We start from the raw sequence: 68,942 nt of genomic DNA, 5'->3' as shown, positions 1-68,942 counted from the left end.
GCCATCCACCTGCTGCCTGGAATGCCACCCCCTGGCTTCTTTCTTTTGGCTTCTCTTCTACGATTTAACCGAATAATTTCTTTTTTTCTGTTAAGCAAAATCAAGACACTTTTATAGACAATCATATTTCGGCGATTTTATGGTGACGTGTGTCCACTGCTCCGCCGTCACGCGCGATGGTCTTCCTGCCCTAACCGTCCTCTGTGCCGCACCCCACCTGCCCCCGGTAACTTCTGACCCCCTCACCGTCTCCAAAACCTTGCCTTTTCCAGAATGCCACAGACTCACGAGCGCACCGCGCAAGCTTTCCCACGTCGGCGTCTCAGTTACCGATCTGCACGTGAGGTGCCTCCGTGTCTTTTCGTGGCCCGATCGCCGGTGTCTTTCTCTCGCTGAATTATATTCCGCCGTCTGCGTGGACGGCAGTTCGTTTATGCACCTTCCGAGGGACATCGTGGCTACTTTTCAAGTTTCGGCACTTATAAACAAAACTGCCCTTCACGTCCGTGACCAGATTTTGCGGTGGATATGCGTTTAACGTGGGTGAATGCCAAGGCGTGCGGTTACTGGGCTGCGTGGAAAAAGTACGCCCCGTCCTGTAAGAAACTGCCGACCCGTCTTGCGGGGCGGTGGCCCCGGTCCGCCATCACCCAGCCCTGAACGAGCATTCCTGTGGCCCCCTGCCCTCGTCAGCGGTCTTGTGGCCAGTGTTCTGGACGTTGGCCGTTCTCAGAGGTGCAGAGAGAGAGGGAGACACAGAATCCGAAACAGGCCCACGGTCCGAGCTGTCAGCGCAGAGCCTGACGCGGGGCTTGAACTCACGAACCTCGAGATCATGACCTGAGCCGGAGTCGGACGCTCAACCCACTGAGCCACCCACCAGGCGCCCCGTATTTTGCTCATTTTTTAATCGGGTTTTTTGTTTTCCTGGTTGTTGAGTTTTAAGAGTACTTTAGACTTTTGCATAGCAGCCCTTTATCAGACGTGCTCTGCACGTGTTTTCTCTCCGTCTGTGGCCTGTCTTCTCGCCCTCCTGACGTTGTCTTTCTTGCACAGCAGGTTTTAAATTTAACCAAGTCCTGCCCATCGGCTGTTTCATTACGGACGGTGCCTCTCATGTTATAGCGAAGAAGTCCTCGGGGGGCCCAGGGTCGGCCAGACCTCTCCCCTCAGGCGGCTTCGGACCTTGCGTTCAGGTCTGCGATCCATTTTGAGCTAACTTTTATGAAAGGTGTGAGGTCTGTTCTACCGCATTGTTTCGCCTGGGGACGTCCAGGGCCCCTAAAATACGACACTTGTGCTGCCAGTGCGTGGCCGTCTTGCTACGAGCCCAACCTGGAGCCCGGGTGGGGGCACTCTGCCCCTCCAGATGAGGAAAGGCCCCGTCTCCAGCCCCGTGCTCAGTGCTCGTCCACACAGAGGGGTGGGGAGGGCGGCAAGGGGACACGCAGAAGTCAGCGCCTTCACGCAGTAATTTCTTTGGTCCTGTTCCCTTCGGGGCAGGTGCCCCGAGTGCCTTGCAGACCCCTGGGCTGATGCGGCCAGCTGCGAGGGTCAAGGTCACTGGCCGAGCTCGCCTCTCCTCTTGCCGGGGCTGGGCCCCCGGCGTCCGCTCCAGGGCCCTGCACGCAAGTCTTCTGGGGAAAGACGCGGCCGTGGCGCAGCCGGCCCAGGACCGTGAGGGGGGCTCAAGGGCACGGGGCACAGACGCGGACAGTGAGGCCCGTTTGGAGGGTCAGGAGGGCTTCCTGGAGGAGGGGCCGTCCAAGGGAGGTTAATGGGACAGATAAGAATCAGCCATATGTATCAGTGAGAATAGAGGAGGACACAGGGACATTTCAGTGCTTTCCTGGGAAGGGGTCCTGCGGAAGTGAGTGCAGAGGTATGACAGGACGTGCTGCTGTTGGCATCCCCTGGTAAAGGTCACCAGGGACACCCTGGGCTTGAACAAGTCCGGTTTACTGCTGGCCGCGGCAGGGGAGAACGCACACTCTGGGGACCCACGGGGCGTGTCCACACAGGGTGTTAGAAAGGGCCGATCGCAGGACTCCGGCTTGTGTTAGGTGACCAGGGGGGGTTTGGAGAAGTGGGGTTCGCTCTGGATTGGGTGCTCAGGAAGCAGACGGCGGTGGGGAGGGTTCGGTCACAAGGCAGACGGTGGAAGGAAAGCCTGGAGGGAGCCTGGGATGCCCAGCTAAGGAGCCTGTGGGCAGCGGGAGCCCCCGAGGGTCTCACCAGAGCCGAGTGTGGGCAGAGGGCATCAGAAACCCTCTCACTCTGGGGTGGGGACCCAGGTGTGTGGGTTCCGGGGGTTGGGAGGAAGAGAACGAGCTCCCGGGGCCTGTGCGCAGACAGCTGCCTGGGGCCCTGCTCTCGCGGACCCTGCTGCCTGGGGCACCTGTGCGGGGTCAGGCGCTGGAGACACAGTGGGGAGCCCGACGGGGCCCCGGCCCTCCTGAGCCCTGGGCGGAGGCTCTGTATGGATCCTTCGGACTTTAATTCCGACATCACTTTATTTATTTTTATTTGAATGCATTTTTCGGGCTGCAACCACAGTCTCCCGTAGGCCACAGTTAATCGGTCAACTCAGTGTGGTTATTAGGTCCGCTGGGCTCCCCTGTTCTGGAAGGTGATGTTTTCCCCATTTTACAGATGGGAACACTGAGGCTCGGGGCCAAGGGCTTGGCGCTCAGGCCTGTGTTTCCACTCTGCACCGCCTCCTGAACGCAGCTGCTGCTTTGACCGAGCCCGAGACAGAAAACGGGGGCACCTTGTTCCCCCCAGACTCCCCAGTGCCCCATTTTGCCCACCTGGGGGACATCTCGGGGGAGTTGCCTCGCTGCCTCTTAAGTTCTGCTGGGGGTGGCCAGGGCTGCGGGGGGGGGGGCGGGGGAAAGCAGCCCCGACTCCGCGGGTCTGGCGGCCGCTCCCGCCAGTTGTAGGGGACACAGCCCGCTGGAGCCCCTCTGGGATTAGAAGGTCACCGCCGTGTTCCTTCTGTTAATTACATTTGGGTGAGGGGGCTGCAGCCTCCAGGCAGGGCCTGTCTGCTCTCAGGGAAGTGCGTCCACGTGGGGGAGGAGAGGGCCCCACGGGCTCAAACCCAGGCGGCCCCGCACCGTCCGTCCCGGCCGCCGAAGAGGTGCGGCTGGGCACCGCGGGGCACGAGCCACGGGGCTGTGGCTGGGGACCCCTGGCTGGGCCGTGGCCTGACGAGCCCTCAGAGCCCGCTGACGCACCTTCTGTGACCGACCCGTCATTCCAGGCCTTGTTTGCAAACTGGGGTCCTAGCTTGAGCCTCCGGGGGGCGTTCGCACCGGAACGAGGGGTGGGTGGCCGTGGAACCGTAACGCATGGGCCTGTAATCGTGCAGATCAGAGCCCGGCGTGTGCCCGACGCTTCCTGCACGGACACTCGTCTTGCCAGTCACGAGACAGGCATCGTTGTTCAGGCTAGCCCAAGGTCACCCAGCTAGTGACAGGTGACGATCGGAGTCCAGGCTCGGTGCGGCCCCTGAGCCTGTGTCCTTCCCTCGATGGGACTGTGCCACCGGTGGGAGACAGCCTGCCTGTCCCACCTTTTTCTGGCTCTGGGACCCAGGGCCAAGGACCCCCTCCCCGAGAGCTGTGGTTGACTATCCCAAAGGGGATACTGGCTGGGATCCAATCTTCGGGGCTGAAGGGAGTGAGTACTCACTCATCAAAACACTTTGTAAGCCATGCCCTGCAAATGCCGGGGTGTACGAGGAAAGAATCAACACCTCCAAAGCTCTGACTCGCAGACTCGACCTTGGAGCCCACAGGGACCTCAAGAGGTGTTCTCACCGGAACACGATCTGCAGGGGTTGGGCCCAGGCCAGGCCCTCAAACCCCACTCCCTGGCTTTAGCGCACTCCAGGAAGCACCTCTGCTCAAAGGTCACACACAAGGTCACTGCCCAGGTCTGGCCCCACCCATCGTCGTGTGGGGCCCCACCAGGGCTGCTCTGGGGGCCCCGTGGCCTCGCACGTGCCCTGGCTGCCCCGCAGAGGCCAGAGCGAGCTGCCCAGGGCAGTCCATTCGCTCGGGGCCCGCTCTCCCCGCCCCGTTGGCTGCCGGACATGGCTGAGCAAACAGTGGCCCCGGAGAACCCTCCCGAGTTTGGAAATTCCAATAGCATTTCTTTAAAGTGTCATAGCTGATCGGCAGCCGCTGCCTCTGATGGTTTCAGGGGGAAGAGAAAGTAATCTGGAGCAGAGAAATAGCTATTGATTGAGGCAAGAAGTTACTGCCTCCTGCCGCCTCTGGGTCCCGGGCTCCAGTCTCCCACCCACCTCCCCAGACGCCCTGGAGAGCTTCCTCGCTTCCCGGACGGGTCGCGGCTGTGACGTCTGCACACGCCATGCCAGCCCCACTTGGGCCCTGTGGGGTCTGCTGTCCCCGCACCCACCTCTCGGGTCCTTCCCCGTCGGGGACGGGCCGACCCAGACGCGCCCGGGGAAGGTCGCCGAGGTTTGAGATTTTTACTAGAAGGGCTAGGGGCCATCTGGTCCACGGACATCACGTTGAATGAAACAAGGAGGTAGTGGGCAGCACAGCGGCCCAATCCGTTCCTGTAAAGTTCCTGTATCTGCAAACCGCAGGCGGGCTGGTTGGGGGTGATCAGCAGGTTCTCTCTGTGGGGGTGGGGGGGGGGCGCGGGGCACGCGCCGGAAAACTGCTTCCCGCCCGACAGAACTCCGGACGTGCCACAATGAGCTCTAGTATCTTCGTCAAGAACAAATGCCCCGTTCTTGACCGGTAAGGGCCGTCTCAGGGTCTGCACCGCCCTCGCTGTGAGCGGGGAGGGGCGAGGGGCGCTGGGCTCGGGGCAGCGAGCCCCTGCTGGAGCTGTCGGAGGAAGCGTGTGCCCGCCCCCCTGTTGCACCTGCACTGGCTTCCTTCAACAAGCACCACTCAGGGGCAGGGGCACCACAGCCCTCGAGGGGCCTTTGAGAGTGGCAGTGGCAGCCAGGAGAGCCAGCACGGAGGTACCTGCACCGGCACCGGGAGGGGTTTGTCTCAGGGCCCTGGGAGATGGGCAGGCTCCACTTGTCCTCTCGTCCCCGAGGGGCACAGGCCTGGCCCAGGCTCCCGGCTCGGGCCCCCCAGCCAGCCTCCAGGCCCCTGCCTGTCACACAGGAGCCTCCGGACGTATGAGGGCCCCGGGCCCCGCCTCCCTGCTCTATCAGACTTTCAGATGGAGCCTCTTCTCCTGCCTCTCGCTGGTGGGGGGGTCTGCAGGAGTCTGGAAGCCTGAGGCCACACGGCGAGGCCCCACACTCAGACATCCAAGGCCTTTTGCCACGTGCCTGGGAGTGCGGGCCAGCTGGAGTGTGGCTTGCGGCTCGGCGACGACCGCCTCCCCGGGTCTCAGAACCCTCGTCTGTAAGAGGGACGCCCAACAGGTGTGACGGTTAAGGGCCACCGTCCAGTGGAGCAATCGGTAAGCGCTCAATTAACGTCAACGGCCGTTGGTCTACAGGCCGTGTTGTGGCCCGTGTCGCTGTCGGGATGGAGCATCCCGGCCCCCTCCCTGCCTCCCAACCCCGGGCTGGTGTCCGGGTGACGGTCCCGACTCCTGCGGTCGCCTCGGCAGAGAGGCACGGAGGGGAGGCGGGCTTGGGGCTCAGGCTGGTGAGAGGAGGGAGCCCCGCCAGGCCGGGCCCCGGGTGTCGAACAGGGCTCTGCGCCCGCTCCCAGCACCTCGGGCTCCTCGGGGAGGAAGCAGATGGGGCTGTCAGCTCCGCTTACGCCCGGCCTTCCCAAAACCAGCCAAGCGTGCCCCGGAACAGGGTCTGAGCAGCTGGTGGGGCTCCGGGCTGGCATCTCTTGGGGCCCGGTGACGCTGATTAGCAGGAAATAATGCGCCGGCAGAGGGAGCGGGCCCGGAGAGGACCCGCTGGCCCGGGGCCCAGAGCTGTCATCCGGGCCGGCGTGCCCAGGAGGCTGCGGGCTCCGGGCCGGCTTCCCTCACCCACAGCTGGCCCCTTCCATCAGCGGCCGCCTCGGGCCCGCCGGGGCGCAGCCTCGGGCCTGGGGGTCCGGGAGGGAGTTGTCACTTAACATCTTGCCCGCGACGGAGGCCCAGAGAGGCAGGCCTCACCGCGGTCCCCTGAGCCACGTGTGCTCTGCTCAGCGGTGCTCACACAGCGCTCGCTCGGCTGGCTCCACGCGAGGCCACGCGAGGCCACGCTCCGCGCTCGGGCTCTTGGTGACCTGCCGCAAAGCGCGACTCGTGCCGGGTGGTGATACCACCACCCCAGGTCACGGTAACACACGGGACAAGCCTCAGAACTGGCAAAGAGGAGCAAAGAGTCCTCCCAAGTGCCGTAGCCGGGAGACGCCCCCTTTTAGGACCCAGCCACCATCCTTCCGCGCCCGCGAGGCCTGTGGTTCTACGTGCGTCTGCTGGTCGTGACCCGTTCATTTCACGGAACGGTTTATCGAGAACACAAACCCACTCAGTAAACGTGTTTCCCCCGCGACGTCCTGCCCGTGCCGCGTTCCAGTGGGGGCTTGAGCCGCCAGGTATTCAAAGCTCTCTCAGAGGACGTTCGAAGTGGTTTCTAAAGTATTAAACATGTGTGTGCACACCCTTAACTATCTACTTATGAAGAACTCCCAGGGGCTCCTGGGGCGCTCAGTCGGCTAAGCATCGGACCCTTGATTTCAGCTCAGGTCATGCATGACCTCACAGTTCGTGAGATCGAGCCTCTGCTCTGACAGCTCAGGGCCTGCTGGGGATTCTCTTTCTCGGCCCCTCCCCTGTTTGCACTCTTTGTCTCTCTCAATAAATAAATAAATAAACATTCAGAGGCGCCTGGGTGGCTCAGTCGGTTGAGCGTCTGACTTCGGCTCAGGTCACGATCTCACGGTCCGTGAGTTCGAGCCCCGCGTCGGGCTCTGTGATCACAGCTCGGAGCCTGGAGCCCGCTTCGGATTCTAGGTCTCCCTCTCTCTCTGCCCCTCCCCCTGCTCACCCTCTGTCTCTCTCTCTCAAAAAGTGAATAAACATTAAAAAAAAAAAAAAAAAAAAAAAGAAAAACTCCCAGAAATGGAATTTCTAGGTCAGAGAGTGTATATATATGTATATATTTTTCAGAATAAATGTATTATTTTTCTATAGGGATTAAAAAAGCCCAGTTTTATTGAGATATGATGCATGTGACTATAATTCGGTGGTTTTTCGGTGTATTCACAGGGTCACGTGACCACCGCAGCCAAGTTGAGGACATTTTTATCACCCCCAGAAGGAAACTCCCGTCCCCTGTGGCACTGACTCAAATCCCCGGCCCCCGGCCCCCGGCAACCTCTGACGTGTGTTCTGTCCCTGGGATTTGCCTCTTCCGGACATTCCCCTGAACGGAGTCCTGTAACACGTGGTCCCGTGTGTCAGGCTTCTTCACCTAGCGCGCTGTTCTCACCCGTGCCCTGGGGCGGATCAGAACTCCGTCCCTTGGTGTTGCCTGTAACACCCCTGGAGACGGCATGTACATATTTCAGGCTTCACGGTGCCCCCCAAAGGCTGCCTCTGCTCCAGTGCCCGGCAGGAGATGGGGGCACCCGCGTCTCAGCGTGGGCACTGGGCCTCGGTCCCAGTTGGGGTTTCTGCGGGGGGGGGGGGGTCTCAGATCCAGACGGGGTCAAAGCTAGGGAGGGAGGGAGCCCCAGGAAGGCAAACCAGAGAAATTTTAAGGGACCTTAACTTAAAAAAAAAATTGCCACGGTATAGAGCAGCCCCCCCTCCCCACTTTCCTTTTGTCGATGTTGGAAAAATTGACCTCGATCTCATAACACCTAACACAACAGAAGGCGGGATACCTTTTAGAAAGTGTGGTTGCTATGACAATAGAGAAGAGGCCATTAATATTTACCACGTCAGAGGGGCTCAGAGACCCCCCCCCCCCCCGCCTTCGAGGCCGTCCAGCAGCCGGCGGGTTTAGGGGAGTTGGGACTGCCTCTTGGAGGCCTGTGGCGCCCACCGCGCTGCTCCAGGACGGACGCCCGGGCCCCGCCCCCGGCCTGTGCCCCGAGTCGAGCGTTGCCCCGGCCAGGCCCGCTCTGCCCTGGCTCTGATGCTCAGCAGGCTCTGCCGAAGAGACAGGGCCGGGCCCCACGCCTCGGACGGTCGGCTCTGCCCCCGTCTTACTTACACGCGTCCCCCGTGCCCCTCCACTGTCAGGCGGCCCAGTTCACGGGCGGGGAGCGAGGCCTGAGGGAGGGCGTCCCCAGCCCAGAACGCTGACCTCACCTAAAGCGGACCTACCTGGACTCATCCTCGCCCCAGAAAGACAGGCTCCTGGCCTCCGATGAGCCTGGGGCTCTCCGGAGGCGAGGCCTCAGCACGGGGGCTGGCCAGTGCGCCTGGTGCCATTCTGTCTTGCCCACCACCGTGACTGGAGCTGGCCGGAGGAGGGGGCCCCGGGGTTGCCGGCCGAGCAATGGGGAGAGAAAGGTCTGGTGGCTGAGGGCTGCTTTTGGGGTCTGGAATGGCTTGTTCCAGTCTCTGGAACAGGCAGATTTCCTCTGGGCTGGTTCAGAGTCCCCGCGAACGCCTCAAGGAAGCCGCTGGAACGTGGCAGCAAAGGCAGCCCTGAGCCCCACCTCCCGGGACACGGAACCCTCCCTGAGCTGAGACCCCATAAGAACGGGGCTCCCCAACACTTACAGGGATCTCTTCTCTTGAAGCGGACCAGGAAAGGGGGGCCAGGGGGGCGCCCCGTGCCCCAGGAGCGGGTGGCCCTGACCTTGTCGCAGGGAACGGAGCTGCACCTGACCCTGGGCCCATATGAGGAAAGGTGCTCACGAGACCTCTGTTCCCCAGTCTGGGCCTGCGTGCGATTAATATTTCATACCCCGAGAAGGCGCTGACATTTTGCTGGATGGCTTCAATTAGCTCCCGAGCCTCGTTCTCGTGCTAATAATCAGCTTGCTTATCATAATGGTTTATTAATCTGTTTCCCAGTGTGAAGTCACGATGTGCTTCACAGAGCCCTCCTGCTGCTGCCCGGAGTGAGCAGAGATGGGCCCGGCCCGAGGTTGCTTGTGAAGGGGGTCCCGTTCTTGGAGGGCTGGGCTGGGGAGTGGGCTGGGGCCGGAGGCCCGTGGCTCTGGCGTCTCTCTGTTCCCCCCCCGGGGCTGAGAGGTCCCTTCTGGACCCCACCCAGGGATGAGAGCCCCACACGGTGGTTTGGCTCTCTCTTTTCTGCCTCTGTCCCTTGGTGCCACGTCTTGACCCAAGGGAGTAGGCTTTGGCAGAAATTTCTACATGAAAAACACGACGAGGCGTTAAGGAGAAAGGGAGATGGGAGAGAGCAGAGTCATTTGAGCGGGGAATCTTTTTGTTCCAGAAAGGATTTTTTTTTACGTGTTGGTTTTTTGTTTGTTTGTTTTTTGAGAGAGAGAGACAGAGAGACAGAGCATGAGCGGGGGAGGGGCAGAGACAGAGGGAGACACAGAGTCCAAAGCAGGTTCCAGGCTCTGAGCCGTCAGCACAGAGCCCTACTCGGGGCTCGAACTCATGCACTGTGAGATCACGACTTGAGCCGAAGTCGGGTGCTTAACCGACCGAGCCACCCAGGCGCCCCTGTTCCAGAAAGGGTTTTTACTCACAGGCTGCATACTCAGTATCTTGTGGGCCGCCTGACCCCAAGGCAGTCACCGGTAGACAGGCCACTACGGGCAGGAATCAGTCCCTCCGGGGGCAGTGGGCGTGGGGCTCCCCCTGGGGGCCGCTTGGCCAGTCGTGGGGTGAGGGAGGTGCCCGAGCTCCTGGAGGCGGGAGCTGTCTCCAGCTGGGAGCACCTCTGAATGAGGCAAGGTCAGAGAGCTCGGTGGAGGGGTGCGGGGGGCTCAGGGGCTGGGGAAGGGAGGAGAGAGGCCGAGGGAGGGCTGAGCCACTTGGGGCCCGGCTGGAGTCCAAACAGGGAAGGGTGCTTTCCTTATTATTTATTTTAAAATAAAAGGAAGAGCCACAAAATAGGGCAGAGTTCTGTGCAGTCTCCCTAACGCCCGTGTCCGACCAAATCTCATGCAATTAGCAAGAGTGAGACACAAGCACGGCTGTGACACTATGAAGGGCCCCGCAGGCCTCCCCCGGGGCTCACCCACTTTGCGGAGTCCCTTCCCGCCAGGACCGAGCTGCGTCGCGCCCATGTTCCGTCTTGCCCCTTAATCTCTGCCGTCTGCCGAGAGGTCTGTCTTTGTCTCTCTGCCTTTGGACTGTGCCGATCGGCTTTTTCACAGACTGTCCCCCAAATGGGGTCCGTCCGGTACTTTTTCACCACTAGTTGTGCCTGGGCAGGAAGACAGGAGAGCCGAGGCGGCTTTCTCACGCCCCGTCTTGGGGGGACGGGACGCCCACAGGTCCCCGTGTTGTTAACCTCGAGCCCTTCGTTAAGCTGCCGTCTGCTATGTTTCTCTACTGCAAATTTGCCTCCTGAAAAGTTATTGCAAAATATTTTCTCTTGCAAACCGTCTCTGTTTTCTCTTCGTAATTAGCCAGTGTCTTGAGGGAGATACGTTCCGCCTCTGCAGAGACACTGTTCCCCCTCAAACTTCTGTGATTTTGGGCGCCCATTGGTGAATCTTGGTGGCAGCGGGTCTGATGACGTTCTGTTCCCTCACTCCCTCCACATTTATGAACTAGGACCTTCCCGAAGGAAGCGCTGTCCCTTCTCCGCATAATCATTCAGTCGCTTATTTATGCCAGGACGGACTCGTGAACATTAATTCCGTCGTGGGTTAAAATGCAATGCTCCTTTTCCCTATCTCTTGCCCAGATTGTCCCAGCTTTTGGAGCCAAGCTGGCAGCTCCCTGGGTCTGGCTCCCACGCCCTTTCCGTGGGTTTGTGCACCGTTTCGCAACATCCCAGGACATTCCGGGCTCAGCTCCACCCCGGAGCCTGCCTCTTCCCCCAGGAGGCCAAGGGGATTCCAGAAAAGGAGGCCAAATGTGTCACTTTGGATCCTCTGCAGTACAGCTTCCGATGCCCTCTCTTCCAGCCGGTGGTGTCACTGAATCAGCAGAGAAGGTCCCTGCTCTCTGTCAGTCCCAGGGGGTGGTGTTTTGCTGGATTGGGGGGTGCGCCCTTCATTTGTGTTGGCAGAAGACTGGAGAGAAAGAAGTAGGTGAAGACAGAGAATGATCTAGAAACTGATGGCCGGTGGGAGGGATGGAGGGTGGTGGGGGCCGGTGGGGGCCAGTGGGGGTTGGGAGGGGAGGTGGAGGGCCAGTGGGGGCCAGTGGGGGCCAGTGGGAGGTGGTGGAGGGTAGCGGGGGCCAGTGGGGGCCAGTGGGGGGTGGGAGGGGAGGTGGAGGGTGTTGGGGGCCAGTGGGGGCCAGTGGGGGGTGGTGGAGGGTAGCGGGGGCCAGTGGGGGCCAGTGGGGGTTAGGGGGGAGATGGAGGGTGGTGGGGGCCAGTGGGGGCCAGTGGGGGTTGGGGGGGAGGTGGAGGGTGGTGGGGGCCAGTGGGGGCCAGTGGGAGGTGGTGGAGGGTGGTGGGGGCCAGTGGGGGCCAGTGGGGGTTGGGGGGGAGGTGGAGGGTGGTGAGGGCCAGTGGGGGCCAGTGGGAGGTGGTGGAGGGTAGCGGGGTCCAGTGGGGGCCAGTGGGGGGTGGGAGGGGAGGTGGAGGGTGTTGGGGGCCAGTGGGGGCCAGTGGGGGGTGGGAGGGGAGGTGGAGGGTGTTGGGGGCCAGTGGGGGCCAGTGGGGGTTGGGGGGGATGTCGAGGGTAGCAGGGACTGGTGGAAGCAGGAAACTGAGGCAGAGAAGACTGGCTCATGGCTGAGCCTGTGTGAGAGGGCACCAGACTGATCCTGGGCTGTGGGGGGTAGTGAGTGACCCTGGTTATACTACAAGCAAGGGACCCTGGCTGACACAAAGGACGAACCTGCTCCCACGCTGCCTGTGAGCACCGTTCCACATCCACCTGCAGCCATGTCTGTGCCCTGCGGGGACACTCCCTGCTGAGTTCTCCCCACTCCTCAGCGTCCAGCCGCCCCCAGAGCTGGCTCCGCCATGACCTGAGCTCAACCTTGGACCCCAGCTACCGAGAACTCTGCATCTGGCCTGGGGAATGACCTTGACTCTGATCCCAGCCTCCTAAGATGCCCCCACCCATCGCCACTCCCCGATCCGGATGGAGCCCCTGCCCCTTGACCATAGCTAGTCTCTGACCTTGCCTCTGCCTGAAGCCTGAGCTCTTCACCTTTCTGGTGCTTTTCTTGGTGGCCAATAAGTCCCTGTCACTTGTGAAGTCCTTGTAGGGCCCTATGCCCTTTCCTAGTACATGTGAGCACACGCCTGTGAGCTCATGTCTGCTCACTGTCCCCGGAGGGACCCCCAAGCCATTTTACCCCTTCCTGGCCTATTGGGTTTTCCTGACCACGCCAGCCCTGAAGACCCCTCCCGACACCTGCTTCCTGCCCTTCCCTCTCAGCCATGTCACTGGACCCCCACCCCACCCCACCTGCCACCCCTGGACAGGCTGGGGCCACATGGGCCCCGGGGGCTCATCTCTGTAACCGATTTCCTTCCTCCCTGCTGTGGGCTTGTGCCTGACTTTTAGTGCCGGGCTGCAAATCTTGGCAAAGGCCACCCCGTAAAAGCCACCGATGTCGCTGACAGCCTTCCTCCTCCGGGCTTCGCTGCAGAGGCAGGGAACAGGGAGGCCTGGCTGTCCAGAGGATAGAGGCTGCAGGGAGGGGAGGGAAGGGGCCCCAGTCCAGGTTTGTCTGGGGATGGCATTGAGGGCACCCTGGGTTTCGCATGTGCACCCCACACGCCCATCCTGGGACTTGCCGCCTGGCCAGAAACCGGGCCTCCGAGTTCACAGGGAGAAGGAGTAGGCAGAGAGGTTTGCTGCTGTGAAGGGGTGACGAGCCATGGATGAGGGCGGGCAGGGGCCCAAGGTCCAGCGGCCCTTGATGGGGTGCTCTGCCCAGGGACCCACCGCTGAGGGGGGCTCCGTAGGGGTCCGGCTGGGGCGGGTCCCCAGAGGCTCGGAAGCTCCTCCCTCTCCCCTGGAGACCGCTCTGGTCCCCTCTTGTCCGGACCCCAGCGAGACTCCTTCCGTCCTGCCCCAGGGACCCCCTCTCGCACAGCGGGTCTCAGCAGGGTCCCCGCCTGGCAGCACGAGCCGGGAGCGCGTCAGACACGTGCACTCTCAGACCCCACCCCAGACCTGCTGCTTCAGAGGCCCTGGGGTGGGCCGGCGCTCTGGGGACCCCCGCCGCACACTCGGGCGTGAGGGGCGCTGCCGTGGCACAGGTCAGGTCGGCTCAGTCCCCACCGGAGCCGCCGTGGGTCCCCATCACGGCAGAAACACGGCAGGGGATTTACGAGCGCTTTCCGCGGGCTGGGGATCTGCTGCGTCCCCGTGAGTCTCACGGACGGTATACACACACGCTGTATATTTCCCTGTCGTCCAGAGGTGGAAACCGAGGGTCGGGGAGGGTCAGCGCCCTCCCAGAGGTGACCCGGCGCTCCTCCCGTCCGCCTGGGGACGCGGGCCTAGAGGGGAAGGTGCAGGTGCCCGCTGTTTGCCCCATCCGCCGAGGGCCGGTCACCCTCCCCGCTGCCCCAGCGCCGACCTTCACCCGCGTGGCTCGGGATGATGGGCTTAGGGCCGCTCTCCGTCTCCCTGCGCAGCCCGGAGAGACAGCCCCATGCCGCCTCCTCAGTGTTGCAGGCATTTAAATTGCCGTTTTATTTAAATTTATGTCCGAGGATACAGGCGGAGAAAGGGCCATTTCAAAGTCAGTTTCTGCTTTATGGCTTTGCGGGGGATCACATCAGGCAGCTGTTGGAAATATCTTGCTGCTCCCAGCACGGCAGAGGATCACGTGGGCTGCACAGGCTCGCGCTGTTCCCGCGAAGAGATTCCACCTCCCGTCCGGGGAGCTCGTGCTTAGTACCCCTGCTCCAGACTGAGCCCTGTTCCTCCATCAGGCTGAGACCTGATCCCAGCCTCAGGCTGAGCCCTGATCCTAGTCCCAGACTCAGCCCTGATTCCAGCCCCAGACTCAGCCCTGATCCCAGCCCCAGGCTGAGCCCTGATCCTAGTCCCAGGCTCAGCCCTGCTCCTAGTCCCAGACTCAGCCCTGATCCTTACCTCAGGCTGAGCCCTGACCTCAGCCCCAGGCTCAGCCTTGATCCCAGCCTCAGACTGAGCCCTGATCCTAGTCCCAGACTCAGCCCTGATCCCCAGCCCCAGGCTGAGCTCTGATCCCAGCCCCAGACTCAGCCCTGATCCCACCCCCCAGGCTGAGCCCTGATCCTAGTCCCAGACTCAGCCCTGATCCCCAGCCCCAGGCTGAGCTCTGATCCCAGCCCCAGACTCAGCCCTGATCCCACCCCCTAGGCTGAGCCCTGATCCTCGTCCCAGACTCAGCCCTGATCCCCAGCACCAGGCTGAGCTCTGATCCCAGCCCCAGATATAGCGCTGACCTGGACCACATTAACTCTTTTATGAGGTCATGCGATTGCTTACCAGGGCAGTAGCGTCGTTTGGAACTCACGCGCCTCTGTAAACATCTTTGCACCGACCTACTACGCAGAGGCACGGCTTAACCGCACCGGGCTCTGGGCAGCCACTCTCCACAGCCAGAGGAACACCCACCTACACGCCGTGAGCTGATGAGGCTGCGAACGGTTGGCTGCTTCTGACCTCCCTTCCTCACGCGTGGAGCGTGTCCGTGGGAGCCCCAGGAGGCCTGGCTGACACGGGGCTCTGACTGCACCCCTGCAGAGCCGGCTTGCGGGTGGATCACGTGTGGAGGGGTGCTTCCTGAACCCCGTGAAGGGGGCTGCTGGAGTCCGGCCGGCGCCTGCAGGGAGGAGGAGCCCGGGGCCTGGTGTCCCAAGGGCTGGGTGACCTTGGGCTCGTCCAGGGCGCTGGAGCAGAAGCTCTTACCCTAGCATCTGGGAAAGGTCTACTTAGGGGGAGGTGGGGCTGGGGTAGGAAGCACGCTGGCCCAGGAGGCCTGGATTCTTCTCGGCCCCCTGGCACCAGACCCCAGGCTGCTTCAGCTGCCGGTGCCTCGGTGTCTCCATCCATAAAGTGGGCCCAGCACGGGGCAGGGTCAGTGTCTTCTGCCCCGGATCCAGGCCCGTGCCGGGTCGGGTGAGGCGCCCTCCCTGCAGGTCCCTGACCCTGGGCCGCCCGGCGCGTACCCGGGCTGGGGGCTGTTACGAACCCATTTCCCCCGAGCTCTCTGAGCTCCCGTGTCTCTTCTCTCGTCAGTCAGCTCCAGATTCAGCTCAGTACCCGACCAAACAGGGGCAGAGGTGAACACCGGGAAGGATGAGTGTAGGCCGCAGGGGGCCGGTCAGAGGCCGCGAGCCTTGGGTGTGCTGCCCCCTCACCTACTAACAGGGTCCCCGCACCACACAGTCGAGTCCCTGCTGGTGGGAGAACGGTGGGAGCCCTGGCATCCCCCGGAGCGAGGCAGAGTGCATTTTAACCAGACAGCCCCCTCCACCTGCCTCCCCTGCCTCCCATACCTCCCCCTGCCTCCCTCTGCCTCCCCCAGCCTCCCCCTGCTGCCCCTGCCTCCCCCAGCCTCCCCCTGCTGCCCCTGCCTCCCCCAGCCTCCCCCTGCTGCCCCTGCCTCCCCCAGCCTCCCCCTGCTGCCCCTGCCTCCCCCTGTCTCCCCCTCTCTCCCCCTGCCTCCCCTTGTCTCCCTCTGCTTCCCATGTCTCCCCCTGCCTCTCCTGCCTCCCCCTGCCTCCCCTTCCTCCCCCTGCCTCTCCCTATCTCTCCCTGCCTCCCCCTGCTGGTTCCTGACTTTGGCCACAAAGAGCTGGGCTACAGAGAACCAGAGACTCAGCCGGCACCTGGGATGTTTTCAGGTGAAACCGGGAGGTTGAACAACTTGCTGAGGGAGCCCTGCCAGGGACGTGGTGGGTGGGACACGGGAAGAAGCGTCCCCGGAAGAGGGGACCTGCACAAGTGCTGCCTGGCCACCCTTTCTTCTGGGCGGAGCAAAGGGCAAGGATCCAGTGAGGGCCTACCGGGTGCCTGATGGCTGGGAGCAGAGAACTCTAGTGTAGGGGACGAGACCATAATACCCGGCCTGGGTCTGAGCGTGGGGCCCCGGGGCCTTCGCCGAGGCGTGGTGTCTGAGCCGAGGCCCGAGCGGAAGAAGGTGCCCCCACACACCCAGGCTGGGGCACACGCATCCAAGGGGAGGTCGAGGCAGGCCCGGGGCCACCCGCCTCGTTTCTGTTGAAAGAATTGAGAGGGTCCGTGGGGCCCGGGGTGCTGGGGAATTGCCTGACAGTGGACACTGGACAGATGCCCGGGAGCAGAGTTGGCATCCGAGCTGGGAAAGTTGACGCAGACTGAGCTGAGCCCTCTGCAGAGGACGGCTGGGGGGGGGGGGGGGGGGGGGCGGGACTAAGGCCAGTGGGAGGTGTGGCCGAGGGGGGCGGTGAGGCTGACACGGGGGGAGGGGCAGCGGCGTGCAAGTCCTACCTGGGCATCTCCTGCAGGGGAGGCCACTGGTCACCCCGGGACTTCGGAGGCGTGGCCGAGGAGGTCCAGAGAGGCGGGCAGCTGCTGGGAGCGGAGAGTCCTTGGAATCCGGAAGCCAGATTGGAGCGGGGAGCGAGGGGGCGGTGGGGGATGAGACAGTGGGTGCCTCCAATTCTGATTTTTTTTTGTCATTCCACTGTTTTATGTACACAATCAGCAACGGGAACGTTCTGGAACACCAGCTTTAGTCCCTCTCAAGCCCACCGTCAGCACAAGAAGTCAAACCGTAGTGTAACATGGCCCGGCCCCTGGTGCCGACTCAGGTGGCGAAGTCCACCTCCCGTGTGGCCCGCGCCCGGGGCGGGGGGGGGGGGGGGGGGTGTCTGAACCGGCGCCGGCCGCCGGCAGAAGCTGGACGGAGCCCGCGTCCGCGGGGGCGTTGGCAGCGGGCTCGGCACGATCGGGCCCGCCTCTCGCTGCAGCTCAGCGAGGAACAAGGCAGCCCACGGACGCAGCAAACACGGCCCACGAAACAGATCCCGTGGCGTCTCCGAGGCACCGGGTTCCTTGATCGCGCCGAGGGGAGGATGGGCCGTGGGGCTGAGGGGCGGGGCAGGCTCCGGGTGCGGGAGGCCCCGCTCAGGACTGGGGCTGGGCCGTGGCTGCAGTCGAGGGGCCGGGGGCCGGGGAGCACTCTGGTCCTCACGATCTCCCGCCCCCACACCCGCATGGAGCTGCTCGGAGGTTCACATGCACCTGCACGCACACACACGGCCGCGGCTGCCCACGCGCACGGGGGCACACGCCTGCCGACCCGCATGCACGGCTGAGCTCTCGGACCCACGTCTCCCGAAGGGACAGAGGAGCCCACACCAAGTCCCTCTTTCCCAGAACCAGGGCTGAGAGACGCTGGTTCAGAGCGGAAGGCCCGGCCCAGACCCGTTTGTTCGTAACCCAGCAAGCGCCCCGCTAGCCTGTTTGGCGGTGTGGCCCCACCGAAGACGAGACACAAAAAGGGAGGGGGCGGATTTCAATTGTCCCCGCCTGTAGGACACCCCCCACGTCCCCCCGGCCCCTTGCTGGTGCCAGACCAGTGGGGGGAGTCTGGGGTCCGGGCGGCGCCCCACAGAGAGCCGTCTCTCGGGCCCGGCGGCCTTCACCCGTGTCTCCACCTCGGGCTCTCACCTCCGACATCGAGACAGCCGGCCCTGCCCTCTCGCATCTTGCCTATGAAGCCCACTGATGTCGCCTTCCCCTCACAGCTCTGAGGTCCCCACAACTGCTGGGCAGGGTAAATTTGGGATTAACGCAGCAGTATCTGAAGGGCACATTCACACTGACATAAGGAGTGAGGGTCCCAGCGGGTGGCGACTGTCCCACCCCTGCGAGGGGCCTGCCAGCAGGGGGCGCCCCCGTGCCACCCCATGCATCCGTCCTCATTGGGGTGAGGAAGGTCCTGGGAAGGCGGGCCTGGGGTCTTGGCCGGCTCAGAGGCCCCCCGCTGCCCGCTGCCCTGCGGCCACCTGCCGAGAGGACTCAGGGGAATGCCGCCGTGATTGCAGCCGGAGCCCCGTGCGGGGGGGGGGGGGACCCAACACCAAAGCAGAAACAGCTTCTCATCTGAGACTGGGTCCTCCCCGTTCGCCCTCCCCGGTGTCCACGGCACCACGACTGGGCCGGGACCGAGGGAGGGGACGGACTTCGACGCGCCTAAAGCTTCCTGCGTCCAGCCCTGGCTCCCAGGCGTGGGGACCAGGGCTTTTGAAGAGATCAGGTCTTAAGGAGAAAAAGCCCAAACCTGTCTTTTCAAGTAGTCAGTGGCTGCCGCGTGGACAGGCCTTTCTGGGACTCCGTGGAACTTGAGCCTTACGTTCTTTTGTGTTTTGTTGAGGGTCGCGTGCCAGAGACAGGTGGGCGTCGGGCTGTGTGGTGCCCTAGAAGGGGCTTCTGCGCGGCTGCTTCCCTCCCCTGGGCGCTGGGCTGAGCAGGTGCAGGGGCCAGGCCGTGGACGCCCGCCTGCAGGCCCCGCCGCTCCCGCTAGGTGGCGCTGCCGCACGTCTGTGTCCTGCTGTCACAGCTCCCGGGAGGCTTGAGGAGGACAGTCACCTGCCGGCCCAGGGCCTCAGCACCGAGATGGGCACAGAGCCTCCCCCCTCCCAGGGCGCTTGAAGCCCTCATTGCTGGGTTCCGGGAGCCCGGAGCACAGATTTTGTTCAATCCTGCCCGGAGAAGCCCAGTTCTGACCAGGAAACACCCCTCCCTGTCGGTGGGGCTAGGACGTGTGCACGTGGGCCTGCCCCTGCCTGTGTGTGCGTGAGTGTGCGTGTGCCTGTGGGGGGGGATGGGCTGTAGAGGTGGGAAGCAGTGCTCTCCAGGCCAGGCCAGGCCCTGTGACGTGGGCCAGACTCGTCCAGACCTGCCTCGCCCTTCCTGAGCCTCAGTCTTACTCATCTGCAAAATGGAGGTGCTGTGGACCTGCCCAGCCTGCTCCCCGCCTGCGGTGAGGCCCCACGGACGCCATGGGGGGGGGACGGGTCTTCCCCGTAAACCGTTGTGTGATGTGAACTAAGGGACACAAAGGGACGTCTTCTCTACAACGACCACGGTGCCCCTGGTAGGGGTCTGATGCCAGTCCTGGGTTTTCAGAGGGTCCACGGTGTCCCACTGTTTTAGGGGGCCAGACGGCCACCTCACAGGGGAGCGGACTGAGGCTGGAGAGAGCCCAAGCTTGCGCCTGGGGCTCTTGCTAGGAGGTTGGGAAACGGAAGAGGCACATAGGAGGCCGGTCGGCGTGCAGGAAGCTGTCGGCAACTTGGGGGTCCAGAGGGCACGTGACCCAGGCTGGCGCTGGCCTTCATTATCCCTGTACCCACCTGCCTCCACGACACCCCCGCAGGGACCTGCTCAGCCACACAACCTCCTGGAAAGGCCACAGACCCCCGAGGAGGTCGGCACGTGTCACCCTGAGACTGGGCATCTGTCTAGAGGTCAACTTGTCCCGGCCCGAATGCGGGGACCCCGTGGCCGAGCCTGCTTTGCGCATGGAGGTGACCGCCAGAGCCTGGGCTCAGCCAGCACCCTGGTTCTCCTGCACCCGCTGCTTCTGATGTCCGCCAAGGTCCCCGAACTGCTTGCACAGCCGTGGCTCTGGAGGGGTGGGGCTGGGGGGGAGCAGACAGAGTGCCCTCTGTGGCTTCAGTCCTGGGCAGCCCTGACATCAGGCTTGGCTGTCTCGGGGAGGGGCCCCAGGGAGGTACAGATGCGAAGATTTCTTGACAAGAGGAGCCTTCTCCGCTGTCTGCCCATCGGCCCGGGTGTCGGGAAACCCGTCTGTGAGTGGGCGTGGCCCAGGCTGTTTGGCCAGTGGCGTCCTCGTGCTGGTGGTCCTCCCAGAGCCAAAGCCAGGCAGCTGTCCCTGGGCAGGGGCAGGGTGGACAGACCCACTAGGCACAGTGGAGGCGGTGCCCAGGGCTCAGGAATGTCGCGGTGTGGTCTTACGGGATGCTTCTGAGGAGCTTGGGAGCCCTGGGGGGGGGGGAGGGGGTGGGGGGGGGCACAAAGGCACTACAAGGACCCCCAGGGGCCCCTATCCAGAGAGCATGACACGGAGATGCTGTCCCCAATGCAGTGTGTCCTCAGTCCCCCGGAGCATCGGGAGTCCCGTGCTGTCCTCAGCTCCCTCGGGCACAGGGTCATCCCCTCGCATGCGGCCAAAGGCCCCTCGGGTCGGTCTCGCTGGGCTGCGATGGTAGAGAGGGGAAGTAACACTAACAGGAACATCAGGACGCCTGTCACCACCAGGCCCAGCCAGGGCAGCGTCCTCCAGTGTCCTCGAGCCACGAGGCGGCCCCTCGGGGCTGTGGGTAGGATGATCTGTGATTATCCCGTTTTGCAGAGGATAAGTGGAGGTGTGGGGGTCGGGCAGGGGGTACAGAGCACAGCCTGTGGCACTTGTCTAAGGCCCTGGCTGCTCGAGGCTTGAGGGCACCGGCCCATCAGCGCGGAGAGCAGCCTCGGTCCCGCCCTGCAGCCCCGCCTGTCACTCGCCCCCTGACCCTGGCTGATGGGCGCCCGGCACAGGCTGCACGGATGACGGGCTTCTTGCCGGACCCTGGCCGGGCGTCCCCGCCAGGTCCCCGAGCACCTCCCGTGCCACTCACCCGTCCGCCCTTCATCTCGGGTCCTTGGTCACGTGGGCCCCACGGGCCCGGGCCCCTCTGTGTCCGTCCGCCGCTCCCCTCGCCGCCACTACACCTGCCGGCAGCCAGCGGCGCCTTCTCGAGCCTTCCGGAGCCTTCCGGCCCCAATTAGGTTTTGTAAAAGCCTGTCTCTGCCAGCGGCCTTCTGTACAAACAGGCCTCCATTAGCGACTGCAGAGGAACAGCCTCTCCCTGCTGAGCGCGGGTGGCGCCTCTCCCGCCGGGCCGGCGTCCCCCGGGGAACGGGGCCCGTCGCCACGTACAGAGTGCCCGCCACGGCCACCGCTGCAGCCCCGGGTCGGCCCCTCCACCCTCTCCCGCGGGGCGGCTGCGGGTCCTGCGGCCACCCTCTGGCGCCTGGCCAGCCCCCCTCCGCGTGGCGGGAAAGAGCCATCCAGTTGCAGCCGCACGGCTCCTACGACGGACGGTCCGTCGCCCCGTCAAGCGCACGGTGCCCGTCTCCCGTGATTATGCTGCGGGACGCCCGGCCCTGGCAGAAGGCGCTGGCCACCCCCGGGGCCCGCGGCTACTTCCTGCCAACACCCCCAAGCCGCGGAGGGAGGGGCCGAGGCCCGGGTCCCTGGCGGAGCAGGCGCCCGGACCGGGTTGGCTTTTCCAGGTTCCGAGGGGGCCTCGGGGCTCCCCCGCTGCGGCCGGCTGGGCCCCACCACACGCACTGGGAGACCACTGGCCGGGAATTCCCCAAATCATACTTAGGTGGCGTCTCTCCCGGAGGTGAGACGGGGCTCTGCACTTGTTCAACCAAAACGCATTGCAAGGGAGGTTGGTGTTCATGAATTTTTACGACGACACGTCTGCATTTATGTGGCCTTTGTTTTATTTTAATTTTCGTCTTCGCGCCTTCCTGTTGGGGGCCGGCGCGGCTGTGGGGCGGGCTTTGCCTGGAACCCTCGGCGTGGGCTGTCTAAATATTTTATCCGCCGGCTGCTAACGGGACGTGTCATCGGGAGCCCGACCCCTAGCCGCACCCGGGAAGGGGGTCCCCGCCCGGACCCGTCCTCTAAATTTAGTCTTTGGAATTTTCGGCGTTTGGATCGCGCAGCCCCTGGGAGCAGGCTTTTTATCTTTATTTTTGACGAGAACGGAGGCAAAGGTTTCTGCAGATATGAAATCCCCCCGACTCCCACCGACGGCCCTGAGACGTCCCTACCTACCGTTTGCTTTGTCTGGGCCACCAGGCCGGAAGGCTCGGAGGCGGAGGTCAGGGGCAGAAGGGGCCGGGCTGTGGGAGGAGGGGGCGTGGAAGGAACTTTCTGGAGACAACGAAGAAAACCAGAGCTGGGAGCCTGTGGGGGACCGGTCGTCCGCTCCTTCGGCAGGACCGGGACGGCTGCCCTTCTGAGTCCTTCATTCTCCTCGGGTGCCACCGGGCTGCTCGTCCCTCAAAAGGTGCCTACCCTCGGGAGGACCCTGGATACCCATCAGTGAGACCGTCCAGGCCTCTTCTGGTTGGGAGAAGTGCAGGGTGCAACCTGCACAGCTGTACGTGGAAGCCCTGAAGATCGGCTCTCCTCCAGGGCCCGTGTCCACCTCGGGAGCTCCTGCTGTGGGGTCCCACTCTCGGCACCCCTGCAGCCTTGCGGTGTGAGCGCGCCCATCAGGGATCCCGGGACCTCACCCACAGCAGGCGGGCATCCAAGCTCGGCCAGCTTTGTTCTGAGGGTCCCCGTCCACCTCTGCTTTAGGCGAGCGTGTCTGGGGCAGCGCTGGGCTGGACCCCCTCCCCGGCACCTGCCCCGGCAGCTCCCCGGGCCGGTCCACCTCCCGCCTCCGGCCAGCCTCCTGGTGCTTCTGCTTTGACCTCCCCGTGGCGGCGGGACCGTCCCCACCCCGCCAGGGGAGGAAAGCCTGTGGGAAGGGCTTCTCGCCCCCGGCCCCTTGCAAGAAAGGGCCCCCTCGATGCCTGGGCCTCGGGGGCCTGTGCTCCTCAGACGTTCCCGGGTAATCTCTTTCCAGATTGGTGGTTACTGCTGAGCTTGTGAAGAGCACCTCCAAGCAAGCCACGCTCGCCCCAGAATCAGGAGAGGGCGAGGGCGGCTTGGTGTAGAGCCCACTGGGCTCTGTCTCCGCACTTTGCAAACTTCAGGGCATTTTTACGGCGATCATGCTCTGCACAATTCCACGGCCTGCTCTTTCTCCTCTGGTCCCCAGGGAGCATCTGGCCCCGTCCAGGTCGGACACGCGCTTTATTAAAGGTGCTGTGAAAATCTGCGGTAAGTCCGTGCCGTCGTTCGCATAAATAGTCTCCTGCGGTCGAAAGTTAGGCTGCTTCCAGTCTTCACTTTCCGAAACAACACCGGAGTGGACGAGCCGTGTGCCCGGATGTTTGTGCACTTGCCGGTGTCCAGAGCGTCTTTGGAAGTTGAGGACGGCGCCCGGAACAGCCCAGAGCTGGAGTGGGTGAGGGGCCCGGCGAGGGGCTTCTCAGCCGGGTTTGCTGCAGGAGCTGGGACAGAGCCGATCTCAGAGCTTCCGCGTACAGCTGTGCAGGTTGCACACTGCACTTCTCTAGGGACCGCAGTCTTGTTGAGACACTGCGTCACTGGCGAGGCCTAGAGCTGTGTGTGGTGATGGTCCAGCTGGGAGAGGCCGGGCAGCGGGAAACTGAACATTCCTATGGCCTCTGCTGATGGGATCGTGAGCCCAGGGAGGCCAGGTGCCGGCTGGGCTGATCATACACGCTTCTGCCCCAAGTCTGGATGGCTGTTTCCCTACCTGGGTGCGGTGAACATGTGTCTGGAAGTTGTTGGCCCTACAGGTGTAGAAAGTTCTGGAGGAGGAGCGAGGGTCCTCTGGCTTCCACACGGCCCTTCCCCTCTCTTGGCTTTTGCTGCCGACCCTCTCTCCTGGACACTCCCCGCTTTTGCCTCTTGTCCGGCTCTGGCTCGTCCTCCAGACCCAAGCCACAGCCCTCCCAGGCGGGCCCGGGACGCCCTCGGAGCTCTCACGGCTGAGCTGCCGGAACTCAGGGTCTGCTGGACCTCCAGCTCCTCCGGACCCCGGGCCTCCCACCCCCCCAGACACAGGGCATCCCGGGAACGCGGACAATCTGCCTCCCCCCGCCATCATACCAACAACCTGGTGCGTGTCTCAGCCTGGCTACTCGCAGCTCTCTGAAGCTTCCAGAAGGCCTCCTTTATCAGACAGACGGACCGGTACTTGGCGAGTCAGACCCCCGGGCTCAGCAATGTCTTCTGCTTCTATGGAAACGACCTTGTGACTCGAGCGCAGTAAGCGGCTGCACCAGGCTCTTGGGCGGGTGAGTGCCACCCACGGCGGTCTTATCACTGCCATTTGTCTGGCTGGCCAGCTGGACTCCCTGGTGACCATGGAAGAGCTCTTTCTTCCAGGACACTTCAATCGCAGCTTGGCACTTGCCCAGATATTTATATGTTTCACGGAAATGATTGATCTTTGGCTGCTTCACAGTTGCATCGTTGTTAATGGGGCTGCTCTGTCAGGGCAGGACTGCTGAACCGGAACCCTTGATCCAGGAGCATTTACAGGCTGGTCGGTGGCGTGGCCGCCCTCACCTCACGCGGCTTCCCTCCGTTCTCTGTGGCGAGAATATGCGTCCTGATAAAGCACTTGCCCACCCACCCAGTCATCTTTCCATTCACCCATCTACCCACTATCCATTGGTCTAACGTCCATCCGTCCATCCATGCGCCCATCATCCACCTGTCCATCCACCCATCTACCTATCCATCTAAACACCATCCATCTGTCCATCCATCCATCCGTCCATCCATCTAAATACCACGCATCTGTCCAACTGTTCATCCATCCGTCTGTCTTTCATCCATCCATCCATCCAGCCAGCCACCCATCATCCACCTGTCCCTCCACCCATCTACCTATCCATCTAAACACCATCCATCCGTCCATCCATCTAAATACCACGCATCTGTCCATCTGTTCATCCATCCATCTGTCTTTCATCCATCCATCCAGCCAGCCAGCCACCCATCATCCACCTGTCCATCCACCTATCTATCTATCTGTCCATCCATCCATCCATCCATCCATCTAAATACCACACATCTGTACATCTGTTCATCCATCTGTCTGTCTTTCGTCCATCCATCCATCCATCCAGGCACCCATCATCCACCTGTCCATCCACCCATCCATCTGTCCATCCATCCATCCATCCATCCATCCATCTAAATACCACACATCTGTAATCTGTTCATCCATCTGTCTGTCTTTCATCCATCCATCCATCCATCCATGCACCCATCATCCACCTGTCCATCCACCCATCTATCTTTCCATCTGTCCATCCACCCACTATCCATCCGTCCATCCATCCATCCATGCACCCATCATCCATCTGTCCATCCACCCATCTATCCATCTATCATCCATCCATCCATCCACCCATCACCATCTGTCCATTGACCCATCTATCTATCCATCTGTCCTTCCATCCATCTATCTGTCTTATAAGCAGTTAGTCAAAGTGCTTCATCTCTGGCCTTTATTGTGTCAGTTGTGAAAAAGGAATAAAGATGCCCGGCTTACACAACTGTGATGAAAGTAGGTCAAAGGATGTAGAGGCTGTTGGAACGGGGCTTGGCCGTGGTAGCAGGCAGGGCACTTATTTTGGAGGCGTCCCCGCATGTTAGCATCCAGCATGGTCGGTAGGAGCCGGGAAATGGAAATTGTCTTCGCTTTGGCTCCTGGCCGGTGACCTTGCTAAGTCCTCGATCCTCTCCAAGCTTTGGTTTCTCCACCTGGAAAAGAGGGCCGGTGACATCTCCTCAAGACGTGCTGAGTCAATTAGATGAGGTATGTAAGGTGCTTATCCCCGGGTCAGGTAAATACAGATTGTTCATCGTCATTGTCATCGTCATCAATTTAAGAGGAATTTATCGAGTGCCGTGATGGGCCGAACTGCTGAATTACGTGCCCTCTAAAATTCGTACGTTGCAGTCCTAGCCCCCAGAACCTCGCAGTGTGACTGTGTTTGGAGATGGGGGTCTCTAAAGAGCAGATTAAGTTAAAAGGAGGTCATCGGTATGAGTCCTGATACCACAGGCCTGGTGTCCTTACAAGAAGAGGAGAGTAGGACACAGACATGCATGGGCAAGACCACGCGGGGACGCAGGCAGAAGACGCTGTCCACAACCCAGGAGAGAAGAGAGAGGACTCAGAAACAATCGCCCTGCCGACACATACCTTGATCTTGGACCTCCAGCGGCCCAGGCGATGGCGTGCGGCCGTGGGGGAGACCCACCCCTCCCCCCTCAGGGTGGGAGGTTCCGGTGCCCTGGCTTGGCTAAGGACACCCACGTCCTGGAGGATCTCTTCTCCGCCCCCGGGGAGGGGGCTTCTCTTCATGGAAGAAGGAGGGTCATGTACAGATCATCTCAGCACTGCTCTCTCCGAGCACTCTGGGCTCCAGAGGTGGCACCTGCCACGAGTTTTAACAAACTGCCACAGCGACTTGGAGGGACGAAGTCTGACCTCGTGACCGCGCTCAACGGGAGGGGGCGCGCTGCCGTCTGGCTCCACCGTTCCCTTGCTGGTGGCCCCGGGGGCAGGTGTCCCCCCAGCCTGAGGTCGCCATCTGACCACAGGGGCCGAGGTGCCACCCGGAGCAGCTTCAGGAGCACCTGCCAAGCGACCTGCACTCTGGCCAACGGGACGTCCACATGCTCAGTGCTGCCTTGCAGCCCGGTACCCCCGAGGCCGGCCTGAGGGCCAGGCCCCAGGGCAGGGGAGTTTCCATCCGTGATGTGAGAGTTGGGGTTCCTGGGGCGACCCCAAGTATCGGTGTGAGTGTTTGGGGCCAGCGGTCAGGAGCAGTCACCGGAAGGATCCACGGAGGCCAAGGGCTGCCCCAGCCCGGCCACCCTGGGGAGAAGGGCTCGCCCCAGGCCTGTGGTTTAGAGAACTCCCCGGAAAGGAGCTGCAGGGGTCAGTCCATGGCCCCAGGATGCCAGAGCGTCGCTCCCACACTGTGCCTTTTAGAAATGGGTCTCCCCCCCTTGGCATCGTCAACATGAGCAGCTTGCTCACAACGATAACGGGTGAGGCCTGTGCACGAGCAGTCTTGCCGTTACTGGAGGCGGTAGGATTTAAAGCGTTGTCTGCGAGCAAACGGGTCATTTTTTCTGGATTCGATCAGAGGAACGATTTGTAAGGTTTAGAGCCAGGCACGGGCACCCGCACGCAGCCAAGTGTGTTCATCATGCCCATACATACGAGTATTTAAATACCCTCCCTCTTGCTCCGAAGTGGATGGTTAATACTCACCGGTTGCACAGCTGAAACCCAGAGCCTGTGGGTGGGCTTGTCGGCAGCGAGTGAGGCTTACCGGCTGCTGGTGGGGGGCCGGTGCGGGGAAGGGGGTTGGGGTTGAGGTGCCAGGGTGATGGGATAGACGTGGCTGGGGTGTAGACATAGCTGTGGGTGTGGACGCGGCTGGGGGTGTAGATGTGGCCGGGGGGAGTCCCCAGCGGGCTCTACCCACAGTCCCTGAGCTCAGTCATCCGTCACTCGGCACAACTTCCCGAGCTGCAGACAGACGCTGGTGATTTGGGCCTTTTCTTGGCTTGGGGGAAGCGGGGCCTCAGGGGACCCCCGGGGGGCGGGGTGGGGACTCTGAGCGAGCGCGGAGAGATGACCGCCTTCACCTCTCGAGGGCAGTGTCGTGTTTGCAAAGCCCTTCTGTCACTGTTTGCGCATTGGCTGGACCCTGTCACTTTGTAAATTTACAAATGACGGGATCCTGTGGCCGGGATTGAGCCCTGGGCTGGCACAGAATGGCTGTGTGGTCTTGGGAAAGTTCCTTAAGCTCTCTGGGCCTCAGTTGTCTCCTCTGGATACTGAGCATAACCGTAAGGCCCTCCTACCTCTCAGCACGTGGAGGGGATTAAGAAACACGCTGCGGGCTCAGCCCGGGGCCAGGCAGGGAGTCGGCGCCTCTCGCCCGTCATCCCTTTCCCCCTCCCGCGTGTGCTCCGTGCTTCCCGGCGAGGGGTCGAGGCTCAGAGACGATGTGCTGCTCCAGGATGTGCCGGCCCGTGTCCTGGGGGTTGTGTCCCCTGGCCACCCTCTGGCACCACGGCGTGACCCCGCCACGCAGCCGGAGCCACCAGCCCACTCCCTGCTCGGTCCCCTCAGGGCCCGGCCCCCGGGGGAAGCGCATCCGGGCCTGCCTGTGCCCGGCGGGCGAGGTCACCTGGCATCCAGGGGCCCCAGCTGGGGTGGCACCTGCTGTGCGTGGGCGTCTGGGTGCGCGTATGTCTGTGCGTGCGTGCCTGCGTGGAGGCCGCTGTGTGCACGCGTACGCCCAGGTGCGTGCGTGCGTGTGCACCGTCTCTCCTGGCCGTTGCGATCCAGCCAGGCCTGGCGAGGGGCACGGGCCCCCGGGGCCGAGTGCGGGCTGTACTGGGCATCATTCGGGGCTTTGTGGTCAGAGCAGAGCTGGCTGCGTGTCTCCGTGCAGAGAAACGGGGCCCCCCTCCCGGCTGGTGAGAGTCCCGGGCTCCACCGGGCGGATCTGGGGACACGGCTGGCAGCGCCTTTGCCCGCACGTCCCATGGCCGCCCCTCCTGCCCGGGTCTCATCTCAGTCCCAGGCCAGAAAGCCCGGAAAAGGGCGGGTGGGCGCTGGATCCCTGGGCAGGGCACACGGCTCCCTGATGCGGGACAGGGAATCCGTCCCGTGGGAAGACAGCACAAGCTCCCATAACCCGGACAGGCCACTCCTCCCCCGGCCCGGCCCCCCGAATCTCACTCCCGCCGCCGTCTGTCACCCTGAAGACGGGGCCCTGCAGCCGGGGCCTCCCGGGCACAGCAGATGGCAACCTCGCAGGGCTGGAGATATTTATTCCGTAATTATCACACCAGGACCGCACACTCGACCCAAAGCACCGAAGTCGTCAGAACACAATCTTTTTACGGGTAGCAGATTGAAAATCCATCAGTAAGTTCCCATCTATCACTGCTGCTGACAGAAGCCACCGGAAAGAGAAAAACAAACATAAATAAGCTTTCTCCCCCCGGGGTTTGTCGGAAGCCGCCGAGGGGTCCCTGGGGGCTCTGGACACCGACGCCGACGCTGAGTGTGCCCGCGGCCTCTGGCCCCCAGAGCGGAGAGGAGGCGGCCCAGGCCAGGAGCCGCCCACCGGTCCCCCGCCTCCTGCCCACCAGCACCTCGCTGGGGCCTCACTGCCTCCAGAGCCGAGGGTGGACGAGCAACCCCCCCTGGACACGCCCCCCGCTGGGGGCCGGGAGCAAGTGACCGATGGAGCCGCCTCCCAGCTTCTGTCCCCTCCCCTCCAACCCCTTGTCTCAGAAGAAAGCTCCATCCCAACCTCCATTTGATAAGGCTCCAGTACGGTCCCAGACCAGGGGGCGGGTGCAGAGGACGAGGGGCCTAGAGGTGACAGCAGGGGTGTGTATGTGGGTGAGCTCCTTGTGGGAGCTGGTGGCGGCCCGGGGCTGGGTGAGTCAGGGGCTGCGGTCTCGAGGGTGGGGGCTGAGGCCAAGCCCCTCCTCGGGCCATGACTGTTGTGCTCGTTGTTAAGGATGTCGGTTTCGCGGGCGTCCTCGTGGTGTCGCCAGCCTGACCGCGCCTCGGCGTCTCGGCCGTCTGAGCGGACACTCGAGGGGGCAGGAGCCATCCCCACCGACCCCAGGATTCTCCCAGCATCCGCCGCGTGGCCATCACCTGCCTCATGGCCGCTGAACCCACAGGGGCCTGGGGGGCCATGACTGCGGCTCTGGGACCGGCGGGGCGGGCGGGGTCGGAGCTGGGGGCCAAGCCGGGAGTCCTGAGTCCGTCCACCGGACGGATCCCCGGGGAGACGGAGGTGACTGCTAATGAATTAGGAATCGATCTACAGATTCATCCACCCCTCAAAGCATGTCTTCTGTTTTTACACTTAGTTGCTCGTGAAATTCTATTAACACCAGGATACCGGTAACAAGCGCTGGACGGACGGTTCTTTTTTCTTGTTTTCTGCTAACAGCGTTTTTGAGATCTAATTCACCTTCGGCACAATCCATCCACCGGAAGTGCACAATTCAGTGGCTTTTGGCGTGTGTGCAGGTGTGCACCCGCCGGAATCAATGCTGGGCCGTTTTTATTATGCAGAAAGGGGCCTCCTCCCTACTCCCTCGGCCCCGAGCAACCACGGACGTCCTCTCCGTCCCCGGGGATCTGCCAGTCCTGGACGTTTCCCACGACGGGAATCACGGGCGCCGTGGTCCCTGGAGTCTGGCGTCGCTGACACAGCGTCGCGTGTCCCGGGTCCGTGCGCGCGGCCGCGTGTGGCTGTCCTTCCCTCCCATTTAAGGCTGAATGACGTTCCATCCGACGGAGGCGCCGCGTGTTGCTTGCGCGATGGCCTCACGGCAGGCACTTGGGTCGGCCCCGCGCCCTGCTTCCTGCGAACAATGCTGCCGTGCGCACGGGTGCTCGAGTTTTCGTGTGGACGGATGCTTTCGCTTCTCTCCGAGCAGAGTTGCGGGGGCAGAGGGTGGCTCCGCGCCTCACTTTGGCGCACCCGCGGCGAGTGGGGGCCCTCCCGTCCCCACAGCCTTGCCAACGCGTGTTACCTGCTTCTGGTGCTGCCGTCCGGGCGGTCTCTCATTTGGATTCGATTCGCATTTTCCTGACGGCTACGGACGCGGAGCATCTTTCCACGCGCTCTGGCCACGCTGAGCCCCTACCCCCAAACCCTTTCCTCGATCTCCAGCACCCACAGGCGGGCAGGGGTCTCCCCCCACCCCACCACCACCACCCCGAGGTGAGGGAGCGGCAGCCCTGGGCCACAGCCCAAGGTCGCGTGGCCCCGTGACAGAGCTGGATTCAAATCCACGTTGGACCTCAAGCCGCGGATCGGCCTCGGGGAGGCAGTGGCCTGCCGCCTGTTGCCTCAGGCAGGCCCCAGAGAGCATTTAGCCCTGTTGGCGAGAAAATGGCGGGCCAGGCATCTATTTCTTCTCTCAGCCAGAGCAGCCCCGTGTCTGTCACAGCTGAGCAAATTTATATTAGCAGCTCAACTGTCAGACCCCACGCTGCACGGGGGCCTCCTCGGAGCCCCTTCTCACGCGCTTTCCGCTGATTAATAAATTAAATTAAGCCCATCAATCCACCCGGCGGCCGCCAGCCTCCTCTCTGCCCTCCTCATTAGAAGCACCGCCAGCCTCACGGCCGCAGGGCGCGGGCACCGTGGGCGGGTGGGGGCCGGCCACCCGGCCGGCGTTTAGGGCTGTACGTGGGGCCCCGGAGGCCCCGGCGGGTGCGTCCGGTTCCAGGAGGGGACGGAGGCCCCACGGGAGGGATTCGGGCTCGGTGACCGGGATGTGGCCGTCGTGGGTGCCGGGCGGCTCACCTGTGCCCGTGGTCGGATGTTGCCTTTGGCCCCGGGTCCCACGTGGCTTGTCCCAGCCACAGTCCTGACCGCCACTGATCCTGTCTTTATTTGAAGCTTTTGATGTTTATTCATCGTGGGTTTTTTTTTTTTTTTTCTTTTCGGTATTAATTTTGACTTGAGATGCAGTGTGTTAAAATAGCGTCTCTTGTGATGATTGGTGCCTTGGCTCTCCCTTCAGTTTCGTGCCCCAGGTGTGTGCCCGGCACTGTGCGTCCAGGGCCCGCGGTCGTCCGGGGAGGCGGGGGCGCCCCAGAAGGGTCCCGCAGGGAAGGCCGCTGCCCGCCCGCGGAGGGAAGCTCACCGTGGCCCAGGAGCGGGGGCAGGAGAGAGGAGAGCCTGGTGGCAGTGGGGCACGGGGACGGGTCTGTCTGCGCACGGGCTTCCGGGGGGTCGCGCGCAAGACGTCTCGCTGCGGCCCCGCTGGCGTGGGCCGGGCCAGGCTGGAGCTCGGGGGGCCGGAGCGTGGCCTGGAGCGCTGAGCGGGCACGGCGCCATCCGCGGAGGGAACCACAGCCATGACCGTCGGGCCGCGGGGGGTCGGGGGGCTCCCACCCCATCACGCCCGTCCCTCAACGGTGGCAGCCTCGCTCTCTGCGAGGCGGCGGCCACCTGCTCGCGGGACACACAGGCTGCTCGCAGGCCGACCGCTGGCCGGGTGCACCCGTTCTCCCCCACCCCTTCCCAAGCTGCTGGCCGCCTGCAGTGAGGGACCCTCCACCCTGCCGGTGGCCTCCCTGACTCACCCGTAGGAGCCAGGGCCCCAGCTGGGCCCCCTCCCGGCCTGTGCGCATGACCCCCCATTGTACCACCCACCAAACGTGGCTTACGAAGATGGTGTAAGAGCTTTGGCCGCTCTCCTGCTCTCTGGCCCTGTCTGTCTGTCTCTCTCTCGTTCCCAAACCGTCCGAAACCAGGCTGCAAATCTCAGAGTGTGAGGGGCCCATCCCCTAATGGAAACGTTCTCTCACACAACCACGATATATTGTGTCACCTAAAAATTATTAGTTCGCAGCCGGAAGCCAGTCCGTAGATGTGCAAGCTGTCCCCGAATGTCCTTCATGGCGATTTTTGCGAGCTAAAATTCAGTTCTCGTTCGTGCATTGGTTTGCTTATGCCTCTTCGATGGCTTTTAGGGCTAGACACGCTCGCTCACTTTTTGGGGTAACATTCGCTTTTTTGTTTATAAAAATGAGTTTTATTTTCTAAAAGCCTAAAACCGTTGTTGACTAAACGGGGGCACGAAATGACACTGTGATGTCAGGTGTGAGTTCTCGGCCGAGGGCTCGGGCTGGGTCCCTGCCGCACGTCCCACGCTCGGCTGTTCCCCGGGCGGGGCGCCGTCCATTTCTCGTCCCTTTGCTTCCTGAGTCACGGAGTCGCCTGTAAAGGCTCCCCCGGAGTCAGGTTGCGGGTTTCCGGCAAGAGGACCGGGTAGGACTGGCTCCCGGCAGTGCCACGCACATCAGGGCGTCCACACGCTGCTGTCACTTGGTCTTTGGAAAGATGTGACTTCCTTATGCCTTAGCGAGTAATCTGGGGGGGGGGGGGGATCCTTTTTTCTGTGGGATTCGATTCTGTTTGGGGAAAGATACAAGGACAGAGATGTGTCAGGTCCATGTAAGAAAGGTGTCTTTGGAGAATCTTGCCCTCCACCCGCCTCCGCCCTCCTGGGGACCCATCTCTGTGGCTGTGAGGGCTGAGTGAGGCCGTGCACGTAGCGCCCGGCCCCCTACCTGGCAGGTGGCCCTCGCTCAGGCGAGCCCTGCCTCGCGGTCACCCTTCAGTGGGGTTGGAAGCTTCCAGAAGCAATGTCTGCTCTCCTCTGTCTTCGCTCTGTACCTTCACCTCCTCCTGCCTGCCCACCGAGAACGTTCTGGTTGACACACAGCAGGTGCTCAGAAGCCTGAGCATCCAGAAGAAGCCGCAATGATCCCTCTCATCTCTGCTCGCCCCACGCGGCCAACGGCCTGGTGACATGGGACATGCTCCCTACGCCTTTATCTCTGGCCCTTGCAACAGCAGACGGGGGCTGGCGAGGCAGGAAGCCTCGGGCCAGAGTGGCCCCAGAAAACGGCGGGAATGAATGCCGGGGGTCTGACCCACACGGACACTTCCCCGCTGAGCCCCATGCGCCCCAGCGGCCCCCGTGCCTGACAGCGGGGTCTGCCTGCAGTGGAACCTGTGCACCTGCCCTCCCGTGTTCTCCTTCAGGTGTGCATGTTCCCGTGCAGGTGGAGGCCAGCGGGGGTGTCCCAACTCCTGGACACCGGCATCAGAGCCGGCCACAGTCTGCCAAGCTGCACCTCTGATTTCCAAACCTCCGTGCCAGAGGCGGCACCCTCCCCTCCTATCAGAAGGAGGTTGTCACCCTCAGAGACTTGTCGCCCAGTGGGGGCTGGGAGGAGAGCTGTGGACCGCCTAAATCCTGTGGCCCTAAATCCCGGCTTCCCGAGGGCTCTGAGGCCGGCCCAGTTGGTTCCCGTGGGTCCTCAGAGGGCTGGAATCCTAGCCGACTGCACCCTAGCTGGAGCCCAGCAGGGGCTCCCAGACTTGAGAGCGTCCGGAAGGAAGCACGAGACTGTGGCGCCTTTCCCATCTCAAGGCCATCCTACAGGGAGGAGGAAGCCTTTGGGAGCTTGGCCAAGTCCTCATCCACCCCCAAGGGCCCTGGGGGGACGGCAGGGTGCCCCAGGCCTCCGGGCTCCAGGCCTCCTGGAGCAGGAGGTTAGCTGGGTCTCCCAAACGTCCCCAGCATTGGTGGCCCAGCCTCGTGGGGCAGCAGGTATCCCCGCCCGGGGCTGGGTGAGAACCTCGCGGCAGGCGGGCACCTGCCTCCTCGTGTGAGGTCGGCGGAGAGGAGAGAGTCTTGTGCACTTGGGGGACGGCCAGGGCGGTGGGGCTGGGGGAGGACCGAGCGCGGGCTTGTGGCTGTGCCCTCGCTGGAGGTGCCCTGCGAGGGGCTGTGGGGCGCAGGCTCAGTGTTCCCACCCTCGGAGGTCCCCCCCTGTTCCCATGCGGTGGGCCCGGGCATTTTTCACACGGGCGGAGGCAGGCATCTGTGGCGGGTGAAGGCACCAGCAGGTCGCCGGGAAGGTGGGGTCCCTGGATGGACCACCGAAAAGAACAGAAGATGATACGGGAACCCAGGCCCCTGACTCCCAGCGCCCAGCCCTGGCCCCTGCCTGGTCGTGGGACCGTGTGCCCCACAATCCTCCTCACCTGCAGGTGACGTGGGCGGGGTGGGTGAGAAACGGCGGTCTCCCAGATGGTCCCAAGGGACGCCCGCCTGTGTCCCGCGTCACCTCCATGGGGAGGGTGGGGACAGGGTGAGGGGTCACCTGCCAGGCCCGCCCGCTCCTGCCTGCCCCTGTCTTTTCCTCTCTCAGTCTGTCTCTCAGACTGATTGGCATTTTTCGATTCAGCACCAGACATTTTGTATGAAAACTTGTCGAGGCTCTGGATAAAATTGTCTGGGCCTGCTGCTGTCTCCGGGGGGAGACGTTGAATTATGAATCCGGCGTCTTCAACGGTTATGAGATGATTTGGGTTTTCTATTTATGGTGGAGTCAGGATTCAGAAGGTAATTTTTAATCTACGAATTTGTCAATTGCACCCACGCTTTCGAATATGTTGGCATAAAACTCCTGTTTATTGACACGCTATCTTCTTACCTCTGCAACCACGGTCACACGGTATGTGATTATGTGTTCGTCTTGAGTATTTTTTTTTTTAATTTTTTAAAATATTTATTTATTTCTGAGACAGAGAGAGAGAAAGACAGAGCACAAGTGGGGGAGGGGCGAGAGAGAGGGAGACACAGAATCCGAAGGAGCTCCAGGCTCCGAGCCGTCACCACAGAGCCCGACGCGGGGCCCGAACTCACGGACCGCGAGATCATGACCTGAGCCGAAGTCGGACGCTCAACCGACCGAGCCCCCCAGGCACCCCATCGTCTCAAGTATTTTTAAATCTGTTTCCTATCTTTTATTCTTGATTGCTATTTCCAAAGATTTGTCTATTTTATTATTAATTTCCCCCCCGTGAACTGGTTTCAATTTTTTTAATGCTCTCAGGGGCGTGTTTTTCTGCTTCCTTCGTGATTCAATTCGAGCTACTTTCTTTGTTTTAGTCTATCGTCCTTTTGGTAGTATTTCAGGCGGACGCACCTTGGCCTTCCCTCTTGCCTAAAACAACCTCTGGGCACCGTGCGTTTCCTTGTACTTATGCAGTCTTTTATTACCTTTCACTATGTTCCAATGTCTGTTCCGACTCCTCCGTTGAGCACGCGTGACTCAGATTTTCTCGATCGTTGGCCTTGATTTCCCGGCGTAGAGTTTTCCCCGGTTGCTGACTTAACCGCTTTGTGCCCAGAGCATGGGGCCTCGTGTGTTGGCGAGGCTTGCTCCCATCCGGGGAGGTCACCGGTTCTCAGAAACGTTTCCCTTCGCGCTGGAAAGATCGCCAACTCCCAGCTCTGGGGTGCCCGTGTCGGCCTCCACAGGTTCTTGTGCGTCAACCGTGTCTTTCGAATCCCCGGCGCCCCGGTGGCTGTCCGTGGCGCCTGGTCCGCCTGAGTCCACGTCGCGGACGGAGGCATGATAACACCGGTCCGGGGCGGTCACAGCCTCTGGATGAAAGGCTTTCCTGTGTCCAGGGGTGCCCGTGGTGGGAAGGACCATCCCCACGGTCTGGAGCGGCCGTCTCGACGCTGTTTGCCTTTCTCCAGGCTCCTCCTTCCTCCGTCTGTGTCTCGCTGGGTCCCGCGTCCCACAGTGTCTTCTCCACACGGCGCGCCAGCCCTGCGCCCAGCGACCCGCTCCCTGGGACGCGCGTCGCCCGCTGATGCGCTGCTCTCTTTCAGAGCTCTGCACTCCCCCCGCCTTTCCTCTTGTTCGTTTCCTCCTCCTCCTCTGGTTCCCCCACTTCTGATTTCCTGTTAGTCTGGCTGCCGTGGCCTGTATTTCTGGTCCTCGGGTGTTGGGGCTTAGACGCTGGTGGCTGTAACTCCCCCAGGACAAGGTAGGCCAGCCCACATGGCCCCTCCAGCACCGCAGGGGCCTCAGTGCCCACGTGCCCTCCTGCCCCGTCTGCGCCGTGGCTCCCGTCTGGCTGTGGTGTCGGAGAGAACCCAGACGCATTCGGGTCCCCTCGGATCTGGCCTCTGGGGGCTCACGCGTCCCCCCGGGATCACCTCCTTTCAGGGTGGGAAGTGAGGCATCACATCTGTCTTCTAGAGACAGCCAGACCAGGGCAAAAGGTGTCAAACCTTTCCTTGAACCCAGGGCTCTCAGACGAGGAAGTCGAGGAGGAAACCCCACTATTCTGGAAGCTTCTGTGGGAAGGGGGTTTCCTCACCCACGCACAACTCCCCCACAGCCCTATAGGTCCAGACCAATTGTCCCGGTGGCCGGTGTGGCTCAGGACCAGGCCTTCAGGTCCGCCCCCGGCCCCGGCCGGGTCCTGCCTCCCGTCGAGGGAGAGGCTCCGCCTGCCTGCCACCCGCCTTCTGAGGGTTTCCTGGTGCTCCCAGCTGACGGATGGAGGGTCTTCTGAGCCGGCTCACCGGCCCCTCCACCCCCGAGCCGGGCTGGCAGCCCTGGGGCTTTTCCCCATTCAGAGACGAGGAAACTGAGGCTCGGGGGGCTTAAGCCCAAGGCCAGACGGCTGCACGTGTGGGGATGAAGGCACCCTCACGCCTCTTCCCTCTTCTCAGACCACCCTCCGGGCTGGGGTCAGGGCAGCGGCCACTCGCCCCTCACGCTCCGTAAATCGGCCTCAGTTTCCCTGTTTGACCACGCGTCTGCTTCCTGCTGGAGCGCACGCGGGACAGCACACGTGCTGGGGAGGAGGCGGGAGCGACCACAGCGCTGCGGCAAGATGCGCGGCCAGAGAACTGCACGGGTGGGGGTCGCAGCGGCGAGGACGCCTGCAGGCGGGGTGGGGGGACGGGCCGGCCGGCGGGCGAGGCAGGGCGCGTGCACACGGCACTCCGTGGGCGGCCTCTGGCAAGGCGAGCGACGTGGAGGTGAGGGGTCCCCGGCCCGTCTTTCGCTTCTGACCCACCCTGGCTCCATGCATACCGGGGACGTTCCGGAATGTTCTCCCCGTGCCGCACTGTTGGAAACTGAAATGCCAGGCAGGACCCGCGTGCCCCAGGAGGAGGACGACGAGGAGGCCGAGGTGAGGTCCGCTGGCAGAGGAGGGCGGCAGCAGGGAAGGCGTGAAGGCCGCAGCCACGGGGGTCCACGTGGCCGGGTGACCCAGCAAGCGGAGATGCAGAGACACGCTCGGCGTGAGGACTTTTGTGCCAACAGCAAAGCTCCCAAGGCAGCGAGACACGGTGTTCGTGGACACGCACACGTGTGGTGAGAGCACGGAGCCCACGGGACGAGAGACGGTGACGCCAGCAGGGCTGGGGGGTGGGGAGGGGATGGGGAAGGGACAGGTGCCGTCTCGAAGGCTCCGTCTCCTCCCAAAGAGGGATGGTTTGGAACAGATGGCAAAATGTTAACATCTGTTCCATCTGGGTGGTGGGTACCGGGGTGTTTTTCACGTGAATTCTCAAGCACTTGGAGTATTTCATAATCAGAAGCATTTTAGAGGCTTGGCAGGGAGGGCAGAGGGATGGGGCCCTCTGGACAGCCCTCCTGGGGCGACACTGTGATGCACCCGGCAGGGCTGGGTGTGGGGACGGACTGCACACCCCTGTGGGCTGCATGGCGGGGTGGGGGGCGGCTTTCTGATCCTGGCTCTGTCCCCCGTCCCGGGCACCCTGGGCAGGGCCCTTGGCTCTGAGCCTCAGTGTCTGTGTCTGTAGGTGGGGGCCAGCCTGCGGGAGCACCTGGGGCGGTGTCTGTGGAGCGCCGGGCACACGGCCTGCCGCTCAGGGTGCACAACGTTGCCGCCCGCATGAGACACGCGTGCAATTTCCCACACAAGCCGTGTTACCTCCCTAGAAAGGGCAAAACGAACCAGAAAGACGTCCGAAAGACGTCCGATCATCATCCCTGTCGCCTGTCTGGCTGGCGCGGGTCACGGAGCTGGCATCGCGCGGCTGGTGGGGAGGCCGGCGGGCTCGGTCCCGGCGGAGGGAGCGGCCGCCGCGTGCCCTCGCCCCGACCCCGTGCCGCCCTTTCCCCGAGGTCACAGCGTTTTCTGTGACGGAGCTGTCCGAGCCACGGTCACAGTAACCACGGGTCCGCGATGCCGTCCATCCTCCCGACGCTGGGGGTGAAGGTTCGTTCACCTGCTGTCCACTCTCAGGGCAGGTCAGAGCCATGGTCACCGGGGTGGGAGGCCCCGGGAACACACGACGTCACCGCTGGGGGTCTCCTGCCCCAGAGGCGCAGTGAGCGGTCGTGACTGCCAGGGGACAAGCCCGAGCAGGAGCGGTCGTGGGGACTGCACCCCTCGCTCCTTCAAAGGTCAGGCGGGAAGGACAGAGGCGCCCGAGGGCCGTGCCGGTGACTGGGGCCGCGGGGCCGTGACGTTTGTGGGGACCGCACGGGGGGGTGAGGAGGCCTCGCCCCAACAGCGCCCTGTGGCTCAGAAGGGTCCCGTGCACGGACGGCGAGACCCTAACCGTGAGGGGCGGGCTCGCTCGTGGGGCTTCTTCGCGTTATTCTTGCCCAGAATTATATCAAATACAAATCCCGAATGAGTAACATAAAAGTTATCAAAGAAAGAACAGATAACAATAGAAATGGGAGCCTCGCAGGGCTGGGGTGGGGGGTCAAATGGCAGACCTGGGTGCCGGTACATCTGTCTGTCTGTCCTGCGGCCGTCGGTGGCCACGGGACCACAGGGGCCGAGAGCAGGGGCCACTATCCCCTCACGCCCCCGTCGGTGGAGGTCCCACCGCCAGCTGTCCCCACAATGGGGTTTGCCCGGCGGGCAGCCGGGGTGGGAAGGGCCGGCGGGCGGGGGGCTTTGGGGTGTGGAAGGCAGGCCCTTTGTGGCCACAGCCCAGGGTTGGGGGGGGGGGGCTGCCCAGCCGGCTGCAGAAAAGGCATTCTGCTTCTTTGAAAGGAAGAGGTCTGTTTCTCGAGGGGCTCAAAAAACAAAATAACTCCACATATAAAAGCAAATGTTTGCAAAAGAATCACCATTGCCTGTTGGTTTCTCTGAGCGTCGGGAGACCAGCTTCCAGGCAAAATAGTGGTCCCCAGACGGGACAGAGCTTGTAGCCGGTGAGCGCGGAGAATAGTGGGGGAGACGGGGCTTCAGCCCGAGGCCGCAGGTGCAGCCCAGCCCCGAAAACCCACGGCTCCCCGAGAACCCCAAGTGCGGTCCGGACAGGCCCCAGCGGGGCCCGGCTGCCTTGCCAGGGGGCCGCCCGCCCTGCCGCCTCTTTCGTCTGCGGCCTCCGGTGTGAAGTTCCCGGTGACAGACCTGCCCGCCAGGCACGAAAGCAACCAGGAGGTAATTAAATGCCAAGTCTGAGAAAGGCCTCCGCCGGCCTCTGGGCGCGTCTCTGCTCCTGGTGGCGGCCGCTGGGTTGACCAGGAGGCTTGTCAGGATTTCAGAGGAACCCGGTGTGACAGGGCGGGGAAGGGACAGCCGGGACTGACACCCGGGTAATCACCAGAAATGAGACCGTCTGCACGCGTCTCTGCGCCTCTGCGCCCGCGACACCAGCTATTTTTACGCAGGGCTGCGTCGTGCGGTCGACCCGCCAGGTCCCGGCTGAGAGCGGACGCCTCCGGGGCCCCTGCCCTGAGCCCCCGGCTGTGGCCGCCCCTCTGCAGAGGCCAGGAATCTCGGAGTCTCCTTCCAGCCGGTGAACCGGCCGCCCCCGGAGGCCCATGTATCATAGCACACCCGATCTCATGTGGCTCGGCGAACCCAGCCCGTTGTGCTCCTGACTGTTCCCCTCACCCTCCTCCCTCCCTGGGGGACCAGATTCGTTCCCCATATGACCCAAGAGAGAGACAGAGACAGAGACAGAGACAGAGAGAGAGAGCTGGAGATCAGACATCCTCACCTGGGGTGCCATGCTGTGGCCGGGCATCGGGAGACCGCCGACCCCTGGCTACTTCCCCAGAGTGCCTCCCACCAGGCAGCCGGGTCCCTGCCTCCTGCTCATCTCCTGGGGGTGCGGGAGCTCTGACCCCGCACCTGGGCGGGGAAAGGGATGCCTGTCCTCCTAAGACAGGTCCTGGGCTCAGGGATGGGGCCCGAGGGCATTTATTGGGGACTGCGTGGCTGGTGGTGGCGGGGAGGGGCAGAACAGCCCCTTGGCCCCTCTCTGCCTCTCACTGGCTCAGCCGGAAGAAGCCAGCTGGGTGCCCGGCGACTGAAAGCACATTCCTTTCTTGCCTCCCGAAGGGACCCAGGCTTCTGGATTTTAGTTTTTAGCTGCCAGCTCAGGTGGAGAGAGTCTGGGTCTCTTGCCTTCACGCAGAGCCTCCCCTTTGACAGCCAACTGTCTGCTACTGAGGCTGGGCCCCAGGCTAGCCCTTCCCTGTCCCTGTGTCCCTTCTCCCTAGAGAGAGGGACCTCTCTCTGCTCCTACTAGACCTCTGGCTGGTGGGTGAGAGATACCCTGCAGACAGAGGCTGGGACGTGCCCCCCGCCGCCCCCCGGGGAGGGAGCCCAGGTCAGGGGTCTGCCCACGGGACAGGGGGTGCAGGTTCCAGGCCTGCGGCCTTGCCTCCCCCACCCCACCCGCCCTACGGGGCCTCCCCCACGTCTGGAGGCCCAGCCCCAGTGCCCTCCAGGGTCTGGCCCCGCCTGTGTGTTCCAGTCATGGGTCCTGCCGTTGGGGTGGAGGCCTGGAGTCTCCCTGGGATGGCCCTGCAGACTAGTCGGTCCTGGATGAACAGGAGGGAAGCACATCCCCTTTATTTATGTGAGGCCAGCCAGGCAGCGAGAAGAGAAACAAAGCCCAGAGTCCGGGCCTGGTGGAGAAGAGAAGAGGGCCCCGGGGAGCCTGATGAAGCAGGGAGGAGGGAGGGCGTCCCCCAGACCCTTGGGCGTTTCCTGTTGGAGCCCTGGAGGCAGCGTGGGTGTGCGTGTGCCTGGAGGTCCCCGACTGAAGGTGAAGGTCCCGTCCCTGGTGGGCGCGGCAGCCAAAACCCAAGGGGACCTGTCTGGGGCTCCACCTCGGAGCCCTGAGCTTCCCGGGGCTCTGAGTGTGGCTTCTGCCCCCCGCCTGCGGGCCCCTAAGGCGTGATCTACACCTGCAGGCAGGTGACGGGCGGGAGTGCATCTTCCCCGGGCGCTGGCCCCGAGGACGCCCTCTGGAGCCTCGGGAGGAGCCCAGGATTCGAGACTGAGCTACCCCGTCCGTCTCCTGCTGTGTAGATTCCAGGTCGTCAATGCCCGGGGTGGGGGTGGCAGGACTGGGCTCTTCCCTTAACAAGCTTCTTCTCCAGCCCCATCTGTCAGACCACACTCGACAAGGAGTCACCGTGGCCCTCGAAGGCACACAATCAATCTTCGATGGAGTGTCCACCCCAGACCTCAAAGATCCCGGAGTTTAGCTCCGGATTCAACACAGCCACAAGGTTTCAATGAGGCCATGCGTTCAAAACCAGTCATGTCTGATCCCTTGGAGAGCACGGTGCATTTGACCGCATCCAAAGGAGGGAAACAGGCCAGGTGGAGACCCCGCGGCCGCCTTCCGCGTCTGGGGTTGGTCTCTGGATGTGCTCCCCAAAGTCTAGGGGGGCTGGGGCCCTGCGTGGTGGAGGTGGAGGGGAGGACCCTTGCAGGTCGCCAGCTCATTCCGCCCATGTTACAGATGGGAAAGCCGGGCCCGGGAAGGCCCAGCTCACACAGCCCGTGAGGGCGGGATCCAGCTCTGGGCAAACCGGACGGTGGGTGTTGGTTGTAAGCCACGGCCACGGAACAAGGGTGGGGGAAAGAGGGACGGCCACTGATGGCTTCCTCAGTGCTCAGTGGCTGTTTACTGGACGCCATGACATGCCCAGCGAGCGGGGAGCGGCCTGACAGATCCGGAGTGGAAGAAGCCCGGGGCTCGCGGGTCACTGGTCACCCCCCGCCGCCCGCGCTGTGCTTGGAAGCTTCCGGCACGGCCGCGGGCAGGCCAGCCAGACCGCGTCTGTCCCGCCACCGAGCCGGGTGCGGCCACGCACTGACAGGTGGGCAGGTGATGCCTGGCCCTCTCTGGCCCCGCCAGGCTCCCCGCTGTTCCCCAGGGCGTGACACCGCCCACGCTTGGCTCCCACTCCTGCCGGGGCACTTTTGTTTCTTTCCAGTTTGGGGCCGTGATGAGCGAAGCTGGGTTGAGCGCTCACGGACAGACCGTGGTGTGGACGCACGCTCAGCCGTCCTCCGTAAGCCCCCTCGGAGCGGAACTGCTGGGTCCGGTGGTAACTCTGCGCGTAACTTGATTAGAAACCGCCAACGGTTTCCCAGAGTGCTCGCGGCGATCGAGAGAGTTCCGGTATCTTCCCTCGCGTGCGTGGTGCGGTCAGTCGTTCCGCGGGTGTGGCCCGGCGTCTCCACGTGCTCCCCGCTCAGCAGTGGGAGCTGACGATGAGGGTGGGCAGGCGGGCTGTGGGGACCTGGCTGTGACAGGTGCTCAGCCACCTGCTCTGTGTGCCGTCCGTCGCCTGGTTCCAGCCCAGGCGCTCCTCAGGCTTCCGTCTCACCGCTCTGGGTGCGTGGGGCATCGTGTCCGACGGGGTGGTGGGGGGGGGGGGCGCCTGCGGCTGCGGAGGGGCATCCTGGGACCCGGAGGGGCCCCCGGCTCTGGACGCAGGGCACCCACTGGGAGGCCGATCGATTTCTGCATCCAAGCCCTGGCCTGAACGAGCCCCTGGGTGGGTGAAGGTGAGGGCCTCTGGGGCCTTGCTTTGCCCTTCCTTAAAATGGGAATACCTCTGGAGGTTGGAGATGTAAATGAGGTTGCTCTTCCCCCGGGGAGGTCGTCCTGTTGACAGAATGGTGGCTCTTCCCCAGGGAATCCTTTCAGACAGCACTACCCAGGGGTGGTCTGTGAGCCAGCCGCTTAGTGCTAAGCGTTTAGGCCAGAAAGCCACAGAAACCGAGAATGTCTTGGAGCCACTTGACGGGATAATTTTGTCTGTTGAATCTAAGAACAGAACATTGGGGCTTATGATTTGTGGGTTTCTAAAAAAATGTTTATTTTTGAGAGAGAGAGAGAGAGAGCGTGAGCAGGGGAAGGGCAGAGAGAGGGGGACAGAGGACCCAAAGCGGGCTTTGTGTTGCCAGCACAGAGCCCGACGCGGGGCTCGAACCCGCAAACTGCGAGATCACGACCTGAGCCGAGGTCGGACGCTCAACCGACAGAGCCACCCAGGCGCCCCAATCTGTGAGTTTTTGTTAATGAGTTTTTGGGGGGGCTTCCTTTTTCTGGGATTGTTCTGTGCTGATCGGAAAAAACTACCCCTAGTCTTTGCCACAGTGGGTTTGGGAAACACAGATGAAAACTGTGAATAATAAACTTTTCTCTTTAAAAAAAGCAGCATGGGGGCGCGTGGGTGGCTCCGTCGCCTGAGCGTCCGGCTTCGGCTCGGGTCACGATCTCGCGGTTCGTGGGTTCGAGCCCCGCGTCGGGCTCTGTGCGGACGGCTCGGAGCCTGGAGCCCGCTTCGGGTTCTGTGTCTCCCTCTCTCTCTGCCCCTCTCCTGCTCATGCTCTCTCTCTCTCTCTCTCTCTCTCTGTCAAAAATAAATAAACATTAAAAGAAACTTTTTTTTGAAAGCAGTATGGCAGCCACTGTCGCCGAGCGCAGCGTGGGCCCCAGCGGGTGTTGGCGGGGGTCCACCTGCCTTCTCGACAGACGTTGGGTGAGTCCGTGTCAAGGGCCTGCCGAGGTGACGTCGAAGGAGCGACCACGGGGACGCCCAGCGCCCACCCTCTGGGATCCTGCAGACCCGGGGCGTGGGCCCCCCCAAAACACAGCGGCTCCTTCACACGGTGGGTCCCCGGGTAGCCGTCGGAAGCGTTGTCGGCACAAGATCGCAGAGGAGGAGGGGTTCCTCCTTCCGTGCGTTTGTGCGACGGGTGTTTACCGATAACCTGCGAGGTGCCTGGCAGGTGCCCGGGAGACGGACGTGTTTACTGGAGATGGCAGCCTCCGGGCGCCCGGCGGCCCTAAGGTGTGCAGGGAGACACGGGTGCCCCGGGCACTGCCGGGCCCTTGTGCGAGTGGGGGGCAGGGGGCGGGCTTTGTGTCTTCCCTCGGCTTCCCGGTGCGTCCCACGATGTTCCGTGATGAATGTATGTGGCTCACGAAATTAGATTTGGAAATAAATGCGATTTCAGAAGGCTCCATTTGCATATAAACAAGGGTGTGCGGCAGGAGGCCCCTCGTAAGTCATCGGGTCCTGTCTCCAGGCCTCTCCCTGCCCACCCTGCAATGGGTTCCCGGCACGCATGCCCGGCTCCCCCAGCCCCCGCTCCCCAAGGCCCCAGGACATTGTTCCATCTGTCTGAGTGCCAGCCTGTGCCCCCGACCCTCCTGGGGAGCAGAGCCCTCCCCTGGCTCTCTGGACCCCCACCCGGGCCCCCCGCCCTTCAGCCCGCTGGCTGTCATGGGCCGAGGCCAGTAGAGCCGAGGTCCTCCTGGGGGTCGGCTGCAGGTTTCCTGGCCTCTGCTCCCATCCCAGCCCTGGAGCACCGGTCCCCACCTGGTGAGCGGGGACAGCTCACCTTCCCGGAGGGGCAGGGGACTCTGGCTGGGACGGGCTTACCTTCCACTGCGTCCTCCTAAAGATGCCCTGAGGACCGTCCCCGCGCAGTCCCGGTCACCCGGCTCTGGCCAGGCCGCACATCACTGGGGTCCTCACGGAAGGGACTTTGTGCTGCTGGCTTTCTCACCGGCTCCTTCTTCCTGTAGCTGAGCCATTCTGCAGAATTCAGCTCGGACGCCACCTACCCCAGGAAGCCTCCCTGGCATCTTCCCTGGGGCTGCCCGGCCGGCCCGCCGCTCCCCGGGTTCGGGACTTGCTGCCCCCCCACCCGGCCCCGCGGGAGATTCTCGGTTCCCCCCACCGGTGGCAGTTCCACGGGGCCTCGCGTGTCTCAGCCTCACTCTGGGCACGTGAGCGACGGGCACAGGGCGTCAGCTCTGCCCGCGGCCTCGGAGGAGTCGGTTTCCCAGGAAGCACGCCTGCAGGGAAGCGTCTGTGCCTCTCCTTGCCGCTCTGCCTGTCCCAGTGCCAAACATCTGACGTGCCCTTTTGGCCACAGAACAGTCAAAGCCAGGCTCGGGGCGCTGGCTCCTCAAGGGCCGTGAACAAATCCTAAATGGCTTGTGTCCGCGAGCTGTAAAGCACCCCCTTTGCTCCCGCTTGACCCCACACACGCGCGTGTCAGGGCAGGGGAAGGGGGCGTAGTGCCTGGGGGCTCTCCGAGCCTCCCTCCCCTGTCTCCTCGCCTCTAAAACTCGGCCAGATGCTGTTTCCATGGCAACCCTCTCTCCTCCCGAGGCAGCGATGCTGGAAAAGCCAGTTTTCAGCTTAATCTTCCTGGAAGTCTGGCACCAGGGTGCTGTTTCGGAGGAAGCGGGGGCCGCCCGGCCCGAGCCTGCCCGCCGCCTAGGCTTCAGACGTCTGCACGGTTCTGTTCGTGCCTGAGTCCTGCCGCGGAGGTCTCCTGGAGAGGACCGGGCCCGGCCAGCTTCGACCGGAGACAGATGACCCTCGGGTGGGTGGGTCTGGTGATCCCCCGCCTTCAGCTGTGTGACCTCGGGGAAGTCACTCGACCTCTCTGAGCCCTGGCTCCTTCAAGTAGGGGGAGTAACAAGGATCGGTCCCGGATAGTCGTGGGCAGAGCGAGCTCTCAGGAGTCCCGAGCTGCCGCCACTGGCCCCGACACCTTCCTCGTCACCTTCCAGGGGACACGTTGCCTCCCACCCTGGCAGCCGTCCCCCCCCCCCCCCGCAGGTGACGATCCCGAGGCCCAGAGAGGTTGAGGCGCTTGCTCAACGGCGCGCAGCTAGTCTCGGCGAGCAGACGTGCCAGCCCGAGCCTGTCTGAATTCGGGGTTCGTGGGGTCTGAGCACACGCCGGGCCGGAGTAAGCCGCGTCTTGCTGGCTGCTGTCCATCCCGGTTCCTCAAGAGGGGTTTTGGTATTTGCCTCCGAGGTGGTGGTTTGCTCTGTGGGCCGTCGGCTTAGGTTAGCGGGGGAGGTGCAAGGAGCCCACGGCGTTGGCAACTTCTCGGCTCTGGAAACATCGGCCTCCCGGCGAAGACGGTGACGCGCGGGCAGACGGCGCCCTCCCAATGTGTAGCCCCGGCGTGGCCACCGCCACGGTTCGGACGAGGGACAGAAGGTGGTGCTTGTCCCCGCAGGAGGCAATATCCCGGGGCAGTGCGCGCGGAGACGGCCCTGAGCGGCTTGCCCGTCACTACCGTGGGGCCCCCGCCCCCCGCCCGCGGGACAGCTCTGGCCCGGAGGAAGCAGCAGACGCCGGTCGCGCTGGCTTTGTCCGCTTGCTGTCCGTACGACGGGGACTCCTGGGCACCTGTACTGGGGCTTCTTGTCGCTCACAAGCTGTCCTTTGCCTCGCCTCCCCGTCTCTCTGAGCCTGAGCCTCCTCATGGGAAGAATGGGCCCGAGGGTGGCTGTGACCTTGAGCACCGTCGCCAGGGTCGTAGCGGATGGTCCCCTGGGCGCTCCCTGTACCCCTCCTTCAAGGACACACGCGCAGAGTACGGAGGCCGCGGCGTGGCCTGTGCTGGGCGGTGGTCTTTTGAAGACGTCCTCCCTGGTGGCTACTTCATGCCCCCGTGAGCGGACGAGGCCCCGTTTTTCACACGTGCTCCGGACTCCTGGCGGCTTTCCAGCGAGTCTCGCGGCGCTCACGAGTGTCCCTTGTCGGGCCGGCAACTGGTGTGTTATGCAATAGTCGGGTTGGTTCTAATGATTTTGGCTGACCTTGAGATGTGGATCAGCTGCCCTTCGTGATGTGGTGGGCCCACTGCATTTCTGGAGACCGGTGTCCAAAGCCAGCTGGTGCATTCATTGGATTTTACAGGAAAAAAGAAAAGGAGGGAGGGAAGGAGGGAGGGAGGGAAGGAGGGAGGGAGGGAGGGTGGGAAGGAGGGAGGGAAGGAGGGAGGGAGGGAAGGAGGGAGGGAAGGAGGGAGGGAAGGAGGGAGGGAAGGAGGGAGGGAGGGAAGGAGGGAGGGAAGGAGGGAGGGAAGGAGGGAGGGAGGGAAGGAGGGAGGGAAGGAGGGAGGGAGGGAAGGAGGGAGGGAGGGAAGGAGGGAGGGAAGGAGGGAGGGAAGGAGGGAGGGAGGGAAGGAGGGAGGGAGGGAAGGAGGGAGGGAAGGAGGGAGGGAAGGAGGGAGGGAAGGAGGGAGGGAAGGAGGGAGGGAGGGAAGGAGGGAGGGAAGGAGGGAGGGAAGGAGGGAGGGAGGGAAGGAGGGAAGGAGGGAGGGAGGGAAGGAGGGAGGGAGGGAGGGAAGGAGGGAGGGAAGGAGGGAGGGAGGGAAGGAGGGAGGGAAGGAGGGAGGGAAGGAGGGAGGGAGGGAAGGAGGGAGGGAGGGAGGGAAGGAGGGAGGGAGGGAAGGAGGGAGGGAAGGAGGGAGGGAGGGAAGGAGGGAGGGAGGGAGGGAAGGAGGGAGGGAAGGAGGGAGGGAGGGAAGGAGGGAGGGAGGGAGGGAAGGAGGGAAGGAGGGAGAGAGGGAGGGAAGGAGGGAAGGCGGAGAACAGGCCGCTTGGTGGGACCTGCCACTACTGAGAGGTGGTTTCCTCCAACAGAGACTGGAGGAAGAAATCGTGGCAGTGATGGGGGGTCTGTAGGGGGGTCCACAGAGCCCAGGGATGTGAGGCAGCGGGACCCCACGCGTTGGTTCCCCTGGGCGGTTGAGGGTTCACTGGCTGGTGCACCTGCAGGAATGAAAGCCCTTCCCCCACCCCCGGCCCCTCACCCCTCACCCCTCACCCCGCTGTCTTGTCTGCGGACCTGTCTCTGTTGGGATGTTGTGCTCAGAGAGCTCAGAGGCTCAGAGAGCCTCTCTGTGACGGTCCCCTCCCTCACGCCCCTGTGGGCGTCCCGGGAAACCGCCCGGGACTCGCCTGCCGGGTCCCTGGCCCTGTCCCCTCCAGGCCCACGGCACATTGCCCAGCGAGCACCAGGCCGGGTGGTCACAGCCATGATGCAACTGGGCAGAGAAGCTCAACCAGCTGTTGAAATGTGTGCAACAGTGAGCTGTCTGGTGCTAGAAACAATTTCTTTCCACTTTGAAATGCGGAGCCGTGGCCAGGAGGACGAGTGGGCTTTCGGCACGGCATCTGGACGGAGTTTGGGTGCGACGCGACGTGGCCGTGGGGGCCCCTTCGCCCCAGAAGTGTGAGAGACCGTCTTTAAGCCAATAGCACGATTGGAAAACGTTCTTCAAAGTGATCAGCGCTGAGATCGTTTTGCCGGGTCGAAACTCGTCCCGGTCCTTCTGACCGAGCGGCTTCCTGCACGGACGTCCGCCTGGGGGCCCCCAGAGGAGGGAGCGGGCCTCCGCTTGATCGTTGGGGTGCAGGAGACCGCGTGGCCCCCTGGAGGTGGAATCGAGCAGGACAAGGGACCTGTGTGGCAGAGGGTCAGCGGTTGCTGTCACGCCTGCCACCATCCCCCACCTTCTGGGCCTGAGCGGGAGGCCACCCTGGGGCTGCTTAGCCCCCGGCTGTTTGTTTTATTGGGGATGGGACCCTGCCAGCACCCGACTCCGCCTGCGACGGCCGCTCTGCTTGGGCCCGGCTCCTTAGCGTGTTCACAGGGGTAGGGGCCCCACCCTACTGACATCTGGGGTCCGGCCGCGGGTTGGGGGTGGGGGGGTGTCAAGGCAGATGTGTTTGGGTGCCCAAGGGGGTCGTGTCTGGCTCCCAGAGCCCCGTTTTCCTGCCGTGAGGGGCAGATCCTCTCCTGGCCGAGGCCTCTGCCCCGACGCGGCCTCCAGGCCGTGATGCTAATTCCCGGACCATCTGCCTGTAACCTCCCACAAAGGTCTGCTTCTGGTGTTGCTCTGACCTCTGTTTCCCCAGCTGTCATTTCAAGGAAAGTGTGCTCTCTGCAGCAGGCAGGTGGGAGAGATCTGCCGCCTTGAGGGGACGGGCCAGGAGCCAAGGAGGCGGGAGCTTCTAGAACAGGGAGGGGCAAAGGAGGGGACTCCCTGCGGGAGCCTGGCCGTGCCCACACCTGGCGTTCAGCCCAGCGAGACCCATTTCAGAGCCACGGGTAGTTAAGGTGCGTGGGGATGAGTGCCGTGTCTGTGGCTGCGTGTTGTGGCCGCAGCAAAGCCGGCCAAGGAGGGGGAGGAAAAGCCGGACCACGAGCTGAAGGGCAGGCCAGAGGGGGCCCTGGACTTAGCCGCAGGGTGCGGGGCAGTCACGGGTGCGTCCGAGCAGCCGGTGACCGGGTACAGGTCAAGGTACAAAGGGGCAAGGACAGCAAGGGGGCAGGAAGGGAGCCAGGGGGCGGTAGGTCCCCAGCCCCATCCCGGGAGAGAGGCTGGTGCAGGGAGCAGGGTCCACGGCCGGCTGCAGAGAAGGCCTGGCACTAGTTTATGGGATTTTACGGCTGAGTTGGGAGGTTGAACTCGGGTGGTGAGGGGTCGCCCCTGAAGGCGATGCTGCAGGGCTGTGGCGAGATGGGGTGGGGGGAGCGGTCAGGGGTCTGTTTGTCCCTGTTGGCTGGGGAGGGGTACCGATCGGGTCTGGGGGCGCTGGTGTCCAGGAGGAACACGAGGGGCTGTGGACTAGCGAACCTGAACCTTCGCCAACAGATGCACCGCCCCCCAGCCCCCCGAGAGCCTGCCGGAGCCCCGCCGGTCCTGGTCGGCCCCTCTGCCCTGGGCTGTCGAAGGAAGACAACGCAAGGAGGGAAGAGAGGTACTTTGTTTTGCCTCTTCCGTGTACGGGCCCCCGATGGGCATTCCCCGAGGACTGTGATCCTTCGTCCTCAGGACGACTGGGGAGGACGAACCCTTGTCACCGTCCCCACTTTGCAGGCGAGGAAACCAGACCTTAGAGGAAGACGTCATCGGCCAAGCCCAGACGTCGGCTGCCCCGTCCACGCCCCCCAGATGCTGCCCCCCGAAGGCAAGAACGTGAGGGAGGCAGAGTGTCCGGACAGAGGAAAAAGAGGGGGGAATGTTCTCTGTTAGCATTCGCTGCACCACGGCACCTGCCAGCACCTACCGGGCACGGGGCTCCGGAGACCCTGTCTCTAGAGGCTCCCCAAAGAGGGGAGATTCCACAGACGGGGGTCTCTTCTCAGGGAGGCCCACATGCCTGTGTGTATTTACACGGACCGGCCCCTTTCGGTCACGCCAGGGTGGATCGTAGGAACCGGGTCCCCACTGCGACCCTCCGCGGGAGTCCCGCCCAGGCAGCTTGGGCACAGAGAGGAATGCATCACGAGCTTCAGCTGGACAGCGGCCCTGCCGTCCGTTCCCACCACCCTCTCCCTCCCCGGACGCTGGCCGGGCTGCCTGGCTGTCTGTCTTCTCTCTGCGGCTCAGGTTCAAGGTTCCCACCGTAGGGTCTCAGGTCCAGCACCGCGCTCGGCACCACCTAGTCATTCATTCGCCCGCTAATTTGAGGGCCCACCGTGTGCCACGCACGTCTGTGAATGAACAACTGAAGGAACGAATAAATGCTTGCGATGCAAAGTCTGGCTCCGTTCTCCCCTCCGCCCCCACCTATCCGGATATGTCTGGGCCTCAGTTTCCCGTCTGTGAAATAAGGGGTTTGGTGACCTCTGCGTTCCTCCCTGCGGGGCCATTCTACGACTGCCCAAACACGGCAAAATTCAAGGGGTTCCGGACGGTTTTGGTGTATGCTTTAGGCGGGCTGCTCAACCGCTCTGTGCCTCGGTTTCCCCCTCTGTAAAACTGAGTCCTTCACGCTCTGTCCTCACGACCTGGGCTCTGAGAAGACCAAGCCAGGCGCCGCTCCCTGGCACCCGGCGTCGCTAAAAACCCCACGGCTGGTACTTACGGCCGTTGTGACGAGCGACCTGGGGCTCAGACGATTCCCCACCAGATGGCTCCTGTCACGGCCAGATGGACCTTCGGATGGCCTTCTCCTTCTCTGCAGCCCCGCCGGCCCCACGCTCCCCGAGAGCAACCCACTCCCCCGTCATCTCTTTAAATATTTACACGGGCGTGATGCAAGGCCGGGCGCTGATGGCCGGGCGCTGACGGCCCGGTCTGGCACTCAGGCCCCGGTGGCAGCCTTTCAAGCTTCATTTTGATATTTTGTTGGAAGAAAATTGACCCAGAGAGAAAGCAGAAGCTTTTAAGGCATTACGATGCCGAGAGCTTAAACAGACCCGGCAGGAACTTCACTTAAGAGGAAAAGGGGCCAGCTCTGCGAGCCTTCCCCTGGACCTGTACCCCCTGGGCCTCTGCAGCGGGGTGGGGGGAGACGGGGAGGCCCGTGATTTCATGACAAACGAGGGCCGTCTCGGGTGGACGAAGCCCTGGACTGGAGGGAGGCTCCACACCCCGGGTGGTCAGCGGGGGCTGCCGATGGCTTGAGATTTCCTGCTGAGGCCTGGGCTGGGAGGGGTGAGGCAGGGGTGTTCTGAGGTGACTCTGCTCTGCGGGGCCAGGAGAGCTAGGGCTGGGCTCTCTGGGGGACAGGGCCCGGCTCAGAGGACAGTCCCCTGCCCACAAAAGGAGACACGAGACCAGAGACAGCTTTTGGCCCGGGGTCAGGTGCCTGGACACACCTTGGCCCGTTGCTTATAAATATGATAAATGACATCATCCCCCTGCAACTCGGTTTCCTTATCTGTAGACAAGGCGATCAATGTCCGGCCGGCCGGCCCCCCTGCAGGGTGAGGGGGTCCGGGACAGTTCAGAGCTTAAGGTTGGTGGACGCGACGCTGCGTCCTGGGTCTGCTTCTCTCATGGCCCCGGGGACCCGAACCTCACTTGTCCCATGGGTACGGAGCGGGGTGGGGGGTGCTTACAGGGGTCCCCTTGTAACATCACCGAGATCCAGGGACGTGCCTCACGTGAAGCCACGCGGCCCTCGCGTGAAGACGGCCCTCCAGAATGGGGATGCCCTCCTGCCCATGACTGGGGCTCCACAGCAGGCACCAGCAAATGGTGGGAGCGCCCTCCATGCTCTCCGAGCCCGCTGGGACCAGAGCCAGAGACCGAGGCCCTTCCCGACCAGCAGCCGAGTTCCGCCTCAGCAAGGACACGGCTGCTGATCGAGGATTCTGTGAGTAGGCTTCGGGTCAGGGCTGACCTTTGCTTAGCAAATGCTTTTCCAAGACATCGCAAAGCCATTACGCCAACGAGTTTTCCAGGGTGATAGCAAAAATAGCTTACGGAGCAAACATCTCTAGAAGCACTTACGAATGTCCAATCGAACCGCAGATTACTTGAGTGCTAACTCCGATAAATTCTTGTCTGTTCATTAAGAAAGTTCTGGAGCTACACGGAGCCCTCTGCAACCCACGCAGGGGACAGGGGACACATCACCAGGCTGGGCCACAAAGCCAGGTGCACTGGCCGTGTGGCAGAGCAGTGTTTCCATTAGGTGTCCTCCCTTCTAGAAGAGTCTGGGCATCAGAGTCCCTGCTGGTCCCTTCATCCTGAGCCGGCGCCCCCGGGGACGACGCCGAGGAGACGTCCGGCCAGGCCCACGGCGGCCCTGAGAGGGGACCCCTGCTCCGGCTCCGCACTCACGATGCCCCTTCTTCTGCCTGTTATTAATGAGATAGTCGGTTTGGCCTGGAAGCAGATTGTACAGCTAACTAATGTGTCTGTAGCTGAGAATTATTTATTGCCTGTGATGGCTCTGCCCGGGTTTTCAATACATAATTCATATTTTGGAGAATTCTTTTTTTCCTGAGCTCAGAGCTGGGAGGAACACGAAGCCTCGAGTCAAGGCCACATGTGAGTGTCCCCAGCACGGGGAGGACGAGGCCTTGGCTGGGGATGCGGGCCGTCTACTGCCAGACGGGATGGGGTGCTGGCCGGGGAGCCCAGAGGACCCGGGGGAGCCTTCTGGAGCTTCATGCCCCAGCCTCGGTCTGTTAGAAGAGAGACTCGGGTCTCCAGGAGTAAGCTTCCTCCTCCTCCTCCTCCAATTCGGAGGCTGCTCTCGAGGCGGCCCTCCGTGAGCAGGCAAGCCAGCCCTGGACGGCGGGGTGGTTCTCAACAGAGGGCAGGAGAGCCGGGGGCGAGATTCGGGGATCGCCGCCAGCGCTCGGAGAGGAACTCAGGACGGGTGGTGACCTCTGATTATTGGAGATGTCCCCCGCTCTGGACTAGCTCTGCCCGGGGCCAGCTTTCTGCTGGAAGGCTGGGCCTCACGGACCCCGGCGTGTCTCCTAATCCCTTGATTCTAAAGCGATCACTGTGGCCAAAATGCCCCGGAGAGCAAACGTAATAAGAAAGGAGGCTTTGAACAAAATTGCTACCGAGAGATCAAGCGAACTCAGTTTGGGAGGTTTTCTAGTGGCGGGCGGCGGGCGGCTTACCTCCGATGATGAAAGCGGCCGGGGCCCCAGCCAGCACCTCGGGTCTGGGCCGTAAATCCCGGCTTCTGTCGTTTGCATTCATTCTTGTAAAACCTCAGCCTCAGAAGGACAGCGGGAACCACAATAGCTCGGTGAGGATGTGAGCAATGATATTAGGGATGAAAAGGATACAGTCCCGGTCTGTGAGGGACGGGGTGGGCAGGGAACAGAATGCCTGGAATACAAAAGCGTCAGCAGAGCTCGGGGCCAGACGCAGACGTGTGATGGGAGAGACCACATCCAATTGCACCGAGACATCTTAATCCGAGCTCATTTCTCTCCTGCGGACTAGGGGTAGGTGGTGGCGGGGCCGCAGGAAATGGGAATAGCTCTTTAAGGAGGGCGTGTGTGTGCCCGTGCCGTGCGGGCATTTGCGTGCGTGTGTGCGTAGGTCTGTGCCTGCGTGCGAGCACGTGTGTGTCCTATTTGTGCCAGCACGTGTGCACTGTAAGTGTGCCTGTGCACACAGGGGTGGGTGTGGTGCATTTGCACGCGTGGCCGTGCGTGCATGCCCGTGTGTGTAGGAGCGCGCGCGCGTGGCTTGCATGTGGTCGATGGTGAGATATCGAAGACGTCCGTGCATCTCAGGGATCTGTCCTGGGGCCCGGTCCCGCGGGAGCACCAAGAGGGTGTCACAACCCACCAGGCACCTAAACTGTCAGCCGGGTTGGCCAGTGGCCTCCGGTGATAGGCGGACTCTGGCTTCCTCGGGAAATGCAGCCAGGAGGGTACTTCCCAGGGGAGGTGTGCCCGGCGGTCTATACCCCCGTCCCAGGCCAGGGGCCGCCCCCTTGTGGGCGTCCCAGCCTTGGGGAGTCACTCCGGGGCATCCAGCCCTCCCCCAGGCCGGAGCAGCCTTCCCGCCTCCGCACTGTTGACATTTGGGTTGGGAAATCCTCCGTCGTGGGGCCAGCTGTGCATCGCGGGAAGTTTCGAGCATCCCCGGCTCCATGAGCTACAACGTTGGTGGCGCCTCTCCCAGTGTTACGGCCACAAATGCCGCCGGCCGTTGCCAAGTGCCCTCGGTCTGGACGTTCACCTGTTCAGCTTCAGGGCCCGGGCTCTCGTGGGGTCAGTCGTTAATCGGACAGGGAAACACAGACCACGGAGCGGCTCAGCTCTGTGCCAGGCTCAGCGTTGAGGCTTTGGGTACTCTGACAGCCAGCAAGGCCAGGCCCTGCCTTTGGGGCTCAGGACAGGGCAGGACAAGTTTGCCCCCCCCTTCATTGTCTGGACGCCGATACCGTCCCCTCCTACTCCCAGAGGCCGGTGTTTGTGTCCGTCGTCCCTGTCCTTGGGGCCAGGTCAGCCAGCTCCGAGGCTGGGATCTGCGGGGTGCCTTTGCTTACTCTGAACCCCTCTCAGGGCCTCTGTAGCTTTGGACTTGGGTCCTCTGCCCCCGTGGGGGGGCTGCCCCTTTTGGGGCCAGTGATCGTGGGACCACACGGACCGCTGTCCCCAGAATCCGTCCGGTCTGGCCATCTGTCTGCTCTTAGGGAAGCTGGACACCCAGCCATTTCCCGGGGTCTCAGCCAGAGCTACCCAGGGCTCGAGTGTCGCTGTGGTTGTGCGGTCGGGGCGCCCAGGGTCTGCCTCCGCTGGGCCGACGGGAGCCTGGCTCCCCTTGGCCGCCCGGAGAAATCTCCCTGACCCCACCGAGCTCTGGGGGGCGGGTACGGAGCCCCGGCGCACATCAGGCAGCCCCCTGAGTCTGCTTTAGGGGAAGGTCAGGCCACACCGCCCAGCAAGGCGTTCACCAGGAGAGACGCCGGCCCCGAGTCCTAACAATTTGCTTTAGCACTAATTCTCCCCAGAGTGTGGGCGAGCTGAGCAAAGTTAATTCAATAATAAAAAGCAAGCATTGCTTCATCCGTAGAAGACTCGGTCTCTCCCGGCTGCCGAGTCCGGATTGGATGGAGGCTCCAGTGAAGTATTTATTTCCGGGGCGTGGTGTCTGCCCTAACGTGGGGAGGAGAGGACAGCAAGGCCTTAGCTCGGACCTTTCTTACCCAGTCCTCCACCGATGCTGGGCCCTCTGAGCCTGTGCTAATCAGGTCCCAAAGATCTGACACATCTCTGGGAGGGGGGGCGGGGGTAGATACACCTCACGGCGTCGCTCAGGGACCAGCTCCTAACTCAGGGCTCGGACTCCCTCGTCTGGTCACCCAGCTCTGAGTCCGGCTGAGAAGATTCCGAAGGGGTAATGGGAGGAATCCGGGCCGTGATCGGGCCACACGCAGAAGAACCATCTTGGAACTGGCCTGCTATCACCCAAAGTCAAATCCATTTTTCCTGAATTAGGCTGAGCTGTGATTATGCCCCGTCTCCTTGGACCGCTGTCATCCCTGGGGCTCTGGCGGGCGCCTTGCCAACTGTCTCTAATTAACCATCACAATGGTCCCCGCGGACGGGGTGGGCTGAGCCTGGGGGGTGGGGGGCGGGGGGTGGGAGGAAGGAGCCGTGGAAACAGAGCCCTCCACCTGCGGGGGGATGTGAATAATTCACATGCCGCCTCCGCAGGTAAGTGCGGCCTCTGGGGCTGTCAACTGTTCGGGGACATCTGAAGGCCCCAGGCTGGGACCCCTCCAGTGGGTTCCGCTGCTTCCTGTCTGCGCGTCTCTGAACAGCTGGCCTCTCTGTTATAAATGCCACCTCGCCGAGTTGGGGAGGCCACAACAGACGACACAAGGGACCGAGCTTGGAGAGCTGTAACGTGCGGGCAAAATGTCAGCTCCTCTGTTTGCTGAAGTCTGAGCCCAGCAGGAGGTGGTGGGGGGCAGCGGAAGAGGCCAGAGACCGTGTCACCCTCCACTGTGAGGCTGGGGACGCGTGTGAGGCTCGTGGGACCCTGGTCGCTGTGTCCGCAGAGTGGGTGGGTCCTGAGGCTCCCCAGGCCAGGCGGGCGGGAGGGCCGCCGGCCGTCAGCGGGAAAGGGGGGAGCCCAAAGCCAACGCTGACTCTGTCTTCCAAGGTCACGGTCACCTTCCCACAGGAAGCCCTCGCTCAGACCACACCCCTCCCCGGCCGGGTGGAGTCCGGGTTTATGAGGGGCCAGGGTCACCCTTCAGACAGTTCCGATCTTGGTAAGCTGGGGCCATCGGGATTGCACGAGAGGGGCTCCCTGTATGGTCGTCCGTGCAACAAGTGTTTATTAACTTCCGACTGTATACAAGATGGCGTGCCTGGGATAGGGTAGGAATAGAGCTGGCTCAGAGAAGGAGGCTGTGCTCTGAGTGCTATGAAGCGGACAGGAGGCCAAGCACCGGGGCCCCGGGTGAAGTGCAGGGCAAGCTCAGAGAAGGAGAGAGAATTCCAGCCAGGAGAGGCTTCCCGGAGGAGGCGGCCCGGATGGGGGGTGGGATTGGGAGGTGCACCAATGGGGAGAGAAGGGAGACCTGAGGCTCTGCTCAGGACCCCAGAGATGTTTTGGTGGCACACAACGACAGAGATGTGCCCCCTCCCAGTGCTGGTGGAGATCTGGGCAGGGTCTGTCTGTCCTCTCCCGGCTCCTGGTGGCCCGGGGTCCCCCGGCCTGCGGCCTCCTCACTCCAGCCTTCAAGGGCAGCCTCTCCCAATCCGTCTGCTCCGTCTTTCCTCAGGATCTCTGCGTGTGAAGCCCCGTCCTCCCCGCTTAGAAGGGACCATGTGGCCGCCCACCCTTGGTGCTCCGGCGGCCCGACGAGGTGGGACAGTCGGGTTGTGGAAGGTTTGGGGGGGGGTGAACACTCGCGCACAGGGTTTTGCCTACACCCTCATTTCCATTTGTCTGCCATAAACGCGCAATCGCGCGGGACCGTATTGTGGCGCCCGCTCCGATTCTAGAGAAACCGCCGGCCTGTTGTCCAGAGCGGCCACGACGTTTCCCACGCCCTCCAGCAAGGTCTGCGTGACCCGGTGTCTCCTCAGCCTCCCCAGCGTTCGTTGCTGCCACGGCTTTTATTTTAGCCGCTTGGATAAGCCCGAGCCCTCCTTCTCAGCTCCGTTCCCCCGGCCTCGGTTTCCTGGACTGTAACTTGGAGAGATTCCTCACCCCGACTAGCTCAGAGCTTTCTCTGGAAGCCATCCAGGCCGCGAGGAGGCGGACGCTTTGCAAAAAAACCTGCCTCCACCAGGGTTCTGTCCCCAATTCCGCGCAGGCAGCGAGTTTAGCCTGGCCGTGGGAGAAGGGCTCTCAGAGGAGGCGTGACTGGAACAGGGACAGGACCGTCACGGAGAAGACAGCTCAGGACCGGGGCAGGAGTGTGCTGGGTGTGCAGAGCCTCCGGGGGGGTGGCCGCCTGGCCCTGGAGGGACAGAGAGCAGCTCAGGGTGGCCAGTCCTGGAGGGAAGGAGGTGGCGGCACCAGGGCGGGAGAGGCGGTGGGGAAGCAGGGGACAGATCTGGGCTATATGTTGGAGTGGGCGGGGCTCCCGAGGCTGGGACGGGGTGCAGCCAGTGGGGGGACGGAGAGCCCCCGGCCGCGTGGATGGTGGAGCCATCTACCCGAGGAGGGGAAGCCCGGCAGATGCAAGCCGTGGGGTGGGGGTTAGGAGTCCCGTGTCAGCTTCCATGAGCCGGTGCTCCCCACGCCGATTCCCCTCCTCCCCAGGTGAAATCCCAGAGCTACTTTGGCCAGACTCCCCCGCGGCTCAGGTGTGGCCGTGTGACCTGACTTGGCCGGTCAGCGGCACGCATAAAAGCCGGTGCAGCGGAGAGCCCAGGAGGCTCTGGGAGGCAGGTGCTGGTGACCGTGTCTTCAGAGTGCGGGGGCAGTGCTGTGGGGCTCCCGACACCGGGTCCCAGCCTGATGAGCGGGGAGCAGTGGGAGGCTGGGGCAGTGCTGTCTCCGCTGGACCGGCCAGCGCGTGGGTGGACGGGCTCCGGCCGTGTGTTCCTGGTGGCGGCATCCCCCCCGGAACGTCCCACCTTCCCGAATCCATCCGTGGTGCCAACACCGGCCCCCAAAGGCTGTCCCACCGCTGAGAACAGAGCCCCACATCGCTTCCCGCATAACTGTGTCCAAGAGTCCCTGGCCACCTGGCTGCGGCCCGGGTGCTGCTCGAGGCTCTTGGTTCCTTCGGGGAGACCGGCTGCTCACCTCCACCGGCGGCTCTACCTGTGAGGCTGGGCGGGCCCGTCCCACGGCGGGTCGGGGCTCACGGCCAGGTGTTGCCAGACGCCCCTGGGCTGGGTGCCAGCAAGGTGGGTGGCCGTTTACGGCCGGGCGTAGCAGAGACCGGGGCGGGGACAGTCCGCGTGAAGTCCCTGAGTGAATCTAGCTCGGCTCCATCAGCAAAGCGGAGGGGCTGTCGCCTTCCTCCCAGCAATTAGGGATCAGGGAGCCCTCGGTAAACCTGCGACCAGGCAGAGGAAGCTGGGGGGAGGTTTCTGGGGGCATCTGCGGACCCGCGTTGTCCTTGCCCAGGGAAGACAGGCCTGCCGCAGAGTCCCTCCAGCACTCCCCACCCCCAGGCCGCTGCCCTGCTTCCTGGGCCTGGACCATAGGCCGGCTCCTACCCTGGGGTGTGGGGGGTCCTCCTTAACTCCCGGGGGCCCCGTCTGAAGAGCCGTGACGCTGCGGACAGCTTCTCCTTTGACCCATGGGGCCCCGGGCTCCAAATGGGAGTTTATGAAGCGTGTGCGTGAAGCGTGTGCTCTCAGTAAGGGCTCTCTGAGCACATGGTCCTGCGTCCCCCTCCACCAGGCAAGCTGTGTTTCAGGGCGTCTGTCAGGCTGCCGGTAGGAGGTGGGGGAAGATCCGAGCCAGCCCCCGCTGTCTGCTTGCTGCCGTGCCGCGTTGCTGGGTCGAGGAAGAGCTAGAACATTGTAGAACATTCAGCTAGCCTTTGGCTCCTCAGCTGAAAGCTTCCCCTTCCTGCCAACTTGGGACTGGATGCGGCCGGGGCAGGGGAGGTGTGTGGGGGGGGGGTGCATGGCCCTGCCTGGAAATGGGGTTGCCTCTCTCCAGCCCACCCTGCTTCCTGGAGTTGAGCTTGGAGGGTGGCTGCAGGACCCCCAAAGGCTGCAGGGCGGACTGCCTTGGAGCTCCTGGGGCCCCAAGGCTTTGTCGCACCTCCTTGTGCAGAATCGCACGGGCTTCGGGGCATGTAACCAGAAGGGCCGACTGGGGCCCGGACTGCCCGGAAGCCCCGTCTGCTCCAGCCCGTTCCCCCCAAATCCCTATGCTAACACCGAATCCCTAACAGGGTGGAGTCATGAGGTGGGACCGTTGAGATGTGATCCGGGCCATGAGGGTGGGGCCCCCACAAACGAGATGAGTGCCCTTAAAAGAATTGGCCAGAGAGCTTGCTCCCTCCTCAGCTGCCACGTGAGGTCACGAGGAGTCGGCCACCTGCAGCCCAGAGCCTGACGGTTCCGGCACCTTGGTCTCAGACCTCCGGCGTCCAGGACTCAAGAAATAATTGTCTGTCATCGATAAGCCCTTGGTGACCCACCTCGCAAGGCTGCACATGAACCTCTCTCTCGCATCCCCTGTCCCGATGGGACCTCGCGGCAAACACGTGGGGCTTCCGCAGGGCAGCGGGGGCCGAAGCAGCTTGCCTGGGGCACTTACAGCGCCCGTAAATCTCTCTCCTCTCCCTGCAGCCTGGACCGTGCCCCACACGTGCCCTGGGTCTCCCTGGCGCCTCTGACCTGCGGCCCCTTCCAGACGGCTGGAGACTTCTCCCCCAGGGACACCTGCGGGTGTGAACAGTCCATTTCAGGTGGGTCTGAGGCGGGGGCGCCGGGCGTCAGCAGGGAGGGTGGGGGATGGGCTTTCTTGAGGTTCAGCAAGCAACGAGGGCCAGGACCTGATAATCGCCCACTTTGCCTCTGGGACCCACAGTCCCCACGGGTCTCAGGGCAGTTCAGCCCATGGTGCTGTGCTGGGTGCCTGGACGCAGCCACTGGCAGACGCCGAGGCCACTGGTCACGCTTTGCTTCTGCGGCGTGGGGCGGAGAGAGCCGGGAGGCGTGTCGCTTCAGAAACTGCCCATGGCAGGGCCCAGGGGCGGGGCCAGGTGAAGCAAGGGGACTGTGTCCCGCAGCACAGAGCTTCGCCTCCAGGGGCAGGGCTGTGTGGCTGACCTCAGCGCTGCAGACATTCTCAGGAGCGCCTGCCCTGCTGTCCCGGGCTGCCGCCTGGGGCCGCCTGGTCACTCCTACCTGCAGGCAGTCGCTCTGCCTTTGTCCCCTGCCGCTGGCCCCTCTGCTCTCCCCGAAGTCCCCGTTCATGGGCCGGGGCTCAGCCGTGTCCCCTTCTCCGTCCGCAGGTCTCGACGGCTTCCGGAGTCCCTGGCTGCTCCTGGGGAGTTGCTCTGCCTCCTGCCTCGGTCATCCCGGCCTGCGCCGGCTGGGAGCCTCTGCAAAGCTAAGTTACCCGCCTTTTGTTGCGACGCGGGCCCCGGAGGACTGAAATCGAACGCGTGGCTTCTGTGGAGGGAGAGGGAGAGAGGCGGCTAATGAGCGGCTGTGCACATCCCAAGTCCTGGGGGTTAATTCCCAAAGAGCCGGATCAGAAACATGCCTAAAAGCCCAGTTTGATAAATTTCCAGGACGCCAACCCCGAGTGGAGCTAGGAGAGCTTGAAAGGAGGCGAGGTGATTGATGTGTTCCTCTTTGTTTTCACTGAAGCTGTGGCTGGGCCGCGGCTGGGATGTGGCTGGGACGTGGCTAGGGGCATGGCTGGGGCGTGGTTGGACGTGGCTGGGGGCGTGGCTGGGGGCGTGGCTGGGGCGTGGCTGGGACGTGGGTGAGACGTGGCTAGGGATGTAGCTGGGGATGTGGCTGGAACATCGCTGGGCCGTGGCTGGCACGTGGCTGGGGGCATGGCTGGGCGTGGCTGGAACATCGCTGGGAAGGTCTGGGATGCGGCTGGGGCGTGGCTGGGGGCGTGGTTGGGGCGTGGCTGGGACGCGGCTGGAACGGCCTTTGCAGAGCTGTCTCTCCTCCGTTCTTCATCCTCACTCCGTCCGCCTTCATCTCCACCTGACCCCCCGGGACGCTGACCTCTGAATTCCAGGATGGGCGCACTCAGCAAGGCCATCCTTCGTGTCAGTGTCCATCCCGAATCCACGTCCCAGGAGCCCGGGGAGCTGACCCCAGTGCGGCCTGGCTGGACCGCCAGGAGGTGTGGGGACAGGCTGCCCACCGTGGAATCAGGGCTGCAGCGCTGGGCAGCGGTCACGGCCGGCACCCCGCGGGCCCTGGGCCCAGGCATGCCCCGGGAGCGGCAGGAGGTGCTGGTGCCGTCGGAGCCCCTGGGGTTCAGTCTCCGAGCTCCCCCAGAGAAACTGGGGCCAGCAGGACAGAAAGCCTCTCAGAATCCTGGAGGCCTTTCCGCTTCCTGAACCCCTCGTCCACGTCCCGCTTTCCGGTGTCTGCATCCCTACAGACCCGTGCTCTCCCTCCAGGATGCCTTGAAACCCAAACAAACAAGACAACTTTTCCCTGGTCCCGAGCCCTGGCGTTCCTGTCCTTGTTAATATTCTTCCCCTTGTGCTAAGTCTGTTTCACGAAACAACACAAATAGGCCCGCCAGCCCCAGCAGCCTCCTGGGAGGGCGCGGGAGGAAGAGCCAGCGGGCAAGCCGGCTCATGGAGCCTCCTGAGAAGCCGGGGCGGCGGGAAACGGGGTAGGGTGGGGGGGTGGGCAGCAGCCGGTGGTATTGGCCGGACAGGTCACAGCAGGGCTCCGGGCAGGAACTGTGGGCCCCCCGCCCTCTGCTACCAGGGCCCACCTCCCTTTCTCTCTCTCTCCTCTTGCCCCTGCAGACAAGGCCACTCCCAGGCCTGCCCCTCTCCTTTCTTGTAGCCTCTCAGGTCCAGGGGCCAGGCCGGTACTCCCGGGCCAACGGTGGGTGCCGCCCAGCCCTACTAGGGACGGAGGGGATTAAGTCAGGCAGTCCAGGGGTTCCATTCCCGGCCTCACCATCTGTCCATGGAGGATGAGCAGAAGGGAGGAGAGAGAGGGGGAGGCTTGCAGCCAGGCCAGCCCGCCCCCACCCGGCCTCTCTAGAGGTGCCCCCCAAGATCTAAGCAACCCAGCTCCGCACTTGCGAAAGATGCCGTCCACACACCGCTGGGCCGAGCCACCGGGGGGCCACCCTGTGCCCACCCACATGGAGGGGACCCAGCCCCAGCCTGTCCCTGTGCCCCTCACCCCCAGCCTCCCACCACCTGCGGCTCTCCTCCCCATCACCAACTGCGCCCCTGCTGCGCCCTCGCCTCCAGATGGTCCCCTGGGTCTGTCGTCCCCAAAGCACAGCTTTTGAAACATACATCCCAGCCCCGTCTGCTGTTGTCACCGCTGCGATGATCTCACCCAAGGCGTGTTTACTTATCTGCTTATTTATTTATCCGGGAAGACACAACGGTGGCGGGGGCTTCTTGGCCCCTCGAGGCTGCCCACAGAACGTGAGGACAGATGCTCTGTCCCTCCTCCACAGACCCAGCAAAGCCCCGCCTGGCTGTGGACCTGGGCAAGCCCCGCCCCCCCGTCGGTCCTCGGTTTCCCCTGCTGTAAGCTGAGGGGGTGGAGCTAACTGAACTCATCAGACCGCCTCCCCCTGATCCTGATTCTGACAGTTTGGTCAGCAGCTGGCTCTGTGCCCATCCCTTCAGGTGTTCAGGGTGTGAGCCCTGTGCCAGCTGATAGTGCCCCCCAAATTCATGTCCATCTGGAGTCTAGAGAGTGACCTTATCCATCCCAGATCGGGGCAGGCCCTGCATCCGAAGACTGGTGTCCTTACGAGAAGGTAGGGGATGCAGACACAGAGCGACAGGCCATGTGATGACAGAGGCAGAGAAGGAAGGCAGGCGGCCACAGGCCCAGGAAGAGACAGGAAGACTCCTCCCTGGGAACCTCCGGAGGGGACACCGTGATCTCCAGAATGGGGGAGCCACCCCCCATCACAGGTGCGAAGGGAAACCCAGAAAGACTACCACCGGGAGAGCCACCGTGTCCCCCACCTGTGCACAGAGGGGCCCCACTGCAGATGGCTAGTGAGCAGGAGGCGCCCACCCCCCGCTGGGTGTCGGGACAGGCTCCCTCGAGGAGGCCACTTTGTCACAGCTGCTCAGTCCCACGCCATGAGTGTGTTTCGTCATCCCTTGAAGGGGAAGGTCACTTGTTCTGGCCCTGGCTCCTGTGTAGGGCCTTCGAGGAGACAGGGAGACACTCCTCGGCTAATTCACGCCTCCCGGCAAGTGGCTTTGAGCCCTCCTGCCTGGGCTCGCCTCGGGCTGCGTCCAAGCACCTTCCTTCTCTGTCTGTGGATCCGCTGAGCAGTGACTCCGTGCCAGACAGGGGTGAGGACAGGAGAAATGGGAGGGCCATGGCTCCAGTGGAAATGGCAGCCAGCCAGGGTGAGATGAATAAGGGACAGCAGACCCCCAGGACTCACAGATCATTTATTCACTCCTTCATCAAACACTTGGTGGGGGCCCTTGATGGGTTTGTGCTGAATCCTGGGACACGGCCCCTGCCCTGGGCTAAGGGACATCTATCCAGACCCGTGAAAGGCCGAATGTGGTGGGGGGAGGGGTGTCTGCCTCCACCCTCGTGTCCGGGACAGACCTTGTGGGCTGAGCGGGAGGGATGGGTGGTGGAGGGCAGGAGGTGTGCAGAGACCCAAAGGCACATGCTTGAGCCATGCGGTGGTGTGTGTGCAGCAGCAGGAGGGAGGGGACGCCAGGCCGTGAGCCCCACGTGGCAGGTGTCTCTGGAGGTGGAGCTCAGGGGCCCGTTCGGTCCTGAGCAGATGAGGGGCCGCAGACAAGAGAGGCTCCCCTAGGAGTGTGTTTGATTGCCCCGTGGGGACAGAGTGGGGGCAAGACTGAGGTATGGTGACGAGGCAGGCATCATTGGTGTCCTCCAGGCAGAAAAGGGACAAGGGATGAGACAGCGGAGTGACCACTGAGCACCAGAGCTTGGAGATGGCAGCGTGGGGTGGAGCGGCTTGGCGGGTGGCGAGCAGGCGACCGCACATGGGAGGGGTGTGGGGGAGATGGTGCCTCCCCGAGTCCTGCTGGGGTGCCCTCCTGTGCCCCCACAGCCCCGAGCCCGCACCGAGTGCTTGGCATCCCTGTGGCCAAGACAGATCCGGTCACCACCCTTGGGCTGCAAGGCTGCTGGGTGTTGGCATCATGGGGTCTGCCTGTGCCTGTGGAGGGGGCGTTCTGCAGCCAAGGCGGCCAAAGGCTCTAAAGCAACGGGCCTCCCTGGCGGCGGTGACTGCCTCTGTTCCAGCGATTGCTACCTTCCAGAAATGCCCCCAAATGTAGCTCAGTGCCGGTTCTGCATGGCCAGCTGCGGTCTAGCGATCATTAATATTAATACCATTCATTAATATTGATAATGTCAAATGGGCTGCAGCTCAAGTTATTCTCAGAAGCACCCCGAGGGCCACCCTGCTACTCAGATCAGGAAGCCGGGCTGTTTGCCTACGTCACTCGGGTCTGTGGGCAGAGCTGGGGTCCACACTCTGATCTGTGTGGCCTGGAAACTGCAGCTGTCCCCTAAACTCCGCCCTTCCCCCCAGCAAGTAGAGTTGCCCCGCCCCCTAGACTCTGCCCCACCCCCCTAGATTCCTTCCTACCCCCTAGACTCTGCTCCACCCCCCTAGGTTCCTTCCTATCCCCTAGACTCTGCCCCACCCGCTAGACTCCTCCCTGCCCCCTAGACTCCGCCCCACTCCTTAGACTCCGCCCTGGCCCCTAGACTCCACCCCACGCCCTAGACTCCGCCCTACCCCCCAGACTCCTTCCTGCTCCCTAGACTCTGCCCCACCCCACTTGAGGTATTCAAGTGAGCACGGTAATCATGAAGGAACTGTGGATGAGTCGTTGGAGAGGAGAGCTGCAAGGGACCCTAGGGATCATTTGTCTCACTCCGTGATTTCCCTGAAGAGGAACCGCATTGGGGAAAGTCAATGTGTTGGCTTACTGGCAGGACAGTGGCAAATACGGGCCTGGGGGCCCTTCTAGAGTCTCCCTTGTCCTGATGCAGGAGGCCCGCATCTGCAAATGAAGTGTAAGTCTTAACCTCTGACTCTAGGGCTCGCTGCTGGCCACTGCTCCCCCCTCCCCCCCCCCCCCCCCCCCCCCCCCGCCCCAGGCTCCCATCATCCCTGCACAGCCCTGGGAGCAGGCCATTTCCTGACAACAGCTGGAGTGTCCCCACCTTCATCATGAGCCCCTAGGTACGGGCCCCAGTTCTCTTGATTTCAGGAGGATATGAAAGTCCAAGCCAGGAACCCAGAGCCAACCGTCCACAGGAGGTTAAAGGTGGGGTCTGGCTGCCCCCAGGGAGGGGTGAGGAAGGGGAGGGGCCCTGAGCAGGGAGGGAGGGTGACCTATCCGCCACATTCTGGTTTGGGTGGGTCTCCGGATCCCCGAGGGAAGCCCTGTCCTACTTGGGAAGAACCCACTGGGGCCCAGAGGCCGCCTCGCCCTCGCCTCTCCCAGCCTGCTGGCCCCTTCCTCCTGGCTGCGGTCTGGGCTGTGCTACCCCGCAGCAGGCGTGGCTCCCTTGGGCCAAGCTTCAAACGTCCACGCGGAGCGTTCCTAGACGGAGCTCCCTAGAGACCGGAGTGTCCCTTTTGGGTGGCTCCGAAACAGAGGCTCCACACCGATTTGTGCTGGGGTGACAGCCTGCTGGGTCCCGCGCTCTCCCGCGGTGGTTTACGGGCGCCTCCCCCGTGCCGGGCCGTGTCCTGCACACGGCTCTCCTTGGCGTGGGGGCGACCGCCCCTGGTTCGGCAGGAAGGGCACCGAGATGCAGCCACTGGTCCGCGGTCGCACGTTAGAAAAAGAAGGGCCGGCCTGGAGCCCCGGCCCTGATGTCTGTGCTCCTTCCAAAATAGGCTGCCGGAGCTGTGGTAGAGATGACCTTGAACATCCTGGGGGGGCGGGGGGGGGGTGGCCTTGAAAGGAAGGGGAGGATCCAGTGAACCTGGAAGGCCCCGGAGCCTTTAAAATGGGTGTCAGAGGCGTGGCTCCTTCACGTGGCTCACAAAGACACCGCCAGTTCTCCAAATAGCCGAGTTCCCCCCGCGAGGATCAGATCTGGAGACAGTCAGAAAGTGGGACGGGGCAGTGGGGAGTGGCTTTCAGCAGAAGGGTGGCTTGGAAGGCTCTCCCCTTCTGGAGCCACATTGCGAGGGGGCGGTGTCGGCCGGGAGGCGGCTCAGGCAGCTGAGACCGGCTTTATATTTAGGTGGGGTGGGTTGCTGCCTCCTCAGTGTGATTTCACAGGCTCCGGCGGCCCCTTCCAAGCCCCAAAATACCTCCTGCACCTGCCTCTCGGTGCCGGCAGCCACTCTCTCCGGTAAGAATGGCTTTCTGTCCCTGGGTTAGAGAGAAAGCCGTCAGGGCTGACGTTGACCTCAAGGCCGCTTTCCATCAGGCCCTCAAGTCCGGACTTTTAGGCGGGGAGGGGCGCTCAAGTCCTGTCCGGGGCGACGGTGCAGATTCCCCTCCTCGGACTCCGTGTCTCCTGCGGGAACAGTAGGGGCTAAAGGCAGTTGCGACTTAGCGGACGCTGAGCTCTGCCCCGAGCCAGGCTCTCTGCCAGATGCTGGGGATGCTCCGGGCAGACTCCGCACGTCCCCGCCTTGAAGGGTGCTGCTGTCCGGAGGGAGAGACAGCTGAAAGTGACAGCCTCACCCCTAAATCACTTCTCATCGTGACACGCGAAGAAAGAAAAGTACAATGTGCCACAAGGCACGTGACAGGGCATCTCAGTTTTCTGTGGTGGCTCCAGAAGGGCGTTTTAGCTGAGGCTCTGTGGGTGAATAGGAGTTCTCGAGGCAATGAATTGGGACGAAGGTTCCAGGCACACGGGACAGTTCAAGGCAGGAAGAAGCTGGCATGATAAAGAACCCCACAGAAGCCAAGGGGCCCGTCGAGGGAAGGCAAAGTCGGAGCCATGAAGCTGAGAGGGGAGCAGGGAGCGCCTGGACCCTCCGTCGGTCCGTGCACAGCAGCATCACAGCCAAGGCCCCGGCACCTGACGGGGACCTGCTGCCCGGCCCGCTCCAGCGTCCCATTTCCATCTGATCCCCAGGTAATCACGTACACGTTCGCGTCTGAGATGCGCCGCTCCAGGCGGGACAGAGGACAGGGCCTCTGTGCAGAGACAACGGATCAGCCTGAGAAGGCGACGCGTGCCCGGCTTCCTTCACCCCGCAGGGTCCCCCCCAGGCCAGGCTCTTCTGTATCCTTCAGAGAACCTGATTTAATTCCGGGCCCGACAGACACGTGTTTAGGACGCACCGTGGTGCAGAAAGCAACAGAGATCCGGCCGCCTGCGGGGCTGCGTGCTCAGATTTCTATGCTTTACTCTTCTGTAAACTTTTTTCTCCCCCCTCCTCTGACAATAAAAAGCTTCAGATCGTTAGGACAAAAATGTTCCAAGCAGAGTGAAAATTCATTAATTCAGATCCCATTATTTGGGAACGTGGAATATGAAAGCTCTGAGCACCTGGCTTGATAAACCAGTTTACGATGTAAAACACTGGCAATTTTTAGCGTTCGCGAACGCCCGGACCAGCTGCTTACCCCACCTGCTAACCTTTCCGTGTAAGGTTCTGCGATTACGCCCGCGGAAATGTTCTTCGTTGCCGGGTTGGAGCCCTCTTCCGAGGCGCTCACGCGGTCGGTGAAGGTGTGACCAGCTGGGGGTGTGGGGCTCAGAGCCGACTGGCACCTGGGTCCTTCCTGCGGTGGCCTCTGCACATCCGGACCCTTGTTAGTGACGGCAAGGTGGCCTTTGCTCTGCCCTGCCACGGTCGGTCACGGCTGCCGCCGTAGGTGGGGGTTGGCCTCAACCCCGAGTACGGCCAGGTGCAGAGGGCGGGGGTCAGTGGGCGGAAAAATCCCTAAGGGGACCTTGCTCAGGTGTCGTCGGGGTGGGTGTTCTGCGAACCTGGCCCACAGGGCTCTTCCCGAGGGCAACCCAGGACTCGGCTGTGCAGGGCGGGGGGATGAGGAACCCAGTGGATCTCAGCGGGGAGGATTCTCACCTCCCTACTTAGCAGAATGCCTCCTGAAACGGGGCTTTGGAAGACAAAGATAGGCCTCGGGGTGAGCCCCGCTGAACAGAGGGCTCAGCAGCCCGTCGGACATCGGGTCAGGGAGGGAGCCCTCGTCAGCCCGTCACGGTGAGCGGACCGGGGAGGTGAGCCAGGTCGCGAGTCACCAGTCATGAGGCCCGATGCTCACAGACACAGGGCGCGGGAGACTCGAGATCTGGGCAGAGCCCACACCTGCCGGTCGCACAGGGACATGGGTCACTTCTCTCTGACCTCAAGTTCTGCGTCTGTAAAGCGGGCACGAGAATTCCAGCCCCGCGGACGTGCAAATGCGTGGGA

The 68,942-nt window shown here is 63.0% G+C and overlaps 1 long non-coding RNA gene across 1 annotated transcript; it reads left to right on the top strand.

The window, feature by feature from the left end:
* Positions 1–53,240: 53,240 nt before the first annotated feature.
* Positions 53,241–61,161, top strand: LOC122474746. The gene is made up of 3 exons (XR_006295001.1): positions 53,241–53,884; positions 60,176–60,294; positions 60,844–61,161. It is a non-coding gene; the product is annotated as an uncharacterized LOC122474746 (long non-coding RNA).
* Positions 61,162–68,942: the final 7,781 nt, after the last annotated feature.

The sequence above is a fragment of the Prionailurus bengalensis genome, chromosome D4 (assembly GCF_016509475.1).
Source record: "Prionailurus bengalensis isolate Pbe53 chromosome D4, Fcat_Pben_1.1_paternal_pri, whole genome shotgun sequence".
NCBI classification, from domain to species: domain Eukaryota; kingdom Metazoa; phylum Chordata; class Mammalia; order Carnivora; family Felidae; genus Prionailurus; species Prionailurus bengalensis.
The sequence above is the reverse complement of the archived record's forward strand: the minus strand, read 5'-3'. Positions and strand labels throughout refer to the sequence as shown.